Raw genomic sequence first — 72,089 nt, forward strand, 5'->3', positions numbered from 1 at the left:
TTTTTCTTTGTCACTCTTACCTCCGTTAGGCTTAGAACAGCTAGGATCACTATCAGAGACAAAGAGATAGGGAAGAAATAAGATATCTACATCTAAAATTAAACAGCTGCTCTCAGACTTATTTAGAACATCAGAAAAATCTGCGTGAAAGTGCAAGAAGTAGTATAAAATTATCAAGATAGTATGTAGAAAGAATTTATTGAAAGATAGAGAGGATTGAACTCTCTTTTTCTGGGGGAGAGCTACGGCGTGTCTTTTTGCTGTATGACACACAAACGAAAGAGACCCCCCTGTGTGTTTAAAATCTATGGACCATAAGATAGGCTCTCTCCTTTTCCCTCCTGGTTCTCTCTATGTTGTCAGCAGAGGGTACAGGAGGCTAATCTTCTGTAGAGGATTGTATACCAGTGATACTGTCCGGTGTCATAAAACGAATTGTTACTGCACTTGGGTGCAGACCTCTATCAGAGGCTTAATAAGGTCCCTGGGGTGCTTGCCTCAAGTGAAACGTGTTGGTCCAATTAATGTAGCCCGCTGTTCACTTTCAGAAAATCTCTGGGGGTGATCACAGTGATTTAACCAAGCCGACGTTTCCATAAACCATTAGGGGGAACGGCTGTCTTGACAGATTTTTCCATCAGTAGTTTTTGTGACACACAAGTTACACTTCACCCTCGGATCCTTAGTGAGTGAAGTTGGAGTGTGATGAAGAAAACGTTTTGATTTTCATGAGTCCTTGCTACATTCATCTTGTTCTTGAGTGAACTCATTCTAAATATTTGTTTGTTTGTTTGTTTTCCTACACATGGTTTTAATCCGTACTAATAAAAGTTAGATTTTAATAGTCCAGTCAGTGAATAGTTCAAATTCTTTTTGGACTATCCTTGCCTTAAGGTCCATTTACACGGGACGACTGTCGGGCAAACGATTCCCGACACTCGTGCCCGTGTTTCCGCGCTCCCGTGCTGTCACACAGGAGCAAGCAGAGTTGGCTTGCTCACGGAGCGGACAGCAACGGGGCGGGGAGGCTGCAGGAGATTTCTCTCCTCTCGCTCCCCCACCCCTCTCCATTGAGATAACACAGCGGCTGTTCACTACTGAACAGCCGCTGTTTAAACTGAACGATAAGCGATCAGCTGATCGACCATTGTTTATGCTGCATAAAACATATTCTATGTTAAAGAGACACATGTCAGATTTCCAAAATTTGGCTCCATTACTAAGGCGCAAACAAGCTTCGTCATTAAGGGGTTAAGACTACGTCAATAGAAAAATAAACGTATTAGCTGTTGAAACACAGTGATGAAAAAAGGAGGTGAAAAAAAAACAAAAAATGGAAAGTGCAATTTCATTAAGGGATTGAATATGAACATTTTTCTACAACTCCATTCAGTCTAGCCAATCATTAGCGAGCGAAACAGCTTGGACTGTAGGCTATAACTACATGGCTAAACGTGTCATGCGACAGTAAATTGCATAAAATTTATGCAACTTTCTGTAGTGCGACTGTTACATGAGCTGCGAGTTGGCTATTAAAAAACAGCCGAATTGCAGGAAAGTCGCAGTCCAAGCGACTTATATTGATGTTTATGGTGGACAAAGTACATGTAGAACCCTATTTCATATTGAACTTTGCTAAGGGTTTGGTTCAGCACGAACCCGAACAGAGATTTTAGCAATGCTGAACCCGAAGCAGGGTTCTACTGGTTTGGTTCACTCAACACTAGTCCTGAACACTAATGTATCACACCAAGAGCCATAAAAGCCTGTATGCCACTCTGAGAACAGAACAGAACTTTTTGCAAATTTTCAAACGTTCGTTCACCGATCACTTGCCACTTGTGAACAAATCAAACCAAGTAGGATTTTCTGCAATTATGTTGCAGTCGTGTTAGGTCAAAGGTTCTTTATGCCTAAGCTAGATACAAGTGATGACATTATTGTGGATCCTGTGCACTGGTTCATGTGTACAGCTTGAACTATTCAGACAGAAAAACGTGCGTGCACTCGTCAAAAGGGAACAGTCTGAGGCCTCTTTCTCACGAGCGTTGCAATTTTTACCTGCTCACATCGTGACCGAAAATCGCATGAATAAGAAAAAGCCACGACCAAGTCACAGCTAAATCTTGCATTTTCTCGTCCATCCATACATCCGGGTACGGCGTACATACGTCACAGCTAAGAATTCCTTCGGCAGGACAAATCTTCAAAAATCCTTCTACTAGCTCAATAGAGCCAGCTGACATAATTTAGCAGCCCCAGCCGCTGCTAAACTCCCTCCCACTCCCTTTGCTGGGAGCCACTAGTTGATAGCAGCCAGAAGATAGGGCAAGACCTATCTTTTCCGGCCACGTCAAAACATTGGCAAGTGTATTTGACCGCCAATGTCCTATCTTCGCTGGCTGGATATTTTTACACGGCTAATAAACGGAGGTTGGGGGGATGTGCTGCTGACACATAATACTCTATTTGGAATGAACAGTTGCATTAACGCAGAGCGCATCAGTCAATGTAAACGACTTAAGTGAGTGACAGTCTTTTTGATCGTCACTCGATACATGGTTCAAATCGAGTTAGTTGCTGGCAGAGCTGATCTGGGACTGCCAAGAGCTAACTGCTATGTCATGCAGAGATCAGGTGAACGGTTATATTGCTACTGCAGCAACTTCCTTTACTCAATACTTGAAGAAGTTCATTGAATTTCATCAGGAGACAGCAAAAAATGACATATTGAATTTGTGTAAGGTTGGCAGATCGCCATGATTAACTGAAAAACCTTGTTTTGTCCCACTAAAAAGTAATTCTGTACACCGCGATCAAATATATGACCACATAGATCAAGTCCTACTGTCAAATGCTTGAGCTAACTAAATTATTACAAGTGGGAAGCTAGATTTAGAGTCTTGTAGGAGCCGTAAGCTGCCAGGTTCTGACTTAATTTACAAATATGGTGATAGGAACTTCGAGCCTGCTTGGAGTTCATAAACACTGCGCTATTTTGCCAATTATTCCGAGATTGGATGCACAATTACAGAACGCGTGTGCCTGGCTATTAGTGATATTTTGGCAATTCAACAAGGACTGGTTCACATATGTCCGACCCAGTTTGCTCCAGATGGAAATTGATGCCAAAATTGATTCTATAGTTTCTTAGGGGGTCAGTTTTGTGTCTGGTTGCAACAATTGTGATCCTGGAGGTATCCTTATGAGAAAGGTTGCATGCAATGTTCCTCTTATCTGGGTATGGCTGCCTGAAAGGTACACAAAGTGTACAAATCTGTCATCAGTAGTGCCTGGCTCAGGCAAAAAAATATCCAAAAACTGATATATGTGAAAGGCTCTTAAGTGGGTCACCTAAGTCTTCAGCGTTGAGGCCCCTTCAAACAACTGATTGGTGCAAGTAATGGGAGCTAGACCCAAGCTAATTTAGAACTGATGACCTATGATTTTGCTTTAACCCTTTCCAATCCAATTTGTATCCTGGTTTTCCTAGGGGGCTTACTCTTTTTCTGCCGTTATACAACGGTGCTATCTGCTGGCTAAAGCCAGTACTGCATGAGGTGACACGTTGGATAGGCTCCGACAGCAGAGAGGCTGGCAATATACAGTAAGAGAACCCTGACGGACGTCTTCCAACATCGGAGCTGTACAGCCTTAAATCATAATGTCTTCAGAGGTCAGACAATGGATTGGAAAGGGTTAATACCCCTTCTTGTTGCAACCATTCTTTAAATTAAAATTTTCTTATCCTTGCCTGTCAAGAGCTATAACTTTTTTATATTTGTATCAACATAGTCATATGAGGACTTGTGTCTTGTGGGACAAGTTGTATTTTTAATAGTACCATTTAATGTACCATGTAATGTACTGAGAAAATTATAAACATTTATAGGGGCAGTGGTATGGGAAAGAAAGAAGAGCAATTCCATCTTGTTTTTTGAGTTTTGCTTTTTCGGTTAATTGTTAAACAGTCAAGAATAGAGGTTTTATTCTATTTCTTACCTTAAGGTGATCTCTTCTCTGATTTCACTCATTTTTCTTTTCTTCTCCATCCGGCCCAGATCAATAGGACGACTTCTCCTGACAATTGCAGAGTTTACTGCTAATACATCTTTGGCATGTCATTACTGCAGCTGTTTCCAACCCCTATAGCATTACAAAAAAATTTAAATCCAAGAATGAACCCTCTAATTTATTTCAGACACCAAACCAGACAACTGGGTGCTACTATTCCCCTTATAATTGATTCACATGTCCCACACATTCTTAGAGTATGTTCACAGATTTGCCTTTAATATAATATATGACGTTATAAAGTAGACCATATGTCTTCATATAGAATGGCGTCTCCAGGAATACAGATAAAATGTACAGGGCTTGTGCTGCAATAGTGTAACTGCAGAAGCTTTGGGTGTGAAAGGTGTTTATTGATTTTACTCATGTCTTGTCTATACAAGTTTCACATATCCATGAGCAATCGATGCACTGTCCGATAACATAGGAATTATTGTATCAGGGGTTTATGAGCTTAGAAAAACATGGTAGCTTTGTTTCACGAACAGCGCCACTCTTGCACATTGGCTGAGCTTGGTATTACAACTCAACCCCTGTGATACCAGCCTACAGACAAGAATGGTACTGTTCTAATTTAAAACCTTTTACTTGATATATAGATAGGTACTTCTGAAGAACCCTTTTAAAAAAAAGTTCATGTGTTTTTTCATTCTGCTCCTTAATCTTTTGAATAGACACTAAGAACCAACGATTCCTTATTGATATTAGAGCATTATATTACTGAAGATATAAAGTGTATATATGTTTTAAAGGGGTTGTCTAGAAAAAATTCACCACCTTTGTTGATGATGGGCTCACCAACATTTAAAGAGGTCTACTGGGACTACAATATTGATGACCTCTCCTCTGATTTCAATGGCATATGTTTAGAATAGGTCGTCAATAGAGATGAGCGAACGTACTCGGTAAAGGCGATTTCGCAATCGAGCACCGCAATTTTCGAGTACTTCACTACTCGGGTGAAAAGTACTCGGGTGCGCTGTGGGGCGGGGGTTGCAGAGGGGAGTGAGGGTTGCAGCGGGGAACAGGGGGGAGCCCTCTCTCCCTCCCCCCCCCACTCCCCTTACCGAGTACGTTTGCTCATCTCTAGTCGTCAATACTAAATAATTAGGGTTCTTCTCCAAGCACCCCAACAAACAGCTCCTTGAACCCAAGCACAGGGTCGTACATTGTCTAATGTTTGTGCCTGATATTGCAGTTCAATCCCATTTACTTGAATGGGACAGAGCTGCAGAAAGACTACATGACTGATAAACATGACATCACATTTGTGGATTCCGTGCGGACAGCTTCCATTAAAGTCAATGGAAGCCGTCTGACCCGAGGCCCTTCCGCAATAATCAATGCGGAAAGGCAGCAGGATCCACACCATGGCCTAGCGATGGCGCAGCATAATCTGTACTGCGCATGTTCGCCAGCCGGCACATCTGCAATATTGAATAAAGAAGAATCCGGACAGGTACGCCGGGTCACCAGCCAGGCACAGAGTCGGACTCCGCTGCAGGATCTCAGATCCAGAATTCGACCTGGTCGTGTGCCAGCGGCCATAATGGAGTTGTCTGATTACTGGACAACATTCCCCTGCTGTCGCAATCCCGAGTTGCTACCCTACCATAGTCCCGGTGCTTGTTGTGGCAAATCATGTCATCAAAAGTCACCTGCTGGGTCACCGCCCTTTCTCCTGGCATTAGCACTCACATCCTGGGTGCCATGATGCCAGGAGCTCAGAACAGCCAATCAGAGGATGGATAAGTACTGCTCCTTTTGTCTTTTTAGCACAATAGGCCCTATAACAAGAATATTAGCTGGTATCCAGAGAACCTCTAAGTGAACGTAGCTGTGCCATAATACTAGACCTAACCCTACAGATAAGTGTGACGCTGTCTCTGGAAAAAACCCAGACCCTATTCTCTAATCCTGAAAAGAGTATTTAATTCTATTGTTAGTAATTTGTGTGATTTATTAATCATACTTACATAAAATATGATTATAATATAGCTAATACTTTTGCTTCATTGCCCGCATGCTAACGAAAAGCAATGCATGATCTAACTTCTAAAATCAAAGAACCATTGTCTTAACCTAGAGTAACAGCAAAGCATATGAAAAGCTTAATGTGCCCAATAAAATGATGAGGAAAACAAATATTTAATTGCTAGTGGATGACGAGCTAAGACCAAATGACTGGAGAATCATGCTTATTTCATTAGAGAGTTGCAGTTTTAAGAGCATTAGCCTCCGGAGTAAAGGTCTTTCTTCCAAGTGAAAGAGGCACAATTACCCTCATTGAGAAGTCGGTTTGTTCCCTGGCCGGTATTTTATTCTTTATGTAAGCCTCTGCATTTCTGAATGAATAAAAGCACATGCCAAGTATTTCAGGTCAGTTTCAGCTTAAAATCCTGTGCAGGTGGCGGTGAAGCCCTCTTAGTTGCCTATTATGGGTAAAAAGTCATCTCATTTCTGCAACCAATTTCTATTATATACTCAAAAAGAAAGGGGAGCCGACTTATAAATGTCAGCATAGTAGAAAAAAAGGACATGAACGCACATATTATACATTGATCTAGTGCTTCTCAGCAATATTTATAAACATGAGGTTCTTGGTTGCATTTGATCAAATTGTATCATGGGTCCCTATGTTACTGGGTGCATGGCAACCCTTGCTGCAACTATACAGTGCTCGCAAGAGGAGGAACCCAGTTGCCAACACCATCACTGTTGCGAAACTCAGCCCCCATGGCTCTGCATCACACCACCCCAATGGACACCGCACTACAGCAAGGGCAGCCGCCATGCAGCACCGCAACATGTGAACGGCTTCTAAAGCTTACCGGTATATGTATTCCCAGAAACAGTTTGAGAACCAAGTAGGCAGATGACCTTTTTGCAGTCTACTGCTAATTAAAAATAGTACTATACTATCCTACCAAAAGAATTTGGGCAGCCCTATCAGAAGAATGGATCTTGTCTTATGTCACATGTCCTAAATCATGCTGCATAAGAAGCAGAGCCTTGGAGGTCTTGGCCATAGTTTGTGATGGGGATTGCACACTGTTGGATATATGCACACAAGCCTTCGTCTATCACGAAGCACAATGCATCGGCCCGTCTACAATGGTGCAAAGAGCATCGTCATTGGACAGTTGAGTGATGGATCACACTACTCCATCTCCAAATCAGATGGTCTAGGGATGTTTTACATGGCATGGTCTTGGTCCATTGGTTGTAGTGGTAAGAACCATGAACATGGAGGTGTACCTTAATATTCTAGACAATAATGTGCTGCCGGCAATGTGGTAATACTCTGGGAATGGTCAGCCATACTTCTGATAGCGGAATATCGCTTCTTATATGTTTTTGGGTAACCAAATTAGAAATGGAAGATTAAGTATAAGCTCATATGAAAGAATCCCCAGGACACATGTGTGTATTATGTATCCACCAGCGATCTGCTTCCCCCCTCTCTTCAGCAAAGGCAGTGGTATTTATTGCTTTCTAACAAAGGAAAGTCAGTTATTCAAATACAGTTTAAAATCTCTTGTGCTGATAAGTCCATTCCTCATGAGGTATTCACGAGGTAGCTTGTGATGTCATCCATCTGGGAGGAACTTCTGTTCATTCCTGAATTTGTTCTTCAAGAGAAGAACATCCTGGTTCCCCTCTAATATTCTCTTCTTCATGTCTAAGACAAAAACATTCCTACACCATGTGCTTTTAATTGGAACCCTGGTGATGCCACTGCTACATGAGCTGATTAACCCTTATATACTGCTTCCTGAGTTAAGGAACTTACAATTGAGTGTGTGTGTATATATATATATATATATATATATATATATATATATACAGTCGGTCCAATCGTAGAACATTCGTATCCTCAAAGCGTTGGATTTGTGACAAGGCGCGTTGTCTTGTTGGAAGTGTGAGCAAAATTGGACCGGCTGCACAGAGTCCCGACCTGAACCTACTGAACATCTTTGGGACGAACTGGAATATCAAGCTAGGAGATGTAACAATATAGTTTATAACTGGACAACCCCTTTAACAGAACTTGTATCATGCTTCACTCCATGGGGGGTATCGGTACTTAAAAGTTACATATAAAGAACTGGGATTTCACACTAACCAAATAATCTCCACTTTACTCTCTTGGTACTCCGTGGGAGTACCAATGCATTGTAGGTACAGGATACATCTCCTCTACCGCCTTCGGGGCAACAAGGCACTTCGCAACTACATTTTGGATCTCCGCGTCACTGCAGCTCCACACGCCCTGTGCGTGCGAACCAACATCTTCATAATAGCACCACTGTCTTAAGTACATTTCCATCTCTTCGTGGTACACAACACTACTATTCCAAAGTGCCCCGTATAACTCTTATCATATGGACATAATTCTTATAGTGTCATTTCCCAATTTACTAAAGCATAACTCTGGTCTCCTTGGGGATTCCGAACTCGCCCCTCATAGTTTCTGTAATGTGCGCACGCTGAAGTCGTCGGGCCGGTCTAATATATCTTGCAGCTTGTGTCGTTTACAGGTTCACGGGGCCGCCACCTTCTTCGGAGACCTCTGAGGGAAAGGAGACTCTGGTCTGTAATCTTCGTCCCTCTCTGTGCAGCTCACCTAGAAGGCGGACAGTGCGCACAGGTCACTCTCCAATGGCTTCCGCCACGTCCTCCACAGTCTTGCATGTAGCTCCCTTCTCGCTGCAGCTGTGTCACCTGTGGTGACGCATGCCAGAGGCTTATCACACCCAAATCTCCCAGGCTTTCTGGGGAAGGGGCAGGGGCCTAAACTTGCAGCCATTGGGAGGTAAGCTGAGCAGCTGTACCCCCTTACACTATAGCAGAGCCGAACAACAGAAGTCACACCTGGGTCTCAGGCAGGGGTGAATGAGGCCATGGAAGGCATGCGCTACGTAGAGAATAGAGCCCATTGATTTCAATGGGTTCCTTCACACTTCCATATTTTGCATGCTCTATTTTTCTCTGTATTTGTGCACCAAAAGTCTCCATAGAAGTTAATAGGGGTGCGCAAATGCAATACGCAAGGAGATGCGTGATGTGCTGCTTAAAGGGGTTGTCCCGAGGCAGCGAGTGGGTCTATACACTTCTGTATGGCCATAATAATGCACTTTGTAATATACATTGTGCATTAATTATGAGCCATACAGAAGTTATAAAAAGTTTTATACTTACCTGCTCCGTTGCTAGCGTCCTCGTCTCCATGGTGCCGACTAATTTTCGCCCTCCGATGGCCAAATTAGCCGCGCTTGCGCAGTCCGGGTCTTCTGTAGTCTTCTATGGAGCCGCTCGTGCCAGAGAGCGGCTCCGTGTAGCTCCGCCCCGTCACGTGCCGATTCCAGCCAATCAGGAGGCTGGAATCGGCAGTGGACCGCACAGAAGAGCTGCGGTCCACGAAGACAGAGGATCCCGGCGGCCATCTTCAGCGGTAAGTATTGAAGTCACCGGAGCGCGGGGATTAAGGTAAGCGCTCCGGTAAGCTTCCTTTACTTCCCTGCATCGGGGTTGTCTCGCGCCGAACGGGGGGGGGGGGGCGGTTGAAAAAAAAAAAAACCCGTTTCGGCGCGGGACATCTCCTTTAATTGTGCTGGAAAAAGAACACATCTGGAACTCATTAAGACTAATTAGCCATTTCAATTGGCGTGTCTGTGTTTGCCACGCACAAATGAACACGTGGGCACAAAAAGTACAGGAAAATATGCCGATGCATACGTAAAAAAAAGTATCGCTCCTTCCATAAAGATCCAGCGCTCAGGCGTGCACAAATACACTTATATGATGCCGGCCTAACTGTAACTGCCAATCCACAGCAGTAACTTGTGGCCGAGCGGAGTTACAGCCAGATTCCGCCTTGTGAACGTGGTTAATAAATACTACTAGTTTTATAAACTTGTATAATAAATAGATGTGGTTATCAAATATTAGAAAGCTCTCCTGAAACACATTTACACCAGTGCTCTGTAGCCATAACAACCCACTTTTGTTCACCTGTAGAGAACAATAAAGTTAGAAAAAGTGGCAAGAAAAAAAAGCCTCATTGAAACTTACAGAGGCTTTGTCACGTGGTGGCAGTGACGTCGAGGACGTGGTGACGTTGTGACGCAGCGGCAGGGCATGGCGGCCTTAGCTTCCTGGTAACGGCACCGGGCACAGGGAGACGAGGGCTGCGGCGTTACCGGCCCGGCTGTAGAGAATGGCGGATTTTGATGAGATTTACGAAGAGGAGGAAGAGGATGAGGAGCGGGCGCTGGAGGAGCAGCTGCTGAAATACGCCCCGGACCCGGTGGTCGTGCGGGGATGTGGGCACGTCACAGTGTAAGAGGGGGCATGGAAGGGGCAAATCACGTGTAAGTGGGAGGAAAGTGGCGTTAGTATCTGTGGTAGGAGCTGTAAACAAAGGGCACATGACCGGTGCCAGCGGGGAGGAGGTGCCAGTGTATGTGGGGGCACCAGGCAGATTACATCTGCATTGGAGGCCCAGGTTCAGCATGGAAGCCCTGACCTAATTCGTCCTGCAAACGACAGGGGACGTAATGGAAACCAAGGCAACGCCATTACAGCTGGCGAGGTCTGCGGGTGTGTTAGACCCCTTATGATGGAGCTGAGCAACGGAAAACCGTAGCGCAAGTGCGAAATTGGCTTTACGTTTCTGTGCCGCATGGTTACTATAGGGCGCGCATGGGGCACGAAGCGGAGCAGCGCTTCCTCCCAGCGGGCCTGCACATGGCGCTCAGCCCTAGGATAGCTTTAAATATTGCCATCACAGATACGGGCTCTACATAGTGATTACAGACCGGATTCCACCTCTTCATAGAAGGCTGTGCAGACTTTGCCCCGCAGGTCTGCCGTGTTACGCCTGCCGCGGGCGCTCCGCCGCAGGAGCGTGTTCACACAGCTGAAGTACTGCAGATGATCCGCAGCATTTGGTGCATTTTTCTAAGCGGCGAGCGATCGCCAGTTAATGAGCCCCATATGAAGGAGTCCTACAGCCAGTCTCGCACGTTCGCCAATATGCGATGTCCGCGCAGATGTCAGAGATCCTTGTGTTAAAACCGTCTCGCATCACTTCAGGGAAGAAGCGATCTGCCGCTGCGGCGGAGGGTCGCAGAGCGTTTCGCATTGTTCTCAGTTGGAAGCTTCGCGTCGCGCACCTCGTGTGATGCTTTGCCGGCCCCATTGAAGACAATGGGCGATGTGAGGGACCACTCAAATATAGGTGATGCCGCCATATTTTATCCCGCAATGTGATACGGAAAAAAAAGTCTTGTGTGTGACCTCATTCAAATTCGTGAGCCTCGCTCAATTTTCTCAGCGGTGGGAAAGCGGCCTAAGGCCAGGCTCACAGGAGCGGATTGTGGCGTGTGACATGCAGTCATATCTACTGACTACATGCCGTGCATGGCCTTGTACCATCTTGGCATGCATGCGCTCCATGTAGCCTTCTCCTCACGGGGATGCAGTAACCTTGCAGTGTGGAGAATGGAGGACACGGACCTCTTTGTCTTAGTGGTGAGGCCCCCACTGATCAGCAAGTTAGGGCATTACTTGTAATTCTGATACAGTTCATTTAAGCCCTCCAACCACATGCATATTGGTGCTGAAAGGCACTCAGTCTATGGAGGAGGGGGCTCAACTTTTCCCAGACAGTACACTGCAGGCTGCGTGCTTCCATAGAGATTGGAGTGCACACTTGGCCTGCCGCTGAGTACTATGGCATAGTGCATGCTCCGACTTTTGGGGCTGACAGTGCGGGCCCGGGGTCGGGTAAGTATAAAAATTACCTTCCAGGGAACTTGCCCTACAAGCACCATAACTTAATCTATGGTCATGACCAGTGACCGCTTCCCTTTGAATACTTGGCTGGACCATCCAGATATAGCTGTAGCCAGGTGGCCACAATGCTTGTCAGTGTGCCCAAGGATTTGCATATGGCGACCAGAATTTACCATCTGGTTGCCATTTTCATCTAACCCTGGCGCTGCTGAATTTGAGAAATTCCCTACCCTGCATTATCAGATGCGCCGCATGATGGGCATATCTGATGGACCCGCCTCTGGCGTACAGCATGCGCTCAGGCGCCGCCACCGAGCAGAGGCTGTACTCCGTGCAGCGCTGGCGTTCCTTTGCTCTGCTGATGGTGAGAACTGGGGCGCTGCAACAGTCTTCCAAAAGATCCCTGGCCTTTACATCCCTTAAGCTCGTAGGCCAGGCCTGCAGCCCCCATAGCTACAGGACTCCGTGTGCCCAACAAGCCACGTCTATTGTAAGCAGCCTCAAGGCTGGCTCAGTGAAGGCGCCATTTAGCTATCACAGCTGGACCTGTTGCAGATACAATCGGATATGATGTGTATATGGGAAAGTGGGAGAATATACTGCAGAGGTGGGGGCGGTGTAGTGGGTTACACGCTAGATATTGGGGACAGGCAGTATAGTGGGGTACACGCTAGATATTGGGGACAGGCAGTATAGTGGGGTACACGCTAGATATTGGGGACAGGCAGTATAGTGGGGTACACGCTAGATATTGGGGACAGGCAGTATAGTGGGTTACACGCTAGATATCGGGGACAGGCAGTATAGTGGGGTACACGCTAGATATTGGGGACGGGCGGTATAGTGGGTTACACGCTAGATATTGGGGACGGGCGGTATAGTGGGGTACACGCTAGATATTGGGGACGGGCAGTATAGTGGGGTACACGCTAGATATTGGGGACGGGCAGTATAGTGGGTTACACGCTAGATATCGGGGACAGGCAGTATAGTGGGGTACACGCTAGATATTGGGGACAGGCAGTATAGTGGGGTACACGCTAGATATTGGGGACAGGCAGTATAGTGGGGTACACGCTAGATATTGGGGACAGGCAGTATAGTGGGGTACACGCTAGATATTGGGGACAGGCAGTATAGTGGGGTACACGCTAGATATTGGGGACAGGCAGTATAGTGGGGTACACGCTAGATATTGGGGACAGGCAGTATAGTGGGGTACACGCTAGATATTGGGGACAGGCAGTATAGTGGGGTACACGCTAGATATTGGGGACAGGCAGTATAGTGGGGTACACGCTAGATTTTGGGGACAGGCAGTATAGTGGGGTACACGCTAGATTTTGGGGACAGGCAGTATAGTGGGGTACACGCTAGATATTGGGGACAGGCAGTATAGTGGGGTACACGCTAGATATTGGGGACAGGCAGTATAGTGGGTTACACGCTAGATATTGGGGACAGGCAGTATAGTGGGTTACACGCTAGATATTGGGGACAGGCAGTATAGTGGGTTACACGCTAGATATTGGGGACAGGCAGTATAGTCAGGTACCTACTGAAGTGTATATTAGAGGGAATCTGTCATCTGGGGACAGGAAGTAAGGGGATGTAATGTTCTATTCACCCACTGCCCAATTCCCGAGATGTCTGCTGGTGAAGATCGCACTGGGCACAAAGATACGCTCCTCCTGAGTGCCGTACGTATGCTCTTTCTCATACAAGGCTATGGGTGAGCATGTGTACATCATACAGAGAAAAATGTTATCTTCATGCCCAGCATGATCTTCAGCAGACATCTTGGGAACCGGTGAGTGGGTGAGTATAACATTACGTCGTCTGACTTCCTGACACCTCCTGGAACAGCACGGTGACAGGTTCCCTTTAAGATATACCCTAGAGAGTAGGCTACGTTCACACATCCCGGAAATGATGTGCACACTTCACACCGTTTCCTCATCACAGTCCGCTCCGTTAGTGTTAAGAACATTAATTGCGCTTGCGGGATCTTTGCGGCAATTGTCTTGAAACCGTGAATCCTAGTGGCAGCCGCTAGCCCTTGTGTTATAGCAGCATTCAGCCTAATTGTGCCGTAGGGAGGGGAGGCTGAGTGTACTTTAGGGAGGGGAGCGACACATAGGAAGTCTCATTAGAACAAGTTTTAGACTAGATGACGTTTTCTTCCTAATTTGGCGCTTAAACCTTTCAGCTTTGGAGCGAATGGCTTCTAGGTCATTTAAAAAAAAAAAACTGGAGCGTTGGAAGTGGCACAGGGATTTGAGGCCTATTTCCAGGATGCGTCATACTCTGGACGGGCCAGTTGAGCTGGTGCGTTAAATGCATTATTTGACCTGCTCTATTAACGAATCCTGGGGTATGTTAGTCATGTGACCTCGGTGTAATCCTTGTGCTAGTTTATATCTGGACGGTCTGGCTTAGTTGGTGCAATGTTAAAGCGTGCCTGAGTGCTACACAGGAATGATCATCGTGGAGTGGCTGGAGATGGTTGGGGAGCGTTCCTGGCCGCCTCCATTCACACACGTTCATAGATGGCCGACTGTCTGCTTACACGGGCCGTTCGGTTTTTTTAGGCATCTGTACACTGACTGATGAATGGATTATGGGTCGTCGTTCAGTCTGTACACACGTACACTGGATGGCAATGGTTCAGAGTCTTGCTGATTGCGGGCCGTAAACCTAGTAATCGGTTATTTGTAGAGATGAGCGAACCTACTCGTTTAGGGCGATTTCGCAATCGAGCACCGCTTTTTTCGAGTAACTGACTACTCGGGCGAAAAGATCTGGGGGCGCCGGGGGTGAGCGGGGGGTTGCGGAGGGGAGTGGCGGGGTGTGAGAGAGCGCGTACGTTCGCTCATCTCTAGTTATGTCTTCTGGGATCCTGGATTACTTTTTGTTCATCGTTGTCTTTAATTATATGGTGACTTATTGCTTATGGGGAGATTTATGAAAGCTCATGCACCGAGGTCTCAGATCATAATGCCACTTTCCCCATGACATCATGACAGCATACGCTGGAGGTTGCTCACCTGCTGACCTGAAGGGACAGGAAGAGGCAGAGTATAAAAAGCACCTCCCCTCCACCAACACCAGTGTTTTTCCTGTCCCTTCAGGACAGCAACGGCAGAACTCCAGCAACGCTGTCCCATGCCGGAGGAGGACTTACCGGCGAAGCAGCGGCGTGGATTTTTCGGGCAGCCCCGGCAAACCCAGTGGGAAGGACCCCATCTGGGAGCTTTCCGGGGACTGCGTGGGCCGGGGCCCAAGTACGGGTTGCCGGCACCACTGCGGCCGTCATTTCGGGCGGCGGCCGCCATCTCCGGTGGGCCGGGGTCCAAGTACGGGCTGCCGGCACCACTGCGGCCGTCATTGCGGCGGCGGCCGCCATCTCCGGGTCCAGGGCCGACAGGAGCGCTCCAGGGGGCGTGGTTTCAGCGGATACAGCGCGGTGACGTCTGACGCTCCGCAAAGGGGGCGTGGCCTGGTGCGGCCGGCGCCAAATTCAAAAATCTGCTGCCCCTGCATCAGCTGGTGGTGTTTCTCCACGCTAAGGAACGATCCTAAGCACAGGAAGCGTTCCTGCAAGGCGCAAGATGTCGGCCAGAGAGGACCCAGAGACCCTCCAAACTGTAAGTGGTCCAGTGGACCAACCTACACCTGCACTACATACACTTCCCGACTAACAGAGTTTCCCTTGTCTTACAGGACAGGGATACTCAAAAACCGAGGGAGGCTAGACGAAGGAGTAAAAAATGTCCAGTATGTCTAACCAAACTCGACGACTCCTGCACAAAAATGTTATGCGCTACCTGCTCCGCAAAAGTTTTGCAGGAGGAAAAAACTTCCCTTATGGCCGAAATTCGGTCAGTCGTCCGAGAAGAAGTGCAGTCCTCCCTCTCGGACCTCCAACCTGGGCCTTCCGGGGTTACACGCAGGTCGGTTCCGGCGGTGTCTGAGTCTGACTCCGACATAGCGGAAAATGTGGATTTTGACGGGGAAGTGACGCAGGAGGACAAGAAATATCTTTTCTCTACCTCAGACATGGATCAACTGCTAAAAGCGGTACGCAGGACCATGCAGGTGGAGGAAGACGTGCAGCAACCCCGCACAGTCCAGGAGGATATGTTCGCGGGGTTACTCCCGCAACAAAAATCTTCATTCCCCGTAAACGCCGCACTCAAGCAGCTGATTCTGAATGAGTGGGAGAGCGTGGATCAGGCTCCGCTAATCCCCAGGGAATTTAAAGAACGCCTGTTATTTCCGGGAGATGAAGTGTCCTTTTTGGACGAGATACCTAAAGTCGATGCTGCAATTGCCATGGTATCCAGAAAGTCCGGATTGCCCTTTGAGGATACGTCCCACTTAAAGGACCCGTTGGACCATAAGGTGGACACAACCATGCGTAAAGCCTGGTCTACCTCCGGTCTCATCACGAAATCTAACATCGCGGCCACTTCCGTGGCTCGTTCCATGGCAATCTGGTTGGACCAATTCGCAGCCCTAGTCGACCAAAAAGCCCCTAGGGAGGAGTTCGCAAGTGGCATCCCTCTGCTGCGAATGGCAACAGGGTTCCTGGCGGATGCTTCAATGGAAACAGTCCGCCTCGGAGCCCGCATGGCAGCACTATCGAACGCCGCTAGAAGGGCAGTGTGGGTGAAAGAGTGGTCAGGGGATGCAGCGTCCAAAAATAGGCTATGTACCCTACCGTTCCGGGGCGGGCGTATATTCGGACCAGACCTGAATCGTCTGCTGGAGAAAGCAGCTGACAAGAGTCACGGACTGCCTGCCACCAGACCACCCAAGAGACCCTTCACTCCTCATCCCTCGTCTACGTACGCCGGGAAGGGGAAGACCGGAAGATGGTCTTATCCAAAGGGCGGAAGGGGTAAGACTTTAACTTTTGTCCCTCAGCCCATACTTTCGGGCCCGGTAGGGGGTAGACTGGCTCGCTGTTCCAATAGCTGGCGTAGTATTACAACTAATGAGTGGGTACTGCACCTAGTGGCGGAGGGGTACAGGATCGAGCTACTATCCCGCCCCCCGGACAGGTTTATGATAACCCCCAACCCAGTCTCCAGGCCTAGAACAGGCTCTGTTGGAGGGCGTACGGAACCTGCAGGGTCTCGGCGCGGTTATCCCGGTCCCTAAGAAGGAACAGGGAAAAGGTTTCTATTCCCCCCTCTTTCTGGTTCCCAAACCAGATGGCTCCCACCGCACCATTATCAATCTAAAACAACTAAATAAATTCATTAAATATAGGAGATTCAAAATGGAAACCATTAGAACTGCAACTCCTCTAATTGCCAGGGATAACGTAATGGCTACAATAGACCTTAAGGATGCCTATTTTCATATCCCTATTTACGCCAACTCACAAAAGTTCCTGAGGTTTGCGCTGAGGATGGAAGGGGAAATCCGCCACTTTCAGTTCGTCTGCCTACCATTTGGAATCTCCTCGGCTCCGCGAATTTTTTCCAAGGTCGTGATGGAAATGGTGGCCGCCTTACGAAATCAGGGTGTCATGATCATCCCCTACTTAGACGACTTCCTGTTGGTGGCAGATTCCCCATCTACCCTGAGATCACACTTGGAGTCCACATTGCAATTATTTAAGGAGCTTGGCTGGATTGTTAACGAGTCAAAATCCAACATGGAGCCAGACACCAGGAAGAAATTCCTGGGTGTCATCCTGGATTCCAGTCTACAAAATTCATCCCTTCCTCCCCTAAGAAAACATCTTATCATAGAGGAATGTTCCAACCTCTATAAAAAACATAGGGTAACGATAAGAGACGCAATGCGGATCCTGGGACTAATGACTTCGTGCATCGGCGTGGTCCCCTGGGCCCAGTTCCACAGTCGCGGACTCCAGTCACTAATTCTCCAGAATTGGGACAAGTTGCAGGCTTCGCTTGATCAGACAATCCCTATTCCTGCGGAAGCCAGAGATTCACTCCGTTGGTGGGTGTCGTCGGACAACCTGTCTCAGGCATCCGATTGGAATTTGGACCCGGCTGTAATAATCACGACCGATGCCAGCGCCAAAGGGTGGGGGGCCCACTTTGAAGGCGGTTATGTACAGGGGGCCTGGGACGTTCACGAGAAAGCTAGCTCATCGAACTTTAGGGAGCTTAAAGCTGTATGGAAATCCCTGCGTAGCCTGCAAACACGGTTAGTGGCGAAACATGTGAGGATCTTCTCAGACAATATGACAACAGTATCACTCATTCGCCACCAGGGTACCACCAGGAATCCTCCACTGCAACGACTGGCGGGGCGGATCCTTCAATGGGCGGAAGGCACAACAAAGTCCCTATCGGCCTTTCATATAAGAGGAACCGAGAACTCAGCCGCGGACTTTTTAAGCAGAAGGAAAGTGGACCCAGGAGAGTGGGAACTCCATCCAGAGGTGTTCAGCCTTCTTGTGGAGAAGTGGGGGGTACCAGAAGTAGACCTCTTTGCGTCAAGCGCAAACACCAAATGCCGGCTTTTCTTTTCCAGAGGCGCAGAGAAACAGGCCTTGGGCACGGACGCTCTCTCTCACCCCTGGGATTGGGACCTAGCGTATGCCTTTCCCCCTCTACCACTAATCCCACTTCTGCTAAGGAAATTACTGCAGTCAACCCTAACAGTAATTTTTGTAGCACCATATTGGCCCAAAAGACCGTGGTTCCCCCTCCTGAGATCCCTGTCAGTGGGAGAGCCCTTCCACCTTCCAACAAGACCGGACCTACTGTCGCAGGGCCCTCTTCTTTACCCGGAAGTTCACAAGTTCAGGCTTACGGCCTGGAGCTTGAGCGGGTAAAGTTCCTAGGGAAGGGTCTTTCCCCTAAGGTTATTTCCACCATTAGCGAGAGCCTTAAACCCTCGACACACAAAATCTACTCCAAAGTCTGGAAAAAATTTTCGGAGTGGTCAGGCCAGGACATCCAGCAGCTGGATCAGCCAGACGTCCGTAAAATCTTAGATTTTCTCCAGGCGGGCCTGGATAAAGGTTTGAGTCCGAATACGCTCAAAGTCCAAATTGCGGCCTTGGGGGCATTCTTCGATCTCGCGCTGGCGGAGCACAGGTGGATTAGGAGATTTCTTAGAGGGGCGAGCAGATTACATCCATTCACACGGCCCACGGCACCACCCTGGGATCTAACCATAGTCCTTCAGGCCTTATGCGACCCCCCCATTCGAACCGATTACGGATCTATCCATCGCCTGGCTGACATACAAGGTAGCCCTGCTTGTGGCAGTTACGTCGGCCAGACGCGTGGGGGAAATCCAGGCCCTCTCACGAAGGGCCCCATATATGACTATCCACCCGGACAAAATAGTTTTTTCTTTAGACCCATCCTTCCAGCCTAAAGTATTGTCAGATTTCCACAGGGGCCAACCAATAGTTATTCCAGCCTTTTGCCAAAATTTCAAAAATGCAAAAGAACAAAAGCTCCATAATATAGACGTCAAAAGAGCGGTACTAGCGTACCTTGAGGCAATGGAAAGTTTCAGGAAGTCTGACAAACTTTTCGTTCAATTTCAGGGGCAGGCCAAAGGAAAGGCCGCTTCTAAAGATGCGATCGCCAGGTGGCTCAGGAGAGCCATCCAGGAGGCTTACAAGGCCAAGGGCATCCCCCCTCCAGAAGGATTGAAGGCCCACTCAACGAGAGCGGTGGCATCCTCTTGGGCGGAGAGAGCGCACGCGTCGATTGAGCAAATCTGTAACGCAGCCACATGGACTTCAGGCCATACTTTCATCAAACATTATAGGCTGGACTTTAAATATAGTCAGGACGCATCCTTCGGTAGGAAGGTGCTCCAAGCCGTAATCCCTCCCTAAAAAGCCCATGCCACTTATTTGGTATTCCTCCAGCGTATGCTGTCATGATGTCATGGGGAAAACGGGAATTTTTTCTTACCGATAATTCCCTTTCTGGAAGACATGACAGCATACGGGCTTCCCCCCCCCCCCTTACCAACATGGTTACCCTAGTTTGTCCAACACATGAGGTAATGTGTATGCTTTGACTTTGTTTTCTGAGGTGTGTGATGTCAATAAAAACACACCTTCTGGTTAAATAGCTGGTCACTGTGGTCATTTGGAACGCACTGGTGTTGGTGGAGGGGAGGTGCTTTTTATACTCTGCCTCTTCCTGTCCCTTCAGGTCAGCAGGTGAGCAACCTCCAGCGTATGCTGTCATGATGTCTTCCAGAAAGGGAATTATCTGTAAGAAAAAATTCCCGTTTTTCTCAGTCCTACGGCTCCCACACACTTGCAGTTTTTTTAACGCTGTGTTTTTTTTCATATGATTGTCAATGGGACTTTGTAATGTTAAAAACACATCATAAGTTTGTGCTTTGCAATTTTTGTGCGATGCGTCTTTAACATTAGAAAGTCCCACTGGCAGCTGCCTTAAAAAAAGCAAGTGTGTGGGAGCCCTAAACGATGTGCGCCGGACTTACGAAAGTCGTGCGCTTATTTTTTATTTTGCCTCGTCACTTTGTTTTACTTTTAGTTTAAATTTGTGGGAATGGTTTAGGCCCAATATTTACGGGCGGGTTTGATTTAAGGGTGCCCGCAACAATCGCCCATAGGGAAACATGGGCATCTGCAAATGAAAATAAAGCATGCAGATTTGGTTTGCGAACCTTTTGGTCCGGAAATAAAACACAGCATGCCCTATTTCAGTGCAGATCAATGGAAGCTGTCCAGTCCGCGGCCCGTCTGCAATTGAATTGCGGATGGGCCACGAATTCCGTGGAAAAGCAGGAGTTTTTAAAAGAAAAACAACAAAAAACTCCACTGCATGTTGGGCGGCCGGTGCTTCCGCACACATCTGCAGTCAAGAAAATGGCTAAATAGAAGAACCGCAGTGTCCTTGGCCACGAACAGGGTGGGATTCTGCTGCGGGCTCCTGTATGCGGAATCCAATTCGCCCGTGGACATGAGGCCTCAGGTGATGCAGAGGCCTGATTTGTAACGTACAACTATTTTAAAGTCTCCCAGCTACTCCAGTGGTTTTTTTTTTTTTTGGTTTTTTTTTTTACTGCAAACTTTCACATTAGGCTGCCTGTCCAAGGGCGGATTTTCATTGCGTTCCCCCTGGTGATAATCCGGCCACGGGGAACGCAGTGAAAGCTCTCCATAGCGTTGCTATGGAGAGTGCTTTCCCCCCGTCCACGAGCGGAGAATCGTTGCGATTCTCCACTCGCGGCCGGCAAATCGCAGCATGCTGCGATTTGCTGCGATTCTCCGCGGTCAACCTTTCTGTCAGATAGGCTGACCGGCGGAGATCCGTCTGACGGCTCCTGCTCCCGGGATACCGCAACGCCCGTGGACAAGTAGCCTTACAGATAAAGAGGGTATCTGCTTGCTATTTAACATACGACATTCAAAAGAATTGGGCGCATATTAAGTTCGAGCGTAGTCACACCAAATCTGCAGGTATCTCATAAATCTCCCCCTATGTGTTTAATATTTCTTATATGATGTGATTTCTGTGGTCAATTTGGTTTTCTGATATTACAGGGTGAGGCAAAAGTCTGGACGCACCCTTTTAGCTGGTGGTGTAATGAGAAAATTGACTTCCTATGTGTGAAAGTATTGGGTAGGGGATTGCATTTTTTGCTGGTGGAGCCTTTTTTCCGTGGCCATTTTGAACTCTGCCATATTGAATTAATCTCAGGTTTTTCAAATGTGAAGGGGGTCGTGTGATACATCAACCTTAGCTAGAATTTACTGAAAAACGCGCCGTAAGGGCTAATTCCCATGGCTGTGACGGACTGTCACGGCGCCCCCGAGAGACCCCATACTCGCCTCCTGGATCCGCTGTGCGCGTCCCGCCTAATGCGCGTGCGCAGTACAGTGCATGACGTGGTGGGCGGGGACATGTATTCACGTGATACTTCCGCTGTGCTCACAGCAGAAGTATGGCGTGACAGCCGGTTTCCATTGACTGCAATGGAAGCCGGCCGCACATATTCTCACGGCAAATGGAACATTCTGTGGTTTATTTCACACTGTGGAATTCCACAGCGTGAACATTGAGCTATTAGGTTAAATAGAACCTGATAGCTGCAGCGGAAATCTGGCTGTGGGCATTAGCCCTAAGGGCTTATTCAGATGACCGTATATCGGCCAGGTTTTCACGCCGGCCGATATACGGTGTCCCTCTCTGCTGTTGGAGGAGGCTGGAAGAGCCGGGAGCAGTGCTCTGAGCTTCCGCCCCTCTCCACTATTTGCAATGGGAGGTGGCAGGACAGGGGTGGAGCTAAGTTCTGGAACTTAGCCCCACTCCCTCCCATTACAATTAGTGGTGACGGGCGGAGAGGGGGCGGGAGTTCAGTGCACTGCTCCCGGCTCTTCCAGCCTCCTCCCCCTGCAAAGAGGGACATCGTATATTGGCCGGGCGTGAAAACCCGGCTGATATACGATCATCTGAATAAGCCCTCAGGACTAATGCCCACAGCCAGATTTGGCTGTGGGCATTAGGGCTGCCTGTCCATGGGCGATAGTCATAGCGTGATCCACAGCGATAAATCGCCTGCGGATCATGCTATGAAAAGCTTTCCATAGGCATAACTATGGAAAGTGCAGCCTGACATTCGCGAACGGAGAATCATAGCAATTCTCCACTCGTGGGATTAAAATTGCGGCATGCTACGATTTGCCACGATTCCTTGCGGTGAGCCTATGTATTAGATGCGCTCATCGCGGAGACCTGTCAGCGCTCCCCCATGGCAGAATATTGCTAGCGATATTCCGTCACAGCCGTGGACAGGCAGCCTAAGTGTCAGTTTTACTTCATCGTTACTTGTTTAGTAGTTAAGTGATGGTGAGGTTTCACAAAGTCCTCTACATGACATGTTTGATGTGTTCACCATTCTGCCATATTGAATTCAGCTCAGGTTTATCAAATGGGAAGGGGGACTGATGTTTAATCCAGTCTTAATGAACACGCTGAAGAAATGCAGATGATATTTCTTCACAGCAGTGTAGGATTCACCTTTTCAGGTGAATCGTATTGTCTCCCCCCTTTCCACTGTTCAGAGGACTTTAAATGGACCCAGAGATAAGTCCAAAAGGGCATTACATCTGTTGACCATGCTGGGCATTCTATCAGAGCTCTGCACCTAATCCAATGTCCACTGAACTGCACATACAGCCCCAGCAAATTGGGGAGGTGCCCCATCCTGTTGAAAGCAACATGGGAGCTCCCTGATCTCATTGGGCACAGATGGGAATATGGTATCCTGTAACATCTGGAGGTTCCTCTCCCCATTAAGTTATCAATCAATGAATAAAGACTCTGGATGTCAGACCCAATTTACCATCTTTGTCCTCACCTAACTTCTCAATGAGTAAAGATAGAGCAAAACTGACACTTTGTTTTTCTCTGAGTAAATTCTAGCAAAAACTGATAAATCACGAGTCCCTTTAAAAAGAGAAAAAAGTAAACTTAGCTGAATTCAGCATGGCGTGTTTCAAACTGGCTGCCAAAAACAAAACAAAAAAACCTGTCCACCAGCAAAAAAAATGCAACCTCACTCCCAATTTACACTTTCATACATTGTAAGTCCATTTTGGGTGTGTCCAGACTTTTGCCTCACCCTGTATATTGTTTTCTTTTGATATGGATTACCAGAAAAATCCAACACGTGTGCGTGAAAGGCATGTACCGCCCAAACATGGCATTCCTGGTTTTCGGATACCGAACTGAATTTGCCTTTTGATTTTATTATTGACCAATGAAGCCGCCTTATGCCCTGGACTCTTATCCACCGCTTAGTTGTTTTCTCACTCCTTCCATTACTGTGGACCAAGTTTACAATTTGGAAATATCCCTCGCAGCATTCCAGAGGCGCTCGCAGCTCTTGTCCCGGGATTAGCAGCTTCTCACCATGCACACTGGACTGGTGGAGGCCAAATAATTTCATCAAAATATTTCTCATCTCTGTGGAAAAGAGTAATGAAAACAAAGCTCTCCTTCTCACACAAGCTAATGGTTTCTGCATACTTGTACATTAGCGAGGAATGGATGGACGCCAGGCTTTATACATGGCAATAAGAAGTTGCAAGAGAAAAGTGTGAAGAATATTATGCACCTTATAGGCCAAAACACCATTCTTTTCCAGTCTAATGCATTAATTTATATGCAAGTCTGTTAAAGGGGCCGTTCCAGACTCACTATTGATGAGCTGTCTGCAGGATAGGTCATCAATAGATGATTGGTCCACTGCTTTGGATCCCCACTCATCTGAGCGCTGGGCCAGACATCCTCATTAGCGATCAGGCCTGGAAGGGTAATCGAAAGGCTTCACTCCAATTTAAATCAATGGGAATGATGCCTTCTCCTACACTTCCAGATGTTTATTTGCAGTCAGAGCCAGACATGTAATAGAAGGCATCGCTTCCATACATTTCAATTGGGGTCAAGCCCTTCGATAACATTTCCGGCCCTCACGACCAATAATGTTTTCCGGTCCTCTGCATTGACAGCAGGCTAGACGATCGGCAGGGATCCAGAGCGGTGGCCCCCACTGATCAACCATTGAGGATCCATCCTGAGAATTGGTCATTGATAGTACAAGTCCTGGAATATCCCATGCAGATTAAGGTACACTTTGTCACAGTGATCAACACCTTTAATCTTTGAGCATCTGTTAGATGGTGAACTCACTAAAAGAGTCCGAGGGGCCTGGATGCCTTTCTTGAGTAACAATATTACATGTTAAAGTCACTGATGACTTCAGAAGGATTGTTCATCCAAAGAGTTATTCTGACTGCCAGACGTGAAGCCAGGAAGGAAATTTTTTTCTGGCTTCTACCTCATGGGTTTTTTGACTTCTGCTGGATCAGCTTTGCAGAACAATAGGCTGAACTGGATAGATGTATGTCCTTTTTTTCAGCCTTGCATACTAGGTGTCCTTCTTGCTGAGCAATGCCCCCATTCGGGCACTACAACAGGCTTCGTTTTATATTCATATGGTACCACCTTAGCCGATTTATCAAAAACAACCATGATCTGCAGATTTTTTTAAAAAAGGACGTCCTCTATGTACCCACTCAGTTCTACATGTCTGGCACAATATTCCCATTAGTGGCACTTGACTTTAGGCTGGATTCAGACGGCCGTATATCAGCTGGGTTTTCATGCCCAGCCGATATACGTTGTCTCTCTCTGCAGGGGGGGGGGGAGCCTGGAAGAGCCGGGAGCAGTGCTCTGAGCTCCTGCCCCCTCTCTACCTCCTCTCCGCCCCTCTGCACTATTTGCAATTGGGAGAGGCGGAACGGGGCGGGGCTAATTCTTACAACTTAGCCCCGCCCCATCCCACCTCCTTTCATTGCAAATAGTGCAGAGAGGAGGCAGAAAGGGGGCGGGAGCTCAGTTCCTGCTCCTGGCGCTTTCACTCCCCCCCCCCCCCCCCCCCCCTCCCTGCAGATGAAGACACCGTATATCGGCTCGGCGTGAAAACCGAGCCGATATACGGTCGTCTGAATCCACCCTTAGACTTACTTTAGGCACTCTGTCAACTGCTGCAGCCAATGCATTCACAGACTTGGCATTTGTCATCTTCTGACTTGTATCCGAATTCGGCAATATCTTATAAGCTCTGAGGCATTTAGTTAACTTCTGTATCCTTTCTTTTTTTCTAGATTTGGTCTTAGCAACAAGTTTGAAGCTGAATTCCCGTCATCTTTAACTGGAAAAGTATGTATTAACGTACAAATGACTGTCGGATACGAATATCTCATTATTTCATAAGCTAATCGTTCTTTTTTCTCCTCCCAGGTAGCACCAGAGGAATTTAAATCTAGTATTAACAGAGTCAACAGTTGTCTTAAGAAGAACCTTCCAATTAATGTTCGATGGCTGCTATGTGGGTGTCTGTGTTGTTGCTGCACGCTGGGATGTAGTATGTGGCCCGTTGTATGTCTCAGTAAACGAGTAAGTTATTTTATGATCCTCACGCTTCTAGTTTTATACCGCCTATTGTTATGCAAGGTATTTTACAAAGAATTTTAATTGGAGAGTAATTTTACTGAATCATGAAATGCGCACTTTTATGTTGACCTTTAAGGGCCCCAACATTGCCCCTCCCTCAGGCTTCAATAGGTACTGTTGTTTCAACACAATTTGCAGAAATCCAATAGGACAGGTGAATATTAGAAACTTTGTAATATCTCATTAATTAAAAATGCCCCTTTCACCACTTGTGAAGCTCCTCTTCTCCCTCCTGCACTGATCATTCACTCAACTCCATCCCCGAGACACATCAGCTCACTTGAGGGATCAGGTTACAAGCTGCTCATAGAAGTCTATGGAGGGGGAGGAAGATGCAGTTCTTTTAAGGGGATTGTAACAAGATTACAAATTATTCCCTAGCACACACGAGTTCTGTTCTGCCTGTCACAATGGAGGCCACTTCTCTTCCCATTCCCCCACAGTGTCGTCAGCACTTCATTCATTTCAATGTGGCTGATGAAAATGCCCGAGCGGGTGCTGTTCGAGTATCTCCTATTGAAAGTTAACGGAGGTCTCAAATTCAGACTCCTCCTCACTGCAGGGGTGCAGTAACTCCACAGTATGGAGAATGGGGCCTCCAGTTCCCAAAATCGTCAGGGTTCTCGGCAGTGAGACACCTACCAATCAATAAGAAATCTATAATCCTATGGATACAGGATATATGGTAGTTTAGATGTATTGTCTAATTTTAAGTAATAGAAAACTTTCTAGACCCTATCTCACTCCAGTGCTGGATTCAGGGAAAACTGAGAATTAGAGATTTTACTTGTGTGGGGGGAGGTGGGATTACACATCTGATAAATGGGGGATAGAAGTCATATTATGGCTAGACATGGTGCTAGTCCTCATGTACACACACGTGGCTTCTTATTCAAAAAAGTCTCCTGAAGTGAAAGGTACGTTTAGAGGACAAAGTCTATTAGCATATTTTGATATTTGTGTCTTTGTCAGAATTGTCACAACTGCATTATTTAGGGTTTATTGAAAATAGAGCCTTATTGGAGCTGAGCGTGGAAGAAGTGTTATCTGTCAGTTTATACCGTCCGGTTTGGGAATATGACTCTACTTACCCCATACCTTGTCATTTTTTCCTGGACATCTACGCCCTTTATAAACTATGTAATTGTATGGAATAGTAGAGTTAACCAGTTTTCGCCTCATTCACACTGAGCTATTCCTTTGATCCATCCAGCGTAGTGCTATGACTTTCCTAGCCAAGAAAAGTACCCCTCTCAAAAATATTCTATTATGATACTGCTAAATCTCCTCCTCAAGAGGCACACCTCCGGGGATGTCGGGACGGGTGTTTCCAAAACCCCTGAGAGGAGGTCTGTGACTTCTTAGCTTCTTTATTTTTAAACATAGGAAGCCGGTATAAATACAGAAACAGTCAGGACAGCTGATGAAAACATGAATTGGTTCGGAATCAAGAAAGCCGTACGGCAAGACTGCATTCTAACACCAGTCCTCTTCAATTGTACGCAGAAACGTTCATGAGGCTATACAATTTAGACACAATAGAAATCGGTGGCAGAAATGTCAACAGCCTCCGATATGCAGATGACTCCACTCTACTTGCGGAAAGTGAAAGGACCTGGAGTCCTTTATCCAACGAGTGCAAAAGGAAAGCAAATGCATGGGACTGTACCTCAACGGCAAGAAAACGAAAGTCATGACCGCGGTAAGCAATGGGACAGTGAACATAAAAGTTAACAACGAAGAAGTCGAGTCGGTCCGAGATTTCATCTTCCTTGCATCCCAAATCAATTGCAACGGGCTTTCGGTACCTGAGATTAAGAGACAGATTATACTTGGTAGGAATGCAATGCAAGGAATGGAAACGATCTGGAAAAGCAAGGATATTAGCATTACAACAAAAACCAGACTGTCCAATGCAATCGTCTTTCCCATAGCGACGTATGGCTGTGAAAGTTGGACAGACAGAAGGAAAATTGATGTGTTTGAACTCTGGTGCTGGAGGAGAATGCTACGGATACCTTGGACCGCCATGACCATGAACAAGTTAGTGTTAGATCGCGTCAAACTGAAACTATCACTAAAGGGCAAAATCATCAAACGGCAGCTCTTATTTTGGCCACGTGATGCATGCGAACTCACTGGAAACATTATTGATGCTTGGCAAGGTCAGTGGGAGGAGAAGATCAGGACGACAAAGAACAAGATGGCTGGATACAATCAAGGCCACTGTGAACATGTCAATCACCAAACTGAAAGAAGGAGTGAAAGACAGGAATGCGTGGAGAACATTGACCCATAGAGCGACCGAAGGTCGGATGCAACTGAACGGATAATCATCATAAATACAGATTAGATAACTTGGGACAACCCCTTTTAAAGATGTGACCTACTTTGTATTTAATGACGCTGCATGGTTTTTTGTTTTTCTTTTGTTAATGGCACCACTCTGGGGTACATGTAATGTATATTTAGGGGTTAGGTGAAGAAAGAAAAATATTTTTAACTGTAATAAAAAGGAGTACAAAACCTTCCAACTACTATAAATTGGCCCGGTGCTATGTAAAAATTCTGGATAGATAAGGTTATCTGTATACAATAGAAAAGGAAAAACGCGGAGATGCGGAGAAGTAGTCGCTATGGCTTCTTGAGGAACAAGAACAACTACCTGAGTAGGATAGGACACATGACAAACTGAGGGGGAAAGTGGAAAAGGGAGAGGAGGGGGTTATAACTGACAGACCAAGATCGGCTTTTGTTTTCACAGCATTCACCATGTGGTATAAATGACCTAAGTAACTGGAAACTTTATTCTGCGGGTCTAATCCAAAAACGGTCAGCTCACCTGGAACAGCCGCTCAGCCATAAATGCACGGTGTGCCCAGAGCAAACTTGGACAAGTGAGAAACCCCAGCCCAGCCAGGACTACTCTATAAACCTCCACTTTTATTGAATTCCTTTAAGAACAGAAATCTCCGTGCAGATCTTCATGTCAAAATGGCTAGGCGTTTTGGAATCTAAATCCCATCATCGCGCTGATGCACTTTTGCACAATAACCCTTTTTCTGAAAAATGATTTTGCATTTCTGCCTTCAGACATATAACATTTACTTTTCCATCCGCTGAGCTGTGTGAGGGCTTATATTTTGCAGGCTAACTTGTATTTGGTGTTTTGGGGGGGGGTGAATATAATTTTTGAATCACTGTTTATTGCGTTTGTAGGGAGGCGTAATGGGGGGGGGGGGGGGTGAAGCATTTTGGCTTTTGTCTGTTAAATTAATTTTCACCATATTGCATAAATAATGCGTTCATTTTATCGGTCAAGTCATTATAAATGTGGCGATGCCATTTATTGTTTTGTGTGTTTTTTGTTTTTTTTTTTGTTTTTTTTAAAGGCCCTGTGAGCAAAAGGGCAATTTTTTTATTTTTTGTTTTACTTGTAATGTTCTTTTCACATTTGTTTCACCTTGAACATGCTAGCTTCTGAACACTCCTATACAGCGTTATGCTGCAATGCTTCCCTGTTGCTGTGTATTATCCGTTACTGTACATTTGACAGACTATAGCTATCCATACATGACCAGCCTGGAGGCTGGTATTATACAACTGGTTGTCATGGCAACCCATCGACACCCACTGTGATCACGACAAGGGGGGGCCCTTCCCCTTGGTAACCACTTAGATGCTGCTGTCGTTGGTATTGATCCCGGCATCTTACGGGTTAGAAGTTTTCTTGAGCTTTACTCTTTGTGACCTATCCTCAAGATAGGTCATCAATAGGTAAATTTAATGGGAGCTGCACCTGAAACAAACCCAGGTGACAGCGGGCCTGGCAAACAGCTGATCGGGGATCCTGAGCAATGGACACACGCCATCCAACTATTAGGCCTCATGTCCACGGGGAAAATCAGGCCCGCTACGGATTCTCCATGTAGAATCCGTAGCGGGTCCCTCCTGCCCCGCGGACATAAGGCATAAAAATAAGAATAAACTTACCTCTCGCCCGCTCCAGACCTTCCCTTCGCCGCGGCGTCATCTTCTCTGCGTCGCGGCCCGATCTTCTTTCTTCGGCCCGGCGGATGCGCAGGGCACGTCGGTGACGTGCCCCGCGCATGCGCCTGCCCGAAGAAAAAAGATCCGGCCGTGACGGAGAGAAGATGGGGTCGCGGCGAAGGGAAGAACCGGAGCGGGTGAGTAAATTCTGAATTTTGTCTCCCACGGATCCGGACGGCTTCAATAGGCTTCAATAGAAGCCTGCGGGAGCCGTCCCCGTGGGAGACCCGCACGAAAATGGAGCATGGTCCAGATTTTTTCATGCTCCATTTTTTTTTTTTAAATCACTTTTATTGACCATCCGCGGGTATTTATCTACCCACGGGTGGTCAATGCATCCCTATGGGATGCGGATCCGCGTGCAGGAGAAGAGTTACAATCCGCTACGGATTTTAATTCTTCTTTTGCCCGTGGACATGAGGCCATAATGGCTTATCCTGAGGACAACCCTTTAAATGGCCAGAATTGGTAGTGGTGTCTTCGATCTCAGCCATTGGCATGAGGTGCAAGCTGTTTAATATAGCAAGTACCTGCAAGTGACAGTTTCCATATATTACTATATGAAATATTTATAGCGTTTACTTTTTTTGTATTCCTTTCAGTTCCTTACTTTTCCACTTTGGAATTTTTCTGTTGATCTGTTTTGAGTCTGGTAGACCGGGCTTTGCTTCGACACGTTCTTGCTTCATTTCATTTTGCTCTTGTATACATTTTTAAAAGGCTTCCCTGATTAAATCGCGCTTTTATGCAGGACTTTTCTCCATTGTCTTTGTGACTATAAATGTGCCATTGTTGTGAGCTAAAAATATTACTCTCCAATCAAGTGGCCCTTTTCTGTTTTTGTGTGCTGTCACCTGCCTTTCGATGGGAACCAGTAACATGTCAAGTGCGGAGATTAATTAGGCTGCACGTGCAGGAGCTTTTTACTTTCACCTGTCACAGCTGAGAAAAATGAAACGCGTAATGATGTCCACCGCGGTCTGATCTCCTCCAGCTCCCCAGCCTGGAATTATGAAGTCATGTTTCCTCCTATTGTTTCCAGTAAAGAATACTTAAGTCGTCTCTTCTGCACCAAAGAAGCTTTCCGCTGCACAGCGCAGAGTGCAAGTGTGTTTGCAGTAATGCTTCTGAGAAGCTTGTGCACGGAAAGCCAATATCGGTGTATGTTCGTAGGCTTTTAAAGGATTTATCCTAATGGAACGCAAATAACGGCAGAAGCAGGTTTTGGATGAAGCCTATGGACCTTTTATAATCAAGAAGGAGGGGGAAAAAGGGGCATCGAATGTTTTTGAAGTCCTCCCGAAACATTTTCATTTTGAGATACTTTAAAATTAAGGGGGGGGGGGGCATTGAACAATGTAACGGTGAGAACATAGAGACTCTAATACTCCATAAGCAGGTAGTGCAAAAGTGGCATTTAGGTTTTTTAATATATTAATCCCGTGCCATTGATTTAGCAGCGGGTGGGCAGGCAGATGCCTGCTCAGTGTAGAACCTATTGCCATTTTACACCATTGATAGAGTAGCCTTTCAGAGTCAATGAGCTTCTGTCAATATAAGCTTGTCAACGCTACAACTTCATAGACTTGAGAGGCGGTTTAAGGGGTCAGCCCTTTTCAGGTTTGCTGTGATGCAAATGAACTGTAATGCTTAAACAACTATTGGAATTTTTATGTCTGCTCCTTGTTCTTTTTTTCCTTTTTTTTTTTTTTTTTTTTTTCTCCCTCTCACCCCAACCTCCCCCTTTTTTTTTTCCTCTCTTCCCCCTTCTCTCCTCTTACCCCTTCACAAAGTCATTGACGAGACATTCAGTGCTTTCTAAATTGGAAGTTGCATTGTGCTAAAGACCCAGTACAGATTTACGGAGGGCTGAAAGCAGTTAGATCATGTTCTTTTCATGGTGCGATTAGAATCAAATCGATTTCCCTACAGCCTTCAGCATTCAGATGGCAATTTGAACAAAGCTTGGGGCTAGACAAGGGACAAAACGACTGAACTGAATGTTAATTACACTCCACAGCCTTATTTTCTTTTGATTTGAAGCTGACTGGCAACTAAATTAACACAAAGTGTGACCATAACTGCAGCCCCATTTTCATTTAAAAGGGGAACAGCCTCTAAAAAGACGATCTTTACAAAAAAACAAGCAGGGTCTGCTGATCTTTGTCAGCTCGGGGCACTGTTTCACTTTACAGAAATGCTCAGATAATGAATGTAATAAAAATTTTTTTGAAAAAAGTGACTCATGTCCAAAGTAAACTCTTAGGTTCCCACTCGAACAAACTATCTTCTCCAGTGCCCGGGAGTCCTGTGCTTATTCAGTCTCAATTGCACTCTAATTGGTAATAGTCCTGATTTTTGTGTTTTTATTGCATGCGAATGATAACCGTTCGATTGGACTTAATTGCGTATTAACTTCTGGCACAGGAATATGAATTTTAACTTGTTGAGTTGCAAATCCGAACAAACCATCGATAGAGGTAATGCGGCTTAACCTAAGATTTTGTTTGTCGCCGAATCAATGTGGTGCAGTAACGGGGCATCCTTTCTCATCCCGCGCTGCAGCTGCACCAAGGGCTGAGCTGTCACTTTGCACCTGCAGCTTCTTTTTTTTTTTCGCTTGCTTTCGACACCTGGCATCGTGATTTATCCCCTCCGGCGGTAGACTCCTAGGATGCTCCTGCATCTAAGCAAACCATTGTGCACTGTACTTCAGAAAAGAAAAGAAACTGATCCGGTTTATTAAATGCTCTGTTATCCAAAAAGTGTGACCGTTTCATGGAAATAGATGGTCTTGAAATTAAGTGGGCTTTAGTTGTCGGAATAGCGTTCCAAGAGAAAATTATAGAGTTGGGGACTTGGAGACAAAACTTCATCTTTATTATTTGTCCATCTGTAAGATAAACATAAACTATCAGTTGCCTAAAGCCTTTTTCACACCTGTTCTAATCATTGCAATGGTTTGGCTCCATTGTAGGAGTCGGACAACCAAAAATTATGGAAGTACCGAATCTGGCACTTCACTGACACCAGCAGTGACTGATCGGCCCAATTGGGCCGAATGGGATCAGGTGGAAGTCTACCATGCCACTCAGGATTCTGTGCTGCAGGCTTTAAACAAAGCCGCCGATGCAGTAGTGAACAAAACCTAAGACTACATTGTACATGCTAGTTCGACAATATCACAGGGACCATATCTGGCTCTAAATCGCCATTCAAATCCTTTAGAAGCCGATCATCGTACACTAATATTTGCTTTTTTTGGTACACAAGTTTCTCTGAAGCACTACTACAAACACTTGTGCTTCAAGATTTGTAGAGGATCATATCACTGGTGCAGAAGTGATTTTATTAGAAGGATACATCTACACTGAATGGCTAATTTCTTAGAGAGACCCATAGAGTAGCACGTGGACTTCCTTTTACCTTTCTGACTACATCAGTTCATCATGGTGTCCAATGATGAATATCGGAGGACTTAGGGGTGTGCTAAGAAAACACTTCCCACACCTTTGCCAGTTGGACCTGTTGACACCTGATATGGTTTATCGACTCATGCTGCTTGCGCCAAAATCTGGATTCATCTGACCAAGAGATGTTTTTCCACTGCTTAATGATCTAATTTTTGCTCTCTTGCTGACTGCAGTCTTGTCTTTCTGTTTCTCTTAGTAATGGCACTCAAACTGGGCATCTGTAGTTATAGTCCGTCCATGCTAAGGAATGGCGAGTTGTGTGGTCAGACATGTTTAGTTGCAGCAGTAGTATATATTTCAGCTGCAGTTTGTGCACCACTTTTTCACATCCTTCACCTGACCTTTTATCAGGTTGTTTTTCCTCAGTTGTGCCATTCTTGGTATACTATCCACACAGTTGCATGAGAAAACCCCACAAAGTTGGCAATGAAATCCTGGCCCTGGCTAATCTAGCACTGATGGCCAGCCCCTGTTGGAAGTCGCTCAGATTGCTCAATTTCCTCTATCTAATGTGGATTCATACTGAACTGGTCCGCAGAAAACTTGTCACTTAATTTTATCCTGCACTCTGGAGTCACAGGGCTAATTTCCATACAGGAATGTGTCAACCAAAGAGAAGTTGGTGTTTAAGGGGCTAACCAGGAAGCTGCTGCTGGGAAACACTGAGGTTGGAGCGGAAGCATTGCTCCAACCCCTGTGTAGTGGCCAGTGGTTGTAAGTGCAAGCTCAGCTCTCATTGAAATCAGTGGGAGCTGCCTGCTGTAATTGAAGGCCCAGCCCCCACTGATTTCAATAAGAGCTGTACTTGCAATTACAAGCGCCGGCCACTACACTGAGGTCGGAACAGTGCTTCTGCTCCCACCCCAATGTATCCTGGCGGCTGCTTCTTGGATAATCCCTTTTAAGAAAATGGCCATTCAGTCTATGCACTCAAATACTCTATGTACTCTAATTCTTTAAGAGGTACATTGTCCCTAGGTTAGCACTGTACTGGCAGAATAAGTTTGGCTTTGAGCAGCACATAGTCCATAATGCTTAGGCTATTAAAACTCTTGTTTTTTTACATTTGTGACAGAAGACCTTTTTTTTAAAGATATTAAAAGTTTAAAAGTATTGCAGTTGACTCAACTGTACACCAAACCTCTGAAGCAGGGTAAACGCCATGACATTTACTACTGAAATTCTTGTATTTTCTCTTAAAATCCACATCTGTTTGACCATCCATAATCCTCAGGATTATATGTGACATTAGTTGCAGTGGCTCCTAAAATGTAGACCACAATCTTTTTAAGTGCATTTACTCTATCAGCGAGTCCCTCCATCTTTTGTTCAAAAACTGGTAAACATTCCTCAACACAGGGTCAACTAAACACAAGAATGGGGTAGCGAATATATCTATAAACTTGCCACTAGCATCTAAATTTTCTTATTAGAAGGCCACAAAAATGTTCCTAAAGCTTTGCTATCTTTTTGGATAGCCATGGACTTTCCTTCAGTTTGATTTATTCTATTACTCTGACCTTTTTATAGCTTTCTCTTAAGATTCGGTGTTAGGACTAGTTGTGTTCTGCAGCCATTTACAGATGTCAGCTGCTGATTGTTACCCTTAAATTACTTTCTTACATGTTTGTGCTCTGGACACTAAATATGGGAAAAAAAGGAAAATTTTGGAAACGTTTGTTCCATTCATTGTGAATTTTGTAAGGTATAGACTCGGTTCACACATTTGACTCTAGAACATTTTGCTTGCGTTCATAACTTTTCTTGCCTCCCTCCCTATTATGGCTCAGGGTTTTTGAAGGGCAAATATAAATGTTAAAATATCACACAACCTAAAAGGATAACATTAAATAATGTAATGTAGCTAAATCCGCCTGCACACAGGCGGAATTTGCATTGCAGAATCCTCCGGATTGTTCAGCAAGTGTCGCCCATAGCATGCTGTGGCAAAACGCAATTTCCTCTACACAAGTGGAAATCTATTTGCGTTTCCAGATCCCCCCCCCCCCCCCCCCCCCACTTGTGGAGGAGAAACCGCAGCATGCTCCATTTATGTGCAAATTCCGCACGGAAGGCTTGGAAGCTGTCCGATCTACGACCCTTCCACAGTGACATTGCGGAAAGATCGCGGATTCAGCGTCGTCACGTAGTGACGCCGCCGGAAAAGCCGGGATTTAAAAAAAAAAAACTGTACTGCACATGTCCGGCAGCTCACCGTGTGGACCATCCGCAGTACAGCCGGAGAAAGAGAAGGCCAGTAGGTGCGGATGCTGCCTGGGCACAGTGCCAGATTGAATATTGCCGAAAGACTTTAGTCTGTTGCTCCTTGGCATAATGCAGTCACCAGCAGCAAAGTATTCTGATTCCACTCCAAGCAGAGAAACCAATGGCTTGTTAATGAACACCTTGTAGGCCGCTGTATATGCTGTACACAGGAGACCATCTAGGCAGACCGTTCGCTTCAGTTATGTTTTTAGAACTTTAACTAGTCACTCTTTAGCTATTGACTAGAGATGAGTGAGCATGCTTGGTTAGGGAAATTACTCGAGCGAGTAACTGCCTGCTCATCCGAAAAGATTCAGGGGGCGGCGGGGGGAGAGAGATCTCTCCCCCGCCCCCGAATCTTTTCGGACGAGCAGGCAGTTACTCGAAAATGCTAATGCTCGCTAGAGTGATTTCCCTAACCGAGCATGCTCGCTCATCTCTACTACTGACATCTATATATCAGTTCATTAGCTAAAGTGTAGAAATAAAGTTCAATATCTGTGAATTAAAACTGTCATTCTCTAAAATTTTTCTTTTAATGTCTAATCTCTTGACGATGTGACATATTTGTATGTCACGTGCACATGGAGAGTATGGAGTACACTTAGTAGTGTGTGGGGAGTATGCCTGGCTACGTTATACAGCTGACATTCTCCTGCAATGACCAGGTTCGAAGACTCCTCCAATTCTGGCCATTGAAGCGATTAGAGAAGGGGCCGCCTCTTTCGCCCAATCAACAACCACACAATGTGATCGCGTTGTGGCAAGCGGTTGTCATAGCAGCCCAAGGCCTAACAAAGGCCTTTGATCAAGTATGATCAAGTCTCGTTGTGGCTATGTCAGCAGTAAAATAAAGTTGACTGTTGAAAGGCAGGGATGGAAAAAAAAAGGCCCTGGCATCATGAGGTTAAACAATGTATGTGAATGTCAAAATCCAAAATAATGCTTTAAGAAAACACTTTTTATTCCCCGGCAAAACCCTTCCTACAGCATTTTTTGCAAAAACATTTTATTTATGGCTGCTACAATGCAAGAGGCAAAACCGAATTTATTGGGTCTTCAAAGCTGATTGGGTCTTTCTGTTCTGGAAATCTGCAGTGGTCTGAGATCAGACCTCACTAATGAGCTTTTCTAACATGTATCTGTGATTTAGGAGGCCATCTGGATTGGATAAGTCAATAAAGTACAAACATTTGCATGCATACAAGATTTTCCAGGCCAGTGGCTTAAAATATATGAAACAATCTGTGTTCCATCTTCTCTTCATTTTGACTGTGGTCTCATATAAGGGTTGGATGACAGGATGGTTTTTGTTTATACGCTGACTTGCCAAGTCATGGGATAGCAGAATGTAAATTGATTATGAAGTGGCGTTACATCGGGGGATGGCTTAGGAACGCCCACACTTGTATAAGTTGTAAGGTGTTATCTTGTGAGTGAGGTTGAAGTCTGCCCAGCGTGCTGATTGCAAGGCAACTTGCAATTATTGGAGTTCACATGAGGCCTGTTAGTGGGTGCCAGACGGATGGGACATTCCATTTTTGAAGTTGTGCGGACATTTAACATTTCTCGATCCATGGTATCACGTGTAACTTGTTAAATTGATGCCATGTCGAGTTGCTTCACTTTGTTGGGCCAGAGGGGATCCTACACGATATTTGTTCCTGTCCCATGACTTTTAACATGTTGGTGTACGATATAAAGACATACCACAATCTTTTAGATTAGATCTGACTATGGACCTTTCCTCCAGACAGGTGAACAATATCTGATAGAAGGGGGTCTGCTGCACGGGACCCCTACTGATCAGCCCTTTTGTATATGCGGAGGGCTATTTGGTGAGCACCATAGCCACTTGTTATGCCAGTGTCGATGATCTCATTTATCGCGGTCATTAGTGCAAGTATAGCCCAATTCAAGTGATTGAGTTGCTATACCATACGTCGTTATGAAATTTATGGTGCTATGCTGGGGATGCAGTTGAGGCTACAATGCTCACTTGAGAACGTTGGGGGGTTCTGGGCAGACATTCTGATATTGATGACCTGTCCTAAGGATAAGTCATTGATGCCCTTAGTGCTGTAAAATACATTTTAACCAAGGATTTGTTTTTTAGAATTTCAGTAAACTACATTGACTTATATTGAAGTCCATCAGGGTTCTAGTGTTTTTGATGAGAATATTGCTGCAAATAAAATGTGGGGAAAAAAGCCGCTAATATGAATAGAAATCGCTAAAAGCTGCCATACTCGCTGGTACAAAGACCCATAAACAGTTACAAATGCCAACACTCCCAGCCACTTGCAGAAAGGCAAAGTGCTATATGGGGAAGGTAGCAAAATACTGATGAGCACCCACGCCTACCACATATTGGTGGGGGGGGGGGGGGGGGGCTGCCTAATATTGCACACAGATAAAACTTGCATAGTGTGCCAGACAGGTTACATATTTGGCTGTACCCATACTATTTAGATCAGGTGGGCTGCCCCACTCACTTATAAATGTACTCCACAAAGCACTTAACCCCCTAGGCCCTCCCAGCATCTTGAGGCCAAACTGATCCTGAAAATAAATGGGTTATTAGAGATGAGCGAGCGTACTCGCTAAGGCAAACTACTCAAGCGAGTAGTGCCTTATGCGAGTACCTGCCCGCTCGTCTCTAAAGATTCGGCGGGGGGGATCTCGCTCCTCCCCGCTCACTCCCGCAACTCACCGCTCTCCCCCACCGGCAGCCGAATCTTTAGAGACGAGCGGGCAGGTACTCGCATAAGGCACTACTTGCTCGAGTAGTTTGCCTTAGCGAGGATACTCGCTCATCTCTAGTTATGTTGGCTAACCTTCACAAGCTTGTAACTCCTGTCAAGGGTCCTCTTGTCTTGGGAGTCCCTGCACTAACGTTGCAAAAAATCCACTGACAAAGGGATCAATTTGTACAAAAATCACTGAAAACGGACCTACTTACTGATATTTGTGTGCGTATAATGCTAAGCAGCCACCCTCTCTCAATGCATAGTAGGCATGTCAATGATAGTTCATCAGTATTTTGCAGCAATCCTACCTCTTTCACATGGCATTTCACCTTTGTGCATGCTGCTGGGTCTTGGTGTTTTGTACCTGCTGATTTGTCGGCCTCAGTAAGTATGGCCGTTCTCAGTGATGTTTGTATGAATTGAACTCTTCCTCAGTGGATTTTTAGTAATGAGAACAGAGCATTAATTACTGATCTTAAAACAGTGCGTTGAAAAGAAATTTCCGTTGACTTAAAGAAAATTGTATCTTACACGGATACGATTATTCTACTGTTCGTGTTGTTACCCAAAATGTCAGTATGTAAACAATTAAGGGCATATTTATGAGCTAATCAGATACTGTTAAGTTGTTTTGAGTGAATCCTTGGCTCCCCCCTGGAAGTCTGTCCATTACGGTTTGAGTTACTAGTTAACAGCCTCCCTTTGATAACAGTATAGACCACCCCAGACTCGGTCACCGTCCCATAGCTTGAATTGTCTCCTGCAATAAACAGCTGCAATGTGTATGTGTTTTTTCTTTTTTCTTTTTCTTTCTTTATCCCCCTTAAGCTACCCAAGGGTAAAATTGTCCCTCATTTGTCTTCCAGACACGAAGATCGATTGAGAAGTTATTGGAATGGGAAAACAATAGGTTATACCACAAGGTGAGTACCGCAGGGAGCAACTTCGCAGTGTTGAAGTCTGAATTGCACAGTATGGAAACAGATGCTTTTGTTAAGCAAAAAATATGAAAGGTGGATAAATGGCCTAATGTGTGTGCTGCAGTCCAACGGAGCTCATTTTTCTTCTTTTACTATCCCTCTCTTCCAGCTGTGCTTGCACTGGAGACTGAGCAAAAGGAAATGTGAAACCAATAACATGATGGAATATGTAAGTTAAAGGGCTGTTTTGTGAGTCTCTCTATTAAATGATCATTTATTTTGCCTCTGATCTTATTCTTTTCGCGATTATTAATCAGTAAAGGTGTCAAGAGCTTAATCAGCCGAGCGGAAGGATTTTCTACGGTCCACAATTGCACAGAGTCATGCATAGGGCTGATTTATAAAGTTATGAAGGGAGCGCAGACAAGTCTTCACCGCGCCGTGGAGAAAAATAATAAATTAATTGCTGAAATAAAGTAGCTCAGGCGTGCATTGATGGGGTGTGAAATTTTCGATTCTGTAAGAAAGATAAGCACATCTTTTGGTGCACAGCAAGTCTGAAGCTTGATTAGCATTATACTAAATAGCCATATTCAAGTTCACTCTCATAGGATAATTCATCACAGGCATAAAGACCTTCCTGTCCCTTTTTATGGTTATTTTCTGAAACCAAATATTTCTCGATCTTTTGTCTTTTGTAAACCGGCCTGTTTTCTGGTTTATTACGGGTTAAAGTATTGTTGACAGCCCAATTTTAACTTATTTTTTTTTATTTTTAGTAGAAGTTTTTATTTTATTCTTTTATGTATATATTAATCTGTATATCAAAAAAGAATAATTTAGATTTTATTTTAAAAAAGTCTTAAATTCATAATGTAAATTTTAATTCTTTAAGTAAATGTAAATCATTTTTAAAATAGAAGTATTGTAAATTAAATTTTATATATTGCAAAATCTAATTTATCTAAAGTGTAAATTCTTTTAAAATCTAAATTATAAGTAAATGATCTTTTCAGTGTAAATTGTAATTTCACAGTAAATCTAAATTATAGGCTCATGTTAAAATGTAAGTCTTATATTACACAAGTTAGATTACAGTAGCAAATTAAATTCTAATCTAAAAATAGAAATTCATTTAATTGAAATTAATTTAATTGAAACATAAAAATGTATCTAAAAAACTATCCTTTTCTGTTTTTGTGATTTGTCTCCATCACTTACGCCATAGTTATGCTTGATTTTTAATCTATTTGTTTAGAATATGGCTAAAAAAAATGATAGAAATATTTTTAAAAAACTTACTTTCACCTGCTAAACTATATCTTTTTTATTGAGTTGATCATTAAATCTGTAGTGGTTGGATTTAACTCTTGTATTCCATGTTATAATTAATTACCCTCCTGAAGTGAATCAATATTCATAAGGGAAAATCTACAATAGACCCTTGACACTAGGCCATTAATTAGTTGTAAAAGGCCATGATTAGCAGTAAGGCATACTTTCATTGTGAAGGTGCTATCAAAGGAATTGTCCCTTTTTTTGTTTTGCGATCTAAATGTGATGAACTGTATTACTTAGATCATCAGTTAATAATTAGCCGGTGGTTACTTTAACAGATTTAGTGACCTCTCAACCATATGTTTGTATGCCTCCTTTTCATAGCTTTCTCTGTTGTTGTTTATTACTCTAAAACTCCTGCTGTGTTGGCATCATCTAATAGACTTGGGACTCGAAAGATACTTTTTGTTTGCTTGATTTGGCCTCTTTCTTTTGCCTTTTGTTTTCCATGAAATTCATTGTCCTGTAGCTTTTAAAGGGGTTGTCCCGAGGCAGCAAGTGGGTCTATACACTTCTGTATGGCCATAATAATGCACTTTGTAATGTACATTGTGCATTAATTATGAGCCATACAGAAGTTATAAAAAGTTTTATACTTACCTGCTCCGTTGCTGGCGTCCTCGTCTCCATGGAGCCGACTAATTTTTGGCCTCCGATGGCCAAATTAGCCGCGCTTGCGCAGTCCGGGTCTTCAGCTTTCTTCTATGGAGCCGCTCGTGCCAGAGAGGGGCTCCGTGTAGCTCCGCCCCGTCACGTGCCGATTCCAGCCAATCAGGAGGCTGGAATCGGCAGTGGACCGCACAGAAGAGCTGCGGTCCACGAAGGTAGAAGATCCCGGCGGCCATCTTCAGCGGTAAGTATTGAAGTCACCGGACCGCCGGGATTCAGGTAAGCGCTGTGCGGGTGGTTTTTTTAACCCCTGCATCGGGGTTGTCTCGCGCCGAACGGGGGGGGGGGTTAAAAAAAAAAAAACCCGTTTCGGCGCGGGACATCTCCTTTAAGTGGGGGTAATAAATGTCACAGTTTTGTATCGATGATGAAGCAGAAAGTTGACCGTTTCTTCTTCTTTTCGCAGGTCATCTTGATAGAATTTTTACCAAAGACTCCAATTTTTCGACCAGATTAGCAGTCTTTTTTTCCCATGTTTTTTTTCTTTCTAGTGTTTTTGTTTATTTTTTTCATTTCCACAAGGACTTATTCAACTTAACCTGTATTTCCGATGGTGCCTTGCTTGGTATTTTCCCAGTGGTGACATAGCAAAGGTTCTACTGAATCTTGTGGTTTGTTCCTTATTTTAAGGAATATAATTTTTTTTTTTGAATTCCTCAAAAACACTACTTCCGTCAGTTTAACACTTATGTGCTTTTAGCGTTTTACCAGTACGAAAAATAATTCAGTGACTATCTTTTCACATTAATATAGAGTTCATTTCCCATATACAATATTCATAGGCTTTCATTTTTGTAGATTTCACAGTGGTTATGTGGGTGATTTTTATTTATTTTTTCCCTCCCCACGTTTTTGTTCTTCCTTCTCTTCCCATGTCACACTTTTGGGAACCAAGATTTCATTGCACCATTAGGAATCCCTGTCTGCCTATGATGATGATCCTATCAGCTGGCTCTGATAAGGATGTCCTGGGGGGAAAAAAAAGTTGTAGTTGATGCATTCTAGACTAATCTAGAATGTGGAAACTGTGCATGATGCATATTGCTGGAGCTCAGGACCATGCAGTTCTGGTCTTAATTCTGGATTAGGAAACTTTCCCACTTACTGTTTTGATTGCCTGTACAAAGTTGTAATGTTATGTATTCTTAATTACCTCTCCTCGTCTTCCTGTGTTACCCACTTATTTGGCTGCATCTCACATGCAAGCTTTATTTAATTGCTTACATGTATCTTTTTGGTTAGCAAGCTCGGAGTGAATCCTGGAACATGCTCCTTGTCACATAATAAACTCCGTACGCATAATAATTTCATTGTTTTTAATTTATCGTGAATAATATGCCTTTTTTTTTTACTTGGGTGTTGTCTGAACATCCTTATATGCTAAAACTAGTTAAAAATGTTAAAAAACCTGTGGTATAGGATACATAGCATTTAAAATTCACATACTTTATTTAAAAGGATAAACAATCTTTTTTTTTTTTTTTTACCACTGCTCTATTTAAAATGGAAAGCTACTTTACTACCACTATTTTAAAAAAAAATCACTTTCATCTTAGATTCCTCATAGAATGTCATCACGAGAACTCGTTCTCATTCACATATATATTCGTATGTGGTACATTTATCTAACGTTGGTGTCATGATCCCCCGCCCCCCCCCCCCCCCCCCCCCATCGCCACCCTTTAGATATCTTATAACTTGCTATAAGTTTTTGTTTTTTCTTATTTTTACACTTTTGTTTTTCTTTCAAACTAATCTGACTATTAACGGATGTAGAGCCAGCACTAACAGAGTGGGTGGAATGAAGCTGTATAGATGAAGCGTTTCCTAACATGTTCCCTTTATAACATTTTTGCTCCGTTTTGTTAATATTTTTCTTTCCTCCTTTTTGGGTGCAAAACCACTGCTGGCAACGGAGTGCACCATTTATTTTAATCAAGAAAGATCGGTTGTACAATTTATCAGATGCCCATATGTTGCTGTAAGATGCTTGGCTTTAGTTATGTTTTGCCATTTGTACACTATTAAAATGAAAAAATATAACTATTGAAAAATGTTTGAATTGTATTTTTTTTATTTTACAAACACTTTTTTTGAATTTATTAAAAATAAAGTTGAGTCCCACATGAGGGGATAATTGACTGTTATATAATAATAAACTTTATTTGTATAGCGCCAACATATTCCGCAGCGCTTACATAGACTGGGAATACAGAAAGACAAAATACAAAAATTACAGAACCATGGTTACATAGTAATCAGTTGATGGAAACAATAGGGGTGAGGGTCCTGCTCTAACGAGCTTACATACTACAAATAATGGGGTGATACAGAAGGGAAAGGGCCTGGAGATGTGCACAGTATGGCGAGGTGGAGAGTGAGCGATGTTATACACATAGACAATGGTCAGACATTTAGCTGTGTGACGGCAGAAACGGTATGGCTAGCAGGGATTGCAGTCAATAGGTCAGGGAGCATGTTATCAGGCGGAGTACAGAGGGGTTTGTTTAGGGAATGCGGTACGCCTCCCTGAAGAGGTGCGTTTTAGAGCACGCCTGAAGTTCTGCAAGTCATGGATTGCTCGGGTAGCCTTTGGTAGTGCGTTCCAGAGGACCGGTGCTGCTCTGGAGAAGTCTTGGAGGCGGGAATGAGAAGTTCGAATTAAGCCCAGACTGGGTGATGGATTGAGATGAGGGAGGCAATATAGGGTGGTGCTGCACTGTGGAGGGCTTTGTGGATGAAGGTAGCGAGTTTAAATTGAATTCTGTATTTAACAGGCAGCCAGTGCAGTGACTGGCACAGGGCAGAAGCGTCCGAGTAGCGGCTGGACAGGAAGATGAGCCTGGCTGCCGCATTCAGGATGGATTGGAGAGTGTAGAGTCTGGTGCAGGAGAGGCCGATCAGCAACGAGTTGCAATAATCGAGTCGGGAGTTGATGAGGGCAACAGTAAGCGTTTTTAACGTGTCCACAGTGAGAAAAGAGCAGTTTCTTGCGATGTTCTTGAGGTGCAGCTGACCTGTTCGGGCGAGAGATTGGACGTAGGGGGTAAATGATAGATCAGAGTCGAATATGACCCCAAGGCAGCGGGCATGTTGTCTAGGAGTTATGGTAGCGCCACACACTGAGATGGAGATGTCAGGATGAGGTCTGTTAGTGGAGGGTGGAAATACCAGTAAGTCAGTTTTAGAGAGGTTTAGTTTTAGGTAGAGAGAGGACATAGTGTTAGAGACAGCGGACAGTCGGTGATGTTTTGGAGGAAAGGTGCAGAGATGTTATGGGAAGAGGTGTATAGCTAAGTGTCGTCAGCATACAGGTGCTATTGGAGGCCAAATCTCCTGATGGTTTGTCCAAAAGGGGCTGTGTAGATAGAGAAAAGAAGGGGGCCGAGGACCGAGCCCTGGGGGAACCCAACAGCAAGGGGAAGAGGAGGGGAGGTAGAGCCAGTAAAGGAGACACTGAAAGAGCGGTCAGATAGGTAGGAGGAGAACCAGGAGAGAGCAGTGTCCTTTAGGCCAATGGAGTGAAGCATACTAAGGAGGAGTTTGTCGTCAACAGTGTCAAATACTGCGGAAAGGTTGAGGAGGATCAGTAGGGAGTAGAGATGAGCGAATCTACTTGTTTTGAGTATTTACTCGATCGAGCACCGCGATTTTTGAGTACTTCAGTACTCGGGTGAAATGATTTGGGGGGCGGGGGGAGGCGTGGCAGCGCGGGGGGTAACAGGGGGGAGCCCTCTCTCTCCCACTCCCCGCTGCAACCCCCCACTCACCCATGGTGCCCCCCGAATCTTCTCGCCCGAGTACGGAAGTACTCGAAAATCGCAGTGCTCGGGCGAAAAAGGGGCGTGGCCAAGTAGGCTCTCTCATCTCTAGTCGGGAGTAATTGCCCCTCGATTTGGCTGTCAGTAGGTCATTGGATACCCTTGTAAGGGCAGTTTCTGTCAAATGTTGAGGTCGGAAGGGAGACTGTAGGGGGTCTAGGAGAGAGTGCTCTGATAGCTTACAAGGCGGGAGTAAACCAGGCGTTCTAGTAGTTTGGAGATGAAAGGGATCATATATATATATATATATATTTTTTTTTTATATAAATATTAAAAAAAAAATTTTGAACTGTGAAATGACTGCACAGAGTATAGAATCCCAGGAGGGATAGGGATAGCAATGAGATAACAAACTAGAAAATATGGGTTACATCAGAGGACCCCCCCCCCCCCAAAAAAAAAAGATAAAAAAAGAATTCTAGGAACCATTTTGAACAGTTTTGCCAACATGGTTTGTAGGAGTGATATGCATTATGTAGCCAAAGTACGAGAGGCTGCTGATAAGTCTTTGGCCTTTCCCAGAAAGAAACGAGATGGGAAGATGAACCTTTACATTTATTCTACATACTCTCCACTGATGTCAACACACTACTTACATCAGCATTCCAAGTTCTGCAAGCCTTGCAAAAAGGATTCCGGTTGTGCCTCAAACCAGTCATCCGTAGCAGCCATGTCATCAGAAATGATGTGAAATTTGGTCCCCTTGAGGCGTTTCTTCAGGTTTGGAAACAGATGATAGTCGGAGGGAGCTAGATCTGGTGAATAAGGTGGGTGGTCAACTAACTGGAAGCCTAGCTCCACTAGTTTTGCTGCGCCTTTTGGCCTTCTGCCTTCAATTGCTCCAAAAGTTCAATGTAATACCTTGCATTGATGGTGGAACCATTTTGAAGGTAGTCCACTAGCAGCACGTCCTCCTTATCCCAGAACACAGACGCCATCACCTTAGTGGCCGATTTTGCACCCTGAACTTCTTTGGGCGAGGAGAACCACTGTGCCTCCACTCTTTTGACTGCTCCTTGGTTTCAGCGTCATACAAATAAATCCAGGTCTCATCCATAGTAGCCAGTCGATCCAGGAAGTTCTTATCAGTCCGGAAACGCTGACAAATGGGCCGGGAAGTTTTCACTCACATGCTTTTCTGATCTGTTGTCAAAATGTTCATGGATAATGACACAAACACGTTCACAAGAAATCCCCATGATGTCTGCTCTTCCTTTAGCTGAAATTCACCGATTTCTCTAGTATGAGGTTGTGCACAGCATCGATGATCTCCGGAACAACAACCTCCCTTGGTCGGCCAGGACGTTCCTCATCATTGGTGCTGAAGTGGCCTGTTTTAAATTTGGCAACCCAGTTCTTAACTGTAGAATATGAAGGGCATTGATCCCCTAATGTCTGCGACATATTACCATGAATATCCTTCGTGGACTTTCCTTGCAAAAACAAGATTATCACTCCTCTGCTCTTATTTGCTGTGAATATCGTCTTAGACGCCGCCATTTTGTTTTCCCACGTGCCTAGATCACTGTTGCCATTAGCTACAAACACAAAATTTTGAAAACCTATATTAGGCACATAAGGCTTTCATGTGAAGTAACATTTGTTACCATAGAAACAAAAAAAGGACACAAAGCCAATGACTTAGCAGCCCCTCGTATACTCACACAAGTCAGTTTCTCAGCATCATTCCTATGTGGTGGATCCTACTACATATGCACTTCAGAGGAGGATGCATACATTTCTATCACAGTTACTGGTGGTGGTCACACAGTTATAAAGGAGGAGATCACAGCTCATCATTTTAAGTGCATACATATGGTCTGTAGCTTATTTAGGCGAATACAGAATGTAATGGCAGTGGTGCAGTCTCTGAGTGAATCAGCATCAAGATGGTGGCTGATAAGCATCAGGCTAGAGACAACACTGCATGGATGTGACTGCAATATTCAGAGGAGATCTCTAGACTGTGACAGGCAATTAGATGAGGGGGTGCAGGAATGGAAAAATTACCAGAGTGGTCCTTTAAGAAAATTGTCTAGAGGACAGAAAAGTATATTGAAAACCACCTACACTACCCTATCAAATGCCCTGTATTCTAGAGCCATTAAGGTGGCCCCGGAAGATCCTGCAGCAAATGCATGCCATGCTGCTCATTGCTCACTATTTCTGCAACCAATCACTGCCGTCAGCAGTTACGTGCTGTTCTAGTAGACGTGACCGCTGAATGCAGTGATTGGTTGCAGCAGTCATGTGCACAATAAAGGGCATGTCACCAATTCAGGAACTTCTATTTCCATACCACCAGGGACTACACGGGCAGCAGCATGTAGTGCTGATCATTTAAAAGGAGAGTATAGGTGTGTGGGTTTTAGTTTGTTTTTTTTTTAAGTTGGAGAGTCCCTTTAATTAAGCATTGAATGACACTTTAGTTCTCACGTAATGGGGTTCAAACAAAAGCATTAGAACGTTAACTATTAAAGGAGCGAATTGACTTTTGGATGGTTTTAAAAGTGACCTGTCATGAGGTCAAGCTCCGTTAGATGAAGGGCACATCCACAAGATGGATTTTGTCATAGAATGCACGTAAAAACCATGTTTTATGCATTGTGGTGTTACCTATAGAAATCCCTGTTGTAGTTTATACAGAACTCATGAATTCTGTTAATGTACCTTAAGGCAGAGCACAGATTGTGTAAAAACATCATAAAAGTGAACCCCCAGAATGCCAGTTGGTGAATGGAAACTGACTCTTTATTAAAGGGCTTGCCTGAGTTATTTCTTCTATATAGTTTTGGACCCACTGTGCCCAACACTATGTAAAGGTAAGAGACTCACCATGGCACTGGCTCTATGGCATCTGACTGGTGATGTCACCCAGACAGTAGGTCTAGTGACATCCCATAAACCTTTTTACATGGGCTTCTAATGTAGAAGCCCCCAGTAGGTTTTTGAAACGTCGCTGACTACATCCCCATTGGACCTTCTATTGGTTGCAGCGTTCATGTGGGTAAACGATCCACATGACCACTGCCTCCGATGTAAACAGAAGACCTGTTCAAAGTCAGAGGTACACGTTAAAAGGGTTCTCCAGGATATAGCTTCTATTCAGCCTTGTTACTTAAAAATTAGATGTCTTTGTTATATACTGTACTTCCTCTCTACTGTGTCCACCGAACGAAGCACTGCTTCATGTAAGCATTGCCCATAAATGCCACCTCCACAGTCTATAGGGCATGGCAATGTTACTGCTGTAGCTGTGAAAGCCTCTGTGCAATGTATGGGTGTATGATACTTTGTATAAACTGGGGCAGGGGGGAATATTTTCAGCAATTTTTAAATGCTGTGTTGGCAAAATTAGTGAGAGCTGTAGGGAAGTGCATATTTTAACCCTTTTCAATCCACTGTCTGATGTCTAAAGACATTCTGATTGAAGACTGTACAGCTCCGATGTCGGAAGACGTCCGGCAGAGTATTCTTACTGTATATTACTGGCCGCTCTGTTGTCGGGGCCCTCTCTGGCATGTCACATACTGCAGTACTGTGATCAAAATAAGGAAAAAAACTTTCGCGCTCCGTTAATCTGTATCGGTGTACATCAGGATATTACTTGTTAGGGGGTGCCCGATCTCCTGGCACCCCTCACATCCAGAGAAGCAGAAAAGCCCAGCTGAGAAGAACGTGTTCTTATAGATGAAATTTAATATGTTTAAAACGAATTGACAATGCTGCGACGCGTTTCGGCTTATGCCAAGCCTTTCTCAAGCATAGTGAGCAGGTTACAAGTTGTCTCTATTTATAGTTAACATACAAATGAAGAGGAAAGGAGGGTGGAGGGACAGGAAGGAGGGGGGCGGGGGGAGAGGAGAGAAAGGGGAGGGAGAGAGGCTGGTCCGTTTGATCACTCCCCTACGTGGGTGTTATTTTTCAATTTATAGGAGAATTCTTGGAAAAGAATCTCAGCAAATCTTAGCAAATCTTACCCCTATAATGTAGATGTCCTCACACAGGTATTAATCAGACATCCTGTGCTGCTGAGATTCTTTTCCAAGAATTCTATAAATTGAAAAATAACACCCACGTAGGGGAGTGATCAAACGGACCAGCCTCTCTCCCTCCCCTTTCTCTCCTCTCCCCCCGCCCCCCTCCTTCCTGTCCCTCCACCCTCCTTTCCTCTTCATTTGTATGTTAACTATAAATAGAGACAACTTGTAACCTGCTCACTATGCTTGAGAAAGGCTTGGCATAAGCCGAAACGCGTCGCAGCATTGTCAATTCGTTTTAAACATATTATATTTCGTCTATAAGAACACGTTCTTCTCAGCTGGGCTTTTCTGCTTCTCTGGATGTGAGGGGTGCCAGGAGATCGGGCACCCCCTAACAAGTAAGATCCTGATGTACACCGATACAGATTAACGGAGCGCGAAAGTTTTTTTCCTTATTTTGATTACATATTCTTTCCTCCTCAAATGTATTTGTTTGGAATTACTTTCTGTCGCTCTCCTTCTGGGATGTCCTAGGACCGTTGACCTGCATCTATTCTATTGGTACAAGAGGCTCACGTGGATCTACAAAACTGACCGGTTCCCAAAACCTTGGGACCGGTTCAGTTGCGGTGAGTCCCCCTGTATACTAGTTCCTTGTCTACTTTTCCTATGCACCATTGGAGCGCCGCTTCTGACCCATATTGTTTATTTATACTGCAGTACTGGCTGTAGCCAGCAGATGGTGCCATTGTATAATGGCAGAAAGAGAAAGCCCCCTAGAAAAGCCTGAATCCAAAATTGGATTGCAAAGGGTTAACAGGCATTGTATAGCTAAGTTAGGAACGTGTAGACTGGAGATGACTCACTGACTTCTATTGGAGGGGAGGTATAGGTATGCTTTGTGATCTGTGCTGAGGTCATTGTGAGGGGAGGAAAAAGTGAGCTATGAGCATCCTCTTTTGTCCACGATGGAACCTCTATATATTGGTCATCGGACATATATTAATTGGCTCTTGGGATGACCATTGTCTATTGAAACCATAACTGTATAGAAAACTGGTAATTCGTTTTAAAGCCCCCAAATTTAGAAAATAGGACTGTAAAAAACAAGCACACAAATGTTAGAACTTGCTTTATCTGTTGCGTTGTCAGTGGCACTCCAAATAAGTCCACACCGCGGGGAAGTCCACACCCACGGGCGCTGCTGTGTAAGTACAATAATGTGATTCTCGGGGTAGGGGGGTCTCAGAGGTGTAACCCCCACTGATCATAAAGTGATGGCATATCCTAGCAGTATACTATTTTTGAGATGGGCATACCTCCTTAACTGCTGTTCAGTGATGACCGGGTCCCTTTAATGAAATTGCACAATAGCAGGCGGGAGCAACAGCCATTCTTTTTTCGTTTTAGTTTCACATTCCATACTGTTATGTTTAAATCCACATGATTATCCCTCACAATTGTCTTGGGATGTGTTCTCTAGATGCCCTCTACCAGGAGATAACTACATTTACAAATAAACGCAAAAAGCTAAATTTTCACCTTACGGCTTCCAGTCCACTTAGAGGTGTTAATTAGTAGGCGTGAAACTGCCTGCTACTAGGCTGCCAGACTTCAGCCTATCACATGTGATCGGAAATGTCAATGCCATCCCTATTGTAATTAGGTTTTAATAAGTCTGACTGTATGCTAATGATCCGAGAACTTGGCTTCAGCTCTCGTATCACACACCAATACTTTTGGTCTCGGAACCACAGAATTCAATATTGGCTTGAGTTATTAAAAGGAACATGGCAAGTCCAATGAGCACCGTAAACTAAAGGTCCTTCTACACGGTAAGATACATTGGAACGAGCATATAACCCATGGTAACGTGGTCGTATATTGTTTGCTTGGCATGTACTTGCACTGAACAATAATTGGGCAGTTTCGATTGTTCATTTTACCATAAGCACGCCTTTAGTCAACCTTTCTGCCACTACTTTCTATTCAGAAAATCGTTACGCCGCCTGTTTATATGGATTTGTAGCAGATGAAGAATGATCTTTGGGTACGCATGAAATATCCAATCGGCAATAATCTAAGAATTTATCACTGATCATTCACTCGCTGCACATGTATACACCTAACAATTATTGTGCAGATCAATCGATCTAAAGATTGTGTAAAAGGCCCTAAGTTTATGGGCTCACAACACAGGGACGGCTGAATCTGTGGGTGTCCTTTTTATTCTCACCTGTCTCTCTCCTATAAAAGAAGATGCATTGACCCGTCTACAGTGGTGTAAGGAGCGTTGTCATTGAACAGTTAAGCAATTCCGGAACGTTCTATGGAGTGATAAATCACATTACTCTATCTTCTCATCAGATGGACGTACCTAGGTGTGGAGGATGATGGGGAACACCTTCTGCCTGAGTGTGTTGTACCAACAGTTAAGTACAGTGGAAGTTCCGTTATGGTCTGTGGATGTTTTATGTGGCATGGTCTTAATCTGTTGGTTGTAGTAGTAAAAACCATAAACATGGAGGTGTATATTGACATTCTAGACAAAAATGTGCTGCCAACAATGTGGCAATACTCTGGGAACAGTCAGCAATACTTCCAACAAGAAAACGCAGCTTGTCACAGTTCACTGCTGTTTTATGTCAGTTTGAGGATATGGATGTTCTCTGATTGGACTGGCTGCACAGGGTCCCACCTCAACCCTATCGAACATTTTTGGGCCGAACTAGATCGTTTGGTCAGGAATAGAGATGAGCGAGCATACTAGCTTAGGACAATTGCTTGAGCGAGCATTGTCCTTAGCGAGTATCTCCCCACTCGGAAGAAAAGGTTCGGCTGCCGGCACGGATGACAGGTGAGTTGCGGCGGTGAGCAGGGGGGAGCGGGAGGAAGAGAGGGAGAGAGAGATCTCCCCTCTGTTCCTCCCTGCTCTCCCCTGCAGCCTGCCACCGGCAGCCGAATCTTTTCTTCCGAGCGGGCAGGTACTCGCTAAGGACAATGCTCGATCGGGTAATTGCCCTTAGCGAGTATGCTCGCTCATCTCTAGTCAGGAAATTTGAAAACTGTCCTTTTTTTTTTAGAGAATTCACCAGAAGTTTGCAGGATGAATAGTGGGAAATACCAGATGAAGTGTATCAGATGTTAGTAGAAAGTATACCACGAAGAAGTATCCGATATTCATCAGGGCCAAAAGAGGCCCCACTAAGTATTAACATATGGAAATAAATACTTTTGAAACTTGATCAGGTGTCAAATTAATTACTTTTGGTGGGGCGGTGTATCTTTCTGTGGATTACCCCTTTGATTTAATTTCTAAATTGTGACATAGATCCTGATAATATCATTTTTCATTAAATCAGGCATTCAAAAACTAGAGAAATAAAATATTTTCGGACATGTGTCCATTAGAAAATCCAATAAGTAGTAGAGGTTGACCATTTATTGATACAATGAGTAAACGAGGCTGCGGCCATTAAATAGATATAATCATTCATTCCCTTGCTTTGAAATCTAATGCTTCTTTTGTATACTGGAGTTTGTCCTAATTGTGTAGTTTCTAGTGTGAGTCCGGGCCTTCATTTGTCTAATAGTACAGTATAGAACAGGATAATGTCCAGGCTGCATTGTCCTTTAACTCCACTAAGCTACATTGTATCACAGTTCTTTGTGAAGGAGCACACGAGAGATTTGATGTAGGCAATTGTCCACTTTTGTATGAAGAAAAGTAACTGTTCATTGTGCACTCATTTTCCTTTTTTCCCCCTTTTTTCAAATTTCTCCTCTTAGCATTGTGTTAAATTCTTCCAGGCAAATGCTTATACCATGCTGGCTACTGTTCTCCTAAATGCTCTCAGTTCTTCCTTTGCAATCAAGATTATGTTGCTAAGGAGATTTTGCTTTTATTAGCGCCATTGATTTGTGTTAATACGTTTTGAATACCTCTCCGTATTCTTCCGCAGACAAGGCCAAAAGAAAAACTTCCCCGAGTTTGAGCATTTACATCACAAATGGAGCATTGGTGTAATGAAGCCGATATAAAGTGGGCAGTTGAAAGGGAACTAAAGAAGGGCACTCGAGTGAGTAATGAAGACTGGCCTAGTACAGATCTCTAGCCTTCTCCTTCCAGCTGCAGCAAGGAGCTCCAAGTAGCAAGAGGGCGCCCCCCTGAGCCTAGACCACCCACCACATAATGCTCTGCTCTGCCCTACCTATTAACTCTTCCACCTCTTCTTACCGTTTTCCCTTGCTCTTGACGTTATTTACCTGATTCTATATAAGTATAGATTGTGGTCAGTATTTTCGTTTGGGCACACCTTTTTATTCCATATTTGTTATGTGTTTTCTACATTGTAGATTTATACCGCAGACATGAAAACTATGATGGGACACATATTGAACAAAAAAAGTGCTAAACCAGAATACGTTTCATATTTTACGTTCTTCAGAGTAGCCCCCCTTTGCTTTGATGACAACTTTGTGCACTTTTGCCATTCTTTCAACCAGTTTCAACTGGAATGGTTTTCCAAAGTCTTGACGGAGTCCCCAGAGGTGCTGAGCAATTGTTGGCTGTTTTTCGTTCACTCTGTTGTCCAACTGATCTCAAATCAACCCATCTTTGTCATGGTTTGATTTGAGAAAAAGCTCTCAAAATAACATGACATAGTGAATATGGGAGATTTTAACTATCCAGACATTTGTTGGGAATCTCTCTCAGGTAAAAGTAATGGATCCAACAAATTCTTATCCGCTCTTGCTGGCAACTTTATCTTCCAAAAGGTAGAAGAGAAAACAAGGGGACCTACTATCTTGGACCTAATTCTTACCAACAGGGAGGGAATGGTTGAGGAAGTAAGGGTGGCTGGGACCTTAGCAGGCAGTGATCATGCTATTCTTGAATTTTGGATAAAAAGGGGAGGAAGACCTGAGAAAACTCAGACCTCAAGGTTGGATTTCAGAAAGGCAGATTTTAATGAACTCAGAAAGAGGGTAGGAAGAATCCAATGGCTGGATGTTCTTAAGGACAGAAATGTCCAAGAAGGTTGGGAAATATTGTGAAATGAGATTCTCAAAGCACAATCGTTAACAATCCGTAAAAAAAAGGAAGAATTGGAAGCATTTAAAGAGACCAGAATGGATGAACACAAAACTTCCACTCATGTTAAAAACGAAGAAAAATATGTTTATCAAATGGAAAGAGGTGGGAATATCTAAAGAAGAATATAATATGGTCTGCACAAACTGTAGGGCAAGTGTCAGAAAAGCTAATATACAGAATGGGAGGAATTGGGCTAAGCAGCAGCACATGTGAAAAAGACTTGGGTATACTAATAGACCATAGACTGAACATGAGTGTGATCCAGCAGCCAAAAAGACAAACACAATTCTGGGAGGTATGAAGAGAAGCATAGGGTCTAGATCACATGAGGTAATTATCCCCCTCTACTCTTCCTTGGTCAGACCTCATCTGAAATACTGTATCCAGTTCTGGGCACCCCACTTTAAAAAAGACACAAACTGGAGCAAGTTCAGAAAAGAGTTACCAAGATGGTAAGCGGTCTGCAAATCATGTCCTATGAGGAACGTTTAGCTTGCAAAAAAGAAGGCTGAGAGGAGACTTAATAGCGGTCTACAAATATCTGAAGGGTTGTCACAGTGCAGAGGGATCAGCCCTATTCTCATTTGCACAAGGATAGACTAGAAGCATTGGGATGTAACTGAAAGGGAAAAGACACATTTTAGATATTAGACAGTGAAGGTGATCAATGAGTGAAACAGGTTGCCACGGGAGGTGGTGAGTTCTCCTTCAATGGAAGTGTTCAAACAAAGGCTGGACAAATATCTGTCTGGGATGATTTAGTAAATCCTGCACTGAGCAGGGGGTTGGACCAGATGACCCTGGAGGTCCCTTACAACTCTACCATTCTATGATTCGGGTTTAGGTTGGATGGTTGTGGAGGCCATGTCATCTGACGCAGCACTTCATCATTCTCCTTCTTGGTTAAATAGCTTTTACATAGCCTGGAGGTGTGTTTGGTTGGGGTCATTGTCCTGTGAAACACAAATGATGGTCCCATTAAGTGCAAACCAGATGGGATGAAATGTTGCTGCAGAATACTTCTGGTAGCCATGCTGGTTTAGTGTGCCTTGAATGTTGAATAAATCGCCAGCAAAGCATTCCCACACCATCACACCTCCTCCCCCATGCTTAATGGTGGGAACCATACATGCAGAAACCATCCGCTTACCTTTTCTATGTCTCACAAAAAAATGGAGGTTGGGGCCGAAAAACTAAAATTTTGACTCATCAGACTGAAGTGCAGATTTCTACTGCTCTAATGATAATTTCTTGTGTTTCTTGGCCCAAGTAATATGCTCTTCTCCCTGATGTTCCTCAGTGGGGGCTTCTTTGCAACAATTCGACCATAAAGTCCTGAGTCTCACAATCTCCTCTGAACTGTTGATGTTGAGATGTCTCTGAGTACTTGTGATCTCTGAGATCTCACGGAAGCATTTTTGTGGGCGCTTATGCTGGTAATTTGCAGCTGAAGCAGGTAACTCTAATAAACTTATCCTCTGCAGCAGAGGTAACTCTTGGTCTTCCTTTCCTGGGGTGGTCATCATGAGAGCCAGTTTCATCATAGCATTTGATGAGTGCACTTGAGGCTACCGTCAAAGTTCTTGAACATTTCTGAAGTCACTCACCTTCATGTCTTAAAGTGATGATGCACTGTAGTTTATTTTTACTTAGTTGAGTGGTTCTCACACAACACAACTGATGAGCTCAAATACATTAAGATGGCAAGTAATTCCACAAATTAACTCTTGACAAGGTATACCTATTGATTGAAAACCATTCCAGGTGACGGCATTATGAAACTGAGTTAGAGAATGCAAAGAATGTACAAAGCTGTCATAAAAGCAAAAGGGCTGGCTACTCTGAAGAATCTAAAATATAAAGCATATTCTGGTTTGTTTAAACCTCCTTTACTATTTAATTCCATATGTGTTCCTCCATAGTTTTCATGTCTTCAATATGAATTTACAATGGGAAAAAAAAAACATAGCCGGAAAAGGTGTGTCCAAACTTTTGACTGGTACTGATATATATTTCAGCACAACCAGTACTGACATCACTACAATTGGGATGGCGGTGAGTGGTAGGAGAGGCCGGCTTTCGGCAGTGAAGTGCTGATTCGGAAGGATGATGGCACCATCTCTTTGACTGGAGACATGCTTTTGCATGGGTGTACAATAGAGATGAGCGAGTATACTCGCTAAGGCACATTACTCGAGCGAGTAGTGCCTTAGCCGAGTATCTCCCCGCTCGTCTCTAAAGATTCGGGAGGTGGGGGAGAGCGGGGAGGAACGGAGGAGGGGAGATCTCTCCCCCCCCCCCCCCCCCCCCCCGCTCCCTGCCGCAACTCACCTGTCACCAGCACCGGTTGACTCGGCTAAGGCACTACTCGCAATGCGGCAAGCGTGAAAACGCAACACTTGTGTGAATAAGGCCTAACTTTTTTTTTGAGAGGTTTAAGAGTGGATCAGGCATATTGTTTATTACATGAGGAGCATTTAATAACATAAACTCCATAAGTGGGAGAACAATTTATGAAAGATTGAATTTTGAAGCTCTTATAAGTAACATAAAAGTCATGTTTTGCTGCTTGACATGTATTTTCAGCAAACGCATGAAGAGCCATCGCATTTATATGAACCACATGTGGTCAACCATGATCCGTCTCGCTGATGATGGCGGTTCAATTTCCATACTTGATAGAGAACTGTAGATGTCATTGATATGTAACATGCTTGGTGATTCCTCTACATATCATCACTTGAGGGGAGGTATGATCTAAACTCAAGGTCTTTTTGGAGGAGAGATTTGGGGTGGGATTTATTACACAGAAGCAAAAAGATTTTCTTCACGTGGAACATCCATGCCTTTCTATTTTTCATGCATTGCCTAAATGACATAAATCTTAGTTCCCTCCTAATTTGAGACCAATTGTCTCGGGTGTGGGGTCTCTCCTGGAGCAACTTTCTATGTGGTTAGATAATTTTTTGCAGCTCATCATGCATAAATTGCCAGAATATATAAGAAACTCATTTGAGGTTTTTAAAAGTTTGGAAAATGTAGTTTGGAAACAAGACTATGTTTGGGTCACGTGTGCTATTTCAGTGCTGTTTATGTCCATACCGCACAATAGAGCGATCTCTGCTCTCTACATTGCTTGAACCAATATGCTACTTATCTAATTTCTGTCACCTCTATTTTGTTTTTGAAGGGTACATAGTAACATAGTATGTAAGGCCAAATAAAGACATATATTCATCCAGTTCAGTTCAGTTCGATTGCCATTAGGAAGTCGGGAAGGAATTTTTTCCCCAAAAGGGCTAATTGGCTTCTGCTCTTGGGTTTTTTGCCTTCCTCTGGATCAACGCAGGAGGATAGACAGGCTGGACTAGATGGACATTGTCTTCATTCGGCCTAACGAACTATGTTACTATGTTACTATTACCCCCCAATGTTTTATCTCCAGGGGTGCAGCTGTCCTATGGGCTCCTCCTTCTCAACATCTTTGGCCAATCTTTATGTTGCAGTGTGGGAGGAGTCTTTTATGGTGATGCGGTTTATGTGAGGGCCGTTGCCTGGTACGGCAGATATATAGATGACCTGTACTCATTTAGTGGGGGGGACACTCTGAGTCCTCTGAAACCTCTGGATGAACATCACTGTGAATTGCTGCATTTCTGTGGGCTACAGGCGGTCCCAAGCGCTACTAGATGAATGTTTTGAATGCCTTTAATAAAATGACCATTAAGTGTATGCTATATACAAATTTATTTACTATATTGGATATGGTACATGTATATAAATAACAAATTAATTCAAACAGTTCCACAAAATTCTGACCCCTGTATTGATACATTCAACCAAATTTCATTATTGGCCCACATAATGGTGTTCCCCAAGTCGGGCAAAGATCCGGGGCTATGCCCCAGCTATCGTCCTATCTTGCTCATTAATCAAGACATCAAGTTGTTCTCCAAAATTCTAGCAGGCAGGCTGACTCCAATCCTACCGACCCATGTACATAACGACCAAGTGGGATTCAAAACAGGTCGGGAAGCTAGAGACAATACCAATAAGACCCTCCTGCTGTTTAGCCAAGCCAAGCAATTGTCGCAGCTGTTTTGTCTCCTCTCGGTGGACGCGGAGAAGGCCTTCGATCACATTAGCTGGGACTTTCTACATTCTTCCCTGATGCGGTTGGGGTTGGGGCCCAAGTTTTTGAATTGGATTTTTGCACTGTACTGGAATCTGTCAGCACGGATTCGTGTGAACGACTTGCTGTCCGACCCGGTACCTATCAGGAATGGGACGAGACAGGGTTGCCCGTTGTCCCCCCCTTCTCTATGCAATTGTTATGGAGCATTTGGCTGTGGCACTGCAAAATAAATCCAATGTACACGGCTTGCAGATTGGGACCCAGACTTGCAAGGCTGCTCTATACGCAGATGACCTTTTAATGTTTACCTCCCAACCACGCATTTCATTTCCAGCATCTCTCCAGGAGTTTTCTAAATTTGGGCGTCTAAGTAATTTCTAAGTAAACCTCCACAAATCCGAAGCCATGAATATCTCCCTCCAGCTGGTGAGGTGGCTCACTTAGCTGACCAATTTGAATTTAAATGGCGAGCAAGGTCCATCCAATACCTAGGGGCACATATTGCGGCAGATGTTTCGTCACTTTACCATCTTAACTATGTTCCTCTACTGGAGAAAGTGACACGTGACCTGGACAGGTATGCTGCCAAACAATTGAGCTGGTTTGGGCGAGTAAATGTCTTAAAAATGGATGTGGCCCCAAAATTCTTATACCTCTTCCAGACTCTGCCAATCAGGCTTCCTGCGCAGTTTTTGAAACTGATCCAATGGGTGTTTCTTAGATTTGTGTGTGTGTGTGGCAGAATAGTCATATCAGCTATCGATCCATGTCTCGTACAAAGTCAAGGGGGGGGGGGGGGAGGGGGCCTACCTGACCTTAAAATCTACTATTACACAGCCATGGTCCTCACTAGGCTACTGGACTGGCATCATCATGGCGGCTCAAAACAATGGGTGGATCTGGAGAAGGCGCTGGTGTGGCCTCATGTATGCCTGCTGCCGTGGATCCTTTCAGAGGATAGGCCCATGGCTCTTCCCCATACACCATTGACCCTGAACTGTCTTGACATATGGGATAGGTTGACGACTAGAGGAGACCTTGCAACCCGTAGAGAGGGCTTTAGCCCTATTATTCCACAACCCCACATTCTCCCCAGGTCAGGAGAAATAGAGCTTCCTTTGCTGGAGAGAGGAGGAGGACATACGGTGCTGTCAGATAGCTGACTCTGGGGGTCTTCCATCATTTAATGATTTACAGGCATCCCGAGCAGATTTGAAGCTTCTGTGGATGGAAAATCTCCAGTTGTCCTCCTTCTGGAGGGCGTGGATGGGGTCATGTCACTTCCAGGATCACCCTGAACCCATTGAAAAATTGTTTCTACAAACCAGAGAGGGACTTGTCCCTGGAACTGCAGGACTTTGACTGGGAGAGAGCATTCACGTTTGCTCACAATTACCCCTGGCCTCTGTGGCACAGGAGAAAAACTGTAAGCTCCTCTCCAGGTGGTACAGATGTCCAGACCTGATTCACCGCATATTCCCTTTAGCGCCAGATTCCTGCTGGAGATGTGGGTCCAGGTGTGGCACCATGCTGCACATTTGGTGGGAGTGCTTGCTTATTCAGCCTTTCTGGAGGGAGGTTTTCGAGCTGTTTGATGGTGACCCCCGTAGCACGGTGAAGGTTACCGCGCAATTGGCGCTGCTCTCTGTTATCCCTGGTCCTTTCGCCATGATTAAAAAGGGTCTCAACTCATGCCTCACTTCCTCACTGCAGCCAGGGCCGTTATTTCACGCCATTGGCGAAGCATCGTCAACCCCTCGATTCTAGAATTTATTTAAGAGCTGAATCAGCTAATGTACATGAAGGAGCTGGGAGACAAGGGCTCAGGTGTTGCGAGCTCGAGCGGACGTGCCTGGTAAATATGGAAGGAATTTCACGTTTCATCTGAGTTTCAGAATATCACAGAATGGTGAGGAGGACGGGTTGTACCAGGGTTTTTATGAGGTCACGGCACGGGCCCGAAATCTGGACTATTACCCAGTTGGTCTTGTGCGGCCATACACTTATCTAGTTTGCCATTAAAGGGTCTCTTTCCCTTTCTATCTGATGCCCCTTCCCTTTATCCTCCCCCCTCCCCCCTCCTCTTTATCTTTGTCCCACGTTTTTCTGTTCCAGTTTTCTCTGGTACTTTTTGTTTTTTTCTCTGTAGATTTTTATGTTTACAGGGGCCAACTATATCAGTGGGCCCGGTTTCAGAATGATCCACTGTTTAAGTATAACGGCTGAGGGGGTGCCTGCTAGGCACTTAGCATTTGTGAGTCTCTGCAGATATTGGTACGATTTGTCCTTTTTCTAGCACCTATACTAATGAAGCCGTCCTGTGAAACTAGCCATTTGTTACGTTTTTCTTTTTTTGTTTGTTTGTTTGTTCTCACTGTGTAAAATTTTACAAAAGTTTTAATAAAAACATATTAAACATAAATAACAAATCCATGTATCTCACTGCTCCACGTAAGGTATTTCGGGAAAACAATACATCCTAAGGAATCCTCTTATACAGTCACCAGCAGGAAACGCATCCATAACGCATCCATAACGTTCCACACGTGTTCCCAATCAGTGGTGGGGCTGTTTTTATTCCACAACAAGCAACCCTCAAACGGCATCCACGCTACATGGCCAAATACTAACACCTAGTGCGGTGGCTTTTGAAAAGAGTTTAATATGAACAAGAAGCGCAGGTTTAAAAGCATATATAACATGTTGCAGCAGACATCCTATGCCCGACCCCGGGTTACACCAACAGGCTCCATCCAGGGAATGTACACTTTTTGACAAAAAAAAATCAAGCCCCTAGAAGGAGTTGTTGTTTTGCTGCAAAACTCGACATTTGCAGATATGGAAATGTAGTTGTGGTGCGATTACATAAACGGTCTTGTCACCTGATGCCCTAAAAGTGGTTCCACAATTGGCCTATAAAAATGCTCTCGGAGGCTATTTGTATGTAGTGACCCTCTTCTTCCACTTGTGTAGAGTTTGTTGACCACTAGACGCCTCTATGATGCGATCAAAGAGATTTCACCCAGTTAACAGAGTTTGAGAGGGATGCATTATTGGACTGTGAGAAGCTGGATGGTTGTATTGATGAATTACCTGTCACTTAGGCCGTTCTGACCAGACTGTTAGGAGGTGTTGGGGCCAGTGGATGTGTGGATAATGCTCAGCTGCACACAGCAAGGTTGTCACAGGAATGCCTCCACAACATTGCCACACTTCCATGGCCTTCCCAGTTACAACTTTAGCACCAACAGAACATGTATGGGACTATTTGGGATGCCAATTTGAACAGCCTACAAGTTTCCATGATTTAAAGGCCCAGTTACAGCAAATATGGACCAATATGCTGCGAGATACCATATGGAACCTGTATGCCTCAATGCCCGCCAGTATCACATCCTGTATCCAAGCTAGAGGCATCCTAACAGGGTACTAGAGCCTCTATGCCCATCTGTATCAAATCTTGCATCCAAACTAGAGGTGGTACAACAGGATACCAGATCCTCCATATCCATCCATATCACAACTTGCATCCAAGCTAGAGGTGGCCCAAGAGGGTACTAGAGCCTCCATGCCCATCCGTATCATGTCTTGTATCTAAGCTAGAGACGGTACAACAGGGTACTAGAGCCTTCATGTCCATCCGTATCACATCTTGTATCCAAGCTAGAGGTGGTACAACAGGGTACTTGAGAATTCATGCCTGCCCATATCACATCTTGTATCCAAGCTAGAGGCGGTACAACAGGGTACTAGAGCCTCCATGCCCGCCTGTATCATGTCTTGTATCCAAGCTAGAGGTGGTACAACAGGGTACTAGAGCCTCCATGCCTGCCTCTATCACATCTTGTATCCAAGCTAGACGTGGTACTACAGGGTACTAGTACCTCCATGCCCACCCATGTCACATCTTGTATCCAAGCTAGAAGTGGTACTACAGGGTACTAGAACCTCCATGCCCACCCATATCACATCTTGTATCCAAGCTAGAGTTGGTACAACAGGGTACTAGAGCCTCCATGCTCCCATATCACATCTTGTATCCAAGCTAGAGGTGGTACTACAGGGTACTAGAGCCTCCATGCTCCCATATCACATCTTGTATCCAAGCTAGAGGTGGTTCTACAGGGTACTAGAGGCTCCCTTCAAGGGGTTAGTTTTCTGCAATAAATTCTCCCTTTGCTGTGATACTGTAATCACCTACTTACATCAACGTTACAATCACACAAAGTTTCATTCCATTCCGACAATCTCTAGGTTCTGGATTTTTTGACAATGAGTGTATATAAATGGTGAAAGCACATATCAGAGTCTTGACTCCAGAGGACACAGAAGAGGAGGCCGTTGTATGTTTGCATCTAACGTGCTTTGTGGTCTATATGAACTTTGATTGATGCTGTTGTTCCGTACTTCTTCTGTGAGTTATAATGTGTTGTGTAAAATCTGGAATACATATGTTGTGGCACTAATCTATCGGAGACATCTTTTCTTCAGATCTTCATTAGTACTGGGGGATGAGATGAACCCTTTGAAGTACCGACAATGATGTAGCTTCACAGTAGTGGTCGTCCATCGCAGAATCATTCCGGATTGGTGTTGTGTTTCCGGGCTGTATATCTGGACTTACCTTATCTAATGTAGCACAACTTTCTTTTTCGTTTCTGTAGTTGGAGACCGGACCATCTATCAAACTAGCTTTGATACTTCTATTTTCTTTTCTGCTTCATACTTTGTCCATGCAGCAGATCTTACCAGACGGCATTAGTATTGGTTCTTACAGTTGTACAGCTTTATAGTCGTATAGTCATACATTAAAGCCATACATACACCACCATTGTCCTCATCTTACATGAAAGAAAAAACCATACGCCAGCAAATAAAGGATCGTAAGTGCTGAGCTGGCAATTCCATACACATACAATAATGTGGTGTATGACCACCAGCTGAAAAAATACAATATGACCAAATGACTTCTTAGCAGACACAGATGGGTTTTTCTTTAGCTTGATTATTTATGCAATATGATATCACGGTGCGCCGCGCTATCAGGGTGCTTTATTTACACTTTGAACTACTTTACAATGGGTTCTATCGTGTTAAAATAAGAGAAGAATAGCTTTCTAACCCCTTCCCGCTCCAGGGCGTAAGGGTACGTCTTGGCACGAAGGTACTTCCCGCAACTAGATGTACCATTATGTCATGTGGATAGCGCAAGATCAGAAGAGATCCCGTGCTATTCAGCAGCGGGTGCCGGCTGTCACCGATTGCCGGCCTCCTGCTGCAACAGCGGGGGTGCATTAGAGCAGCGACCCCTGCTGTTAACCCCTTTCCTGCCGCGATCTATGTAGATTGCGGCATGGGAAGGGTTCACAGAGGGAGCACTCTCCCTCTGTGACGTCATCAGGCTCTCACGATGTAATCGCAGAGAGCCTGGCTGGTTGCCATGGTAACAGGATGCCACCTACAGGCGTCCTGTATTACCACTGCCCATGATCGCTGTAATAAGCGATAAGGCACTGCAATGCACTATCATAGTGATCATTGGTGGTATGGTGCAAGTCCCCCAGAGGGACACAAATGGAGTAAAAAAAAAAATAAATAAAAACATTCTTTATATCCTGCGCAGCAAAAAGCTTTAAAAAAAACGCTAAAAAACTGAGGCAAAATGCTAATTTTAGCATTTTGCCTCCCAAAAAAATGCAATAAAAGTGATCAAGAAAGCTGTATGTACCCTAAAATGGTACAAATTAAAACTACAGATCGTCTCGCAAAAAATAAGCCCTCGCAGAGCTCCATCCATGGAAAAATAAAAAAGTTATAGGACTTTGAATGTAGCGATTTAGAAAAAAATATTTTTCAAAAAAAGGGGGTTTTATTGCAGAAAAATGAAAAAACCTAAAAAAAATCTAAGAATTTTGGTAATTTATTTTCTTCATATGAAATCAGTGAGAAAAACAATTAGGGCAAGTTCCAGTAAATTCTGTATTATATAAGATTTCTTCTCCAAAAGCATTGCTTTTAGGGGAGGATTACAGTGCCATACAGTAGCCCCTGGAGTACTCATGGCTCCACAATCCAAGCAATAGGGGGCTCTGTGTGTTACAGGCTACATTATCCTACCAAAAAAATAACTGGACACCTGAGCAAGAATGAAAAGTAGTATTTATTTCCATATGTTAATAACTTGTGAGGGCTCTTTGGCCCTAACCACATTGGATATTTTCTGTGGCATACTTTCTACTAACATCTCATACAGTTCATCTGCCATTTTCCTCCATTCATCCTGCAAACATCTGGTGGGTTCATTCAAAGACTATAAATGCTGTTCATATCTCCTAACCCAACATTCCAGTTCATCCCAGAGATGTTTAGTAGGTTCAGGTCTGGTCTCGATACAGACCAGTCCAATCGTGGAACATCCATATCCTCAAACCAACGTAAAACCGCATTAGATTTGTGATAAGGCACGTTGTCTTGTTGGAAGTATGGCCGACCATTCCCAGAGTATTACCACATTGTCAGCAGCACATTATAACCTAGAATGTCAGGGTACACCTCTGTGGTCATGGGTCTTGCCACTACAACCAACGGACCGAGACCATGCCACGTAACACATCCCCAGACCATAACAGAAACTCCACTGTACTTAACTATTGGCACAACACACTCAGGCTAAGGACATTCCCCATGCAAACTCCACACCGAGGTCCATCCATTTGATGTGAAGATGGAGTAGTGGGATTCGTGACTACATAGAATGTTCTTGCATTGCTGTCCAATGACGACGCTTCTTGCACTATTGTAGATGCATCTTCTTTGAAAGAACTCACCAGATGTTTGCAGGATGAATGAAGGGAATAACCATCTGGAGTGTATTAGACATTAGTAGAAAGTATGTCATGGAGAGTATCTGATGTCATTAGGGAAAAAGGAGCCCCACTAAGTATTAACATATGGAAATAAATACTACTTTTGATTCTTGCTCAGGCGTCCAATTACTTTGGGTAAGATAGTGCATATGCACAGGGCTCCAGTATGTGACAGTACAGTGATGTAGACTATTTTATCTTGCTTAGCTTTAGCTATGGAGAATGAAATGGCATAAACAAGGAACATTTAAATATTAATGACATATTTAATTGGTTTTTATTAGGCATATGTATTGTACTAATTGCTGATTAAATGAATACCAGCGAAAACAGGCAACGATAGACTTTAGTTGGCAGAAATATTTATTAGGCCTGTTATGTCATGAGTAAACAAGTCAGCATTGATCAGATATTTGGCCTCTTAATATACTGCAGATCGTTTCAGCAGTTCTTCTTCCACAGGGCGCTCTGTTCTATTTTCTAGGAGTCAGTTTATGCCACCTAGTGGTGAAGTGGAAAATGTGTAACATTCTACGGTCTGTTGATTGACAGTTCGCGACAGAGCAGTGAGAGGTAATGTGTAAGTGCTTATTAGGCATACAGCGTCTACTGTAACATTATTTCTGTTCTCTTTAATGAGCTGCTTGCTGTGTTTGTGTCTTACTTTATGCTTATGTTGATGAAATATTAGCATCTCCAGCTGTGAACATAATTCATCTTAATTCCAAATTTCCTAATTTAAGCTTAATTTTTATCATATAACATACACTTTATTAGAGTCCCTGGCCTTGGAGTTTCCTGTACAAACATTAGACCGTGGAGTGCAGCATAAAATCATGTGACAAGTTCAGTTTCCGTATAAATCCACATTAGAATGCGAAAAAGTGAGTTTTTTTAAGTGACTTCCAACGAGGCCTGGTCATCAATGCTGACTAGCGGGGGCCAAGATTTCATACACAGTCAACTTTGTGGGCTTTGCACATGCAACGTTGTGGAGTGTATACTGAGAATGGTGTGATCAAGGAAAAACATCCAGCAAAAGGGGATCCTGTAGATATAAATAACTCATTGAAGAAAGGGGTCAGAGGAGGATGTCAAGAACTATTCTGGGGAACAGGAGGTGTACAGTCAAGTAATTTGCAGTCGAATACAACGCTGGTGCTATAACTAATGCGCAACTTGTTCCTTAGCAAGGATGAGCAATAACAGAAGACAATCAGTTCCAGCGCAATTGCTATGTAAGAGAAATGGAGACTCAAGAGGGCAAAAGAGCACAAAATTGTATCACTGAGCAGTGGACAAACATCACCTGGCTAGATGAATCCAGTTTTCTGTTGACAAAGGCAGAGCATGAATTTATAATAAAGGAAGAAGATGTGTGAAGAAGCTGGCAATTCATCCCTTTTCTACAAGCAGCTTCCTGTCCGCAGGGGCCGATAATCCTGTAGAACGATTTCAGCACCTAGTGGCATCTATGTCATGATGAATTGCTGTGGTTCTGAAGGCAAAAAAAGGAGGTCCATTCTAGCATATATTCCTAGGACTGCTACTACCGGTATGAAACTCAACGTTGCAGTAGCAAGTGTTACAAAAAGTGCACAGGGAATTCACTGCATGAAAACATTGTATATAAGGGCTGCAGCGGATCTTTTTCTGATACATAGTTTCAAATTCTCTGCTTTCATAGAGCTAAATGATAAAGCTCCTCCTGCGTTAGGGCTTACAGCATATGGATTCATCACTGAGCTGTATATAGTCATATAGGCTCTCCATAGAGTTAGTCACAGGCAATAGGGCTTGTTGTTACACCCTCCACATGGCCCGGTCAGACGTATGGACAGTATGGGAAACCGTAGATATGTTGTTTGTTTGAACACAACTTAAGTGGGATAACATTTGATCACATGTTTACTGCTTCCTTCAGATCAGATCTTGTAAGTATTAAGTCTACGGCTTCCGCACGCAAAATGCTTCCCGAGGACAAGCACTTAAACACGACACTCATAGCATTAGGCTTTGTGGCTCGGGATTTAGACCACACTGACAGAGGAAGAGGAGGAGATCTGACGTTCTGCAAGGAATTCTTCAGAATGTGTCGGAAAGCGGAGTTATTTTTCTGAAGTGTAACTCACACATAAGAAGGTTAAACCCCTCATTACCGTGATTATTAACCACTTCAGGACCACTGAGTTATCACTTTTTTATTTTTGTTTTTTTCATCCCCGTCTTCCAAGTGTCATAACTTTTTACTTTTTCTATTGACCTAGCCGTATGAGGGCTTGTTTTTTTTTGCAAAATAAGTTGAATCTATTCATTTAATGTACAATATAGTGTATGACAAAACATTTTAAAATGTTTTATTTTTGTAGAAAAAAAAAGGCAATTGCAGCATTTTTGGTGGGTTTAGTTTTTACAGCGTTCACAGTGCAGTAAAAATGGCTCACTTCTCGTTACGTCTAAGCACTCTCCGCTCAGTTTTCACATAGAATGTGAAGCACGGAATGGAAAGTGAATGAGAAGTAAATACTACTTAACGATGATCTGCCTGTCTAAACATTCTGCATGAGCGTGAACCAGTGTGAACGAATTAGTGGTGAGTGACATAACTCGCTCATGCGTTCGTTCAAATGTTATAAACAGCTCATGTAAAAGGGGCACAAGTCTTAGGCTTTATTCACATGTGCGTATATCGGCCGCCGTTTTCACGGCCAGCGAATATACACTACCATCTGATGCATTGGTTTTCAATGCATCAGATCAGACGGGCAATTTTCCGCCACGTAAAAGCACCCAGCTGGCCAAGATAGCGCATATGAAGCGCATTTCAGCTTTTAGGCTGGCCAGGAAAGATAGTTCAGGAACGTCAGCCGCTGCCATAGACTACTATGGGAGCCTATGGTAACTGCCGGAGAAGGGAGGGAGTTTAGCAGCGTGACTGCTAAACTTCCACAGCCTTCCTTCCTCTGCTCTGCCACTTGCCGGCTGCCAGCAATGGGATGGGGCAGGATGGGGCAGTAGCTAGTTTCTAAGCTCCTGTCCCTCCCCCCCATTGCTGGCAGCCAACAAGGGGCGGGAGCTTGGCAGAGTAGCTCCTACCCTGAGCCGGCAAAGGGACGGAAAGGGGAAGGCAGTTTAAGAGAGCTAAACTGTCTCTCCCCGCCTGAGAACATTGTGGGCTTGGCGTATATGCGCCAGACCCGGGCCGTCTGAACGGGTGCACAAACGTCAGATTTGTGAGCCTGTTTACGCGTATTTACGCCGCCAGCAGGGTGAACATAAAAACGCCTTCACTCCTGTGAATAAGCCCTTAATAGGAGATCTATCAGTGAGGCTGGTATGAGAAATTGGTTTCCCTCTGCTCTTTCCTCTCCTGCATGACTTTATCAGCTAATTTATGACCACATTTATTTTGTTGTGGTCATAAATCAGCTGATGGAATGTTCATAAGAGAAGAGATAGGGGTGAAAACTAAGGGCCCTTTTCATTGGCCAATAATAGTTCAGGTTCCCACAATCCAGTGAAGATCAGACTGAACAACGAACAATAATTCATTTGCCTATCATTCATTGCATAGTTTCTGCATGCATAAAATCTGAGCAACGATCAGCCCATGTAAATAAACAGTCTATGAAGGGCTACCTGTTTACTGTAAATGGAGGCGGGTGAGCTGGACCAATCTCCAGTCCGCTCCGCTTCCATTCACTGAGCAATATTCATTCCTGTGTAAAAGCACAAGAACGATCATCGCCGGGATGACTGTCCGGCATCTGCACCCAGCAGGTCATCCTGTGTAAAAGGGCCCTATACGTCCAGTCTCATTGATGAACCTTCTATTGAGGCAGACTGCAGTGTCTATATACAGCGATAAGTAGAAGCTGCAGAAGACAGAGGATGTACATTTCTTTAATTAAACACTACTGCAAAAATGATTGTCAGTCTAAAATATATGCATTTAAGTGAAAAGAAAATTGCCTACCAAAGGTGTCCATAGCCTTTAAGGTGAATTAGAGTAGAGCCACATGATGAGTGAGGTTAGATGGAGGAAAGGAAATAGTGCTAGGCTAAGAGGAAGAGGTTTGAGGTTAGGACACAACTATTGCAGAGATCAGGGATAAAGCTGAGGTTTGGGAGAGCTGCAGGCTATATTCCGATGTGTCTGTGTTTTCTCAGAACATGCACCTTTTTTCTATGGGAAGTAGAAATTTTCACATGAGAAAATATAAGGAAGAAGAAATGGCACCTCTGCACATTACACACATGGTGGGAAGGTCCTGGTGAACCGACTAGTCATCATGCAGATTCTGAGGAGCAATAGATTAGCTCTTGTTATAAACATCCAGGAATCTGTTACTATGTTACTGTGTCAGCTTCAGGCATTCCGCTACTGATGCTTGTTGTTTACAGCCTACAATCACTGCCTAGGGGGACGTTTCCCACTGTGACCTATAATATCAGGTAGCTGTAGACTCCATTGGGCTGCAGGAAAATAAAAGAGAATCAGAAAGACATATTTCTTCCAAGCAACATTTATAAGATTGTATATGTTTACACTCTTTACCATCTGTTCCATCTGACACAGTTCATTGCAAAGCATCTGCTCATGTCGAAAATTGAGGCTGTCAAATTTGTTGCAAGCTATTGAAAGATGACAACATGGGGTGTCAGTATGCAACAGACCAGACCTAGGAGAGGTTAAACAGCAAGGGAAATTGAGATGGTAGTCACTGTGGCTCTGCTGCTCCTCCTGGCAAGGTGGTAAAGGTGGTCTGGATGTGGTCCTATGCAATGGAAAATGTTGGCAGTTCTCACTGCGTGCTGCCTGTGGGGTCAGGCAGGGTAAGGTCCTGATACCCCAGTGGGGCCATACCTGCGGAGTCGTGTTGGGAAGGATGTTGTTTTGTCATGACACCAGTCCGTATACGGGTAGAGACCCGTTCCGAACAAAATAATAAATATAAAAAGTGGAGAACTAAAGAAAAATGGGGGATCAACCTCCGTCCTGCCTGAAGTGCTTAGTGTGGTACCTCAGTGCAGATGCTGAAGATGGAATAGATGATGGGAAGTGACTCCAGGAGTCGGGTCACAAATTAAACCAAAACTGTTTTATTCTTCAAGAGCAGATAAGAGATAAACTTGACTTGTTGCATACAGTTCACATTGACAGACTTTAGTAGAAATGGTTACAGCTACAGGCATTAATTCCTACTCCAGATCCTCAGGGACTTGATACAGGGAAATATATTTATCCTCTGTGTGTTGCACTTTAGCTCTGTTCCCAAACTGGGCCTGAGTCTGACCGACTTGCTTTCCTTTTGGCTTGGTGCTTAGGAATGGCTGAGTTAGATCTCCTTCTACTCTCCTCTTCTCTTTTTCCTCTGTTACCAAAGTGTTCGTGCTCTTGAGTACTCACATTTTAGATGTTCAACTCCCCATCACATTGGGTTTCTCCTTGTTCCTCCCTGGTCTCTTTCTCAGGCTTCCCTGGACTAGACTCCTGAACTAGACTAGTTAACTTCACCCACTCTCTACCTTTTACACTGCCAAGCTAGCTCAACCTGTGATGGGGCTCTAAGCTACCAATCCCAGGCTATCTACACTTTGTTAAGCCTGGCTAAACACTCCCCTGACTGTTGCTAAGTGAGCTGTACACACCAGGGGCTGGAGAATCTTGCCAAAAGTGCTGGAGTACCCAACTCAGGGGTACTACAGGTATAGGACTACAGCACTTGCAAGACTCAAGTGGGAAACCTTACTCGTCTCCTCTGCTTGGTCAGCATTAATCTACACTGTGTAACCACTCCTTCCGCCTGTTGCCCTCCCTTATATCCACCTGCCGGATCTTTCTTCATTCTACTTCACCACCAAGCAGTATTTCTTCCTCCATGCAATCCTGTACCCATCCACTCAGCACTTTGAAGCACAAGAGAACATTATGTTAAGTAAACCAGATACATTATGTCATATACCTCGCGTTCCATACATACAAAATTAACCGGCACATATTTTAAGGCCCACTGGGCTGCCATTACAAATGCAATCTAAATGTAATTATGACGATTGTTATTATAATTGCACTGTATGACTTTGTAAAGGACCACAGGTAGTTAGTTTGGGGCTTTCCCAGTGTTCTGGAGTCGCCATTGCTGAGCAAACAATGCTTTATGAACTATAAAACAGGAAAATGGTAACTTGTGACCCAGTAATCTGGGGTTTCTCAGTCTGTCAATAAAGTTGAAAAGTTGATATGAACAGTTGTTAATTAGAGTCCAAGCCCGACTGACAGGGATCAGCAATAAATGATAATTGTCTCACTAAACAGTCTTTAGTTCCATTGGCTTGGAATACCAGTAACAACTCTATGCCCAGATGACTGAGGATGACTCTCTTCCATGGCTGCTGGTTCAGGCTCAGCATTGTCAGAGAGAAGGGAATGGAGGAACCACTTGGCTCTGACTTGACTTTTCAGCACTCCTTTCCCTGTTCGCCATAGGACAATTGCTACAGCCATGTAAGCACAAACTAGGAGAGGCTCCTTTCTTCCTCTGTCCACAGCTTAGCTGCTCTCTGCACAGTCTGCAAGTTTCACAATGGCTTTATTTCTTTCTATTAGAGGGAACTGTCTGCATCTGTGGTACTGCAGTATACTGGGAGAGACTCCTGATTCAACCTCTATCCTGCACCAAGCACCTCTCTGCACTTCCTATTCCTTCAGCTCAGCTCTTTGCCTCTGAAGACAGGACCATGACAAACAACATAGCATTTAATATGGAGCATTAACAACTTATACCCCCTTTACAACTTTATTAGCCATCTGTGGCACCACAGTATAGGCCAC

At 44.4% G+C, this 72,089-nt stretch overlaps 1 protein-coding gene across 1 annotated transcript; it reads left to right on the plus strand.

The window, feature by feature from the left end:
* The first annotated feature begins 10,182 nt into the window (after nt 1–10,182).
* CHIC2 (cysteine rich hydrophobic domain 2) lies at nt 10,183–43,407 on the plus strand. Its single transcript, XM_066573076.1, has 6 exons — nt 10,183–10,416; nt 25,538–25,592; nt 25,674–25,829; nt 39,291–39,347; nt 39,514–39,573; nt 41,758–43,407. Exons 1-6 carry the CDS (start codon nt 10,295–10,297, stop codon nt 41,806–41,808), a joined length of 501 nt encoding a protein of 166 aa, XP_066429173.1. The 5' UTR covers nt 10,183–10,294; the 3' UTR covers nt 41,809–43,407.
* The last annotated feature ends 28,682 nt before the right edge of the window (nt 43,408–72,089 follow it).

The sequence above is a fragment of the Eleutherodactylus coqui genome, chromosome 7 (assembly GCF_035609145.1).
Source record: "Eleutherodactylus coqui strain aEleCoq1 chromosome 7, aEleCoq1.hap1, whole genome shotgun sequence".
NCBI lineage: Eukaryota > Metazoa > Chordata > Amphibia > Anura > Eleutherodactylidae > Eleutherodactylus > Eleutherodactylus coqui.

Bases quoted from the DNA above. Each gene is read 5' to 3' on its own strand.
- CHIC2 (XM_066573076.1), top strand. From the start codon at position 10,295: ATGGCGGATTTTGATGAGATTTACGAAGAGGAGGAAGAGGATGAGGAG. The intron at 25,830-39,290 runs GTAAGTTATTTT...TTTGTCTTCCAG, and splicing joins TTGTATGTCTCAGTAAACGA to ACACGAAGATCGATTGAGAA. The intron at 39,574-41,757 runs GTAAGTTAAAGG...TTCTTTTCGCAG, and splicing joins CCAATAACATGATGGAATAT to GTCATCTTGATAGAATTTTT.